The following is a 72,089-nucleotide window of genomic DNA, read 5'->3' on the forward strand; positions in this document are numbered from 1 at the left end:
TTCCGCTGCCCGCTGGAACGGGGAGGTGGACGTCGACTTCATCAACACCGAACGTGTGACCGAGTACGGAGGTGCTGCCCGATTGTGGCACCGTGATCAAGATCTTCTACGCGCTTTTGCAAGCGGCAAGTGAACGTCTACCGCAGCAACAAGAGCCTCATCTTGTAGGCTTTGGAACTCTTCAAGGGTGAGTCTCGATCATCCCCTCGTTGCTACCGTCTTCTAGATTGCTTCTTGGCTTGGATTGCGTGTTCGCGGTAGGAAATTTTTTGTTTTCTATGCAACGAGTCCCTACAGTGGTATCAGAGCCGTGTCTATGCATAGATGGTTGCACGAGTAGAACACAATGGTTTTGTGGGCGTTGATGCTCTTGTTGTCTTTAGTTTGAGTACTTTGCATCTTTGTGGCATAGTGGTGAAGGAGATATGCCCAAGAGGCAATAATAAAAGTGGTTATTATATATATCTTTATGTTTATGATAAATGTTTATATACCATGCTATAATTGTATTAACCGAAACATTGATACATGTGTGATATGTAAACAACAAAGAGTCCCTAGTATGCCTCTTAACTAGCTTGTTGATTAATGGATGATTAGTTTCATAATCATGAACATTGGATGTTATTAATAACAAGGTTATATCATTGTTTGAATGATGTAATGGACACACCCAATTAAGCGTAGCATAAGATCACGTCATTAAGTTATTTGCTATAAGCTTTCGATACATAGTTACCTAGTCCTTATGACCATGAGATCATGTAAAGCACTTATACCGGAAAGGTACTTTGATTACATCAAACGCTACTGCGTAAATGGGTGGTTATAAAGGTGGGATTAAGTATCCGGAAAGTATGAGTTGAGGCATATGGATCAACAGTGGATTTGTCCATCCCGATGACGGATAGATATACTCTGGGCCCTCTCGGTGGAATGTCGTCTAATGTCTTGCAAGCATATGAATGAGTTCATAAGAGACCACATACCACGGTACGAGTAAAGAGTACTTGTCAGGAAACGAGGTTGAACAAGGTATAGAGTGATACCGATGATCAAACCTCGGACAAGTAAAATATCGCGTGACAAAGGGAATTGGTATTGTTTGTGAATGGTTCATTCGATCACTAAAGTCATCGTTGAATATGTGGGAGCCATTATGGATCTCCAGATCCCGCTATTGGTTATTGGTCGGAGTGAGTACTCAACCATGTCCGCATATTTCGCGAACCGTAGGGTGACACACTTAAAGTTGGATGTTGAAATGGTAGAACTTGAATATGGAATGGAGTTCGAATATTTGTTCGGAGTCCCGGATGAGATCCCGGACATCACGAGGAGTTCCAGAATGGTCTGGAGAATAAGATTCATATATAGGAAGTCATTTTATGAGATTTAAAATGATCCGGAAGGTTCTATGGAAGGTTCTAGAAGGTTCTAGAAAAGTCCGGAAGAAACCACTTTGGAAGGCGGAGTCCCAAAGGGACTCCACCTCCATGGCCGGCCAACCCTAGAAGGGGAGGAGTCCCAAGTGGACTCCCCCTAAGGGGGCCGGCCACCCCCCCACATGGAAAGGGGGAATCCCACCCCAAGTGGGATTCCCACCTTGGGTAGGTTTCCCTATCACATGGAAGGTTTTGGGTTCGGGTCTTATTCGGAGACTTGTAGTCCAACACTTGGGGCTTCCACCTATATAATGAGGGGCCAAAGGGAGGGGGCCGGCCACCCCAAGAACCACCAAGGTGGCCGCACCCCTAGTGGCCGGCGCCCCCCTCTCCCAAACCCTAGCGGCCCTCTCTCCTCCACCACATCCCGCACGCTTAGCGAAGCTCCACCGGATTTCTCCACCACCACCGACACCACGCCGTCGTGATGTCGGATTCAAGAGGAGCTACTACTTCCGCTGCCCGCTGGAACGGGAAGGTGGACGTCGTCTTCATCAACAACCGAACGTGTGACCGAGTACGGAGGTGTTGCCCGTTCGTGGCGCCGTGATCAAGATCTTCTACGCGCTTTTGCAAGCGGCAAGTGAACGTCTACCACAGCAACAAGAGCCTCATCTTGTAGGCTTTGGAATCTCTTCAAGGGTGAGACTCGATAATCCCCTCGTTGCTACCGTCTTCTAGATTGCATCTTGGCTTGGATTGCGTGTTCGCGGTAGGAAATTTTTTGTTTTCTATGCAACGAATCCCTACAAGTGGGATGAAGCGGCTCGGACTAACTTTACATGACCGCGTTCATGAGACTTGTTCCTCGTTCGACATGCAACTTGTATTGCATAAGAGGCTTTGCGGGTGTCTGTCTCTCCTACTATAGTGAAGATTCAATTTACTCTTCTATTGACAACATTAGTATCACCGTTGTGGTTCATGTTCGTAGGTAGATTAGATCTTTCTCGAAAACCCTAAACCACGTAAAATATGCAAACCAAATTAGAGACGTCTAACTTGTTTTTGCAGGGTTTGGTGATGTGATATGGCCATAATGTGATGATGAATATGTATGAGATGATCATTATTGTATTGTGGCAACCGGCAGGAGCCTTATGGTTGTCTTTAAATTTCATGTTGAGTAGTATTTCAAAGTAGTTGTAATAGTTGCTACATGGAGGACAATCATGAAGACGGCGCCATTGACCTTGACGCTACGCCGACGATGATGGAGATCATGCCCGAAGATGATGGAGATCATGTCCGTGCTTTGGAGATGAAGATCAAAGGCGCAAAGACAAAAGGGCCATATCATATCACATATGAACTGCATGTGATGTTAATCCTTTTGTGCATCTTATTTTGCTTAGATCGCGACGGTAGCATTATAAGATGATCCCTCACTAAAATCTCAAGATAATAAAGTGTTCATCCTTAGTAGTACCGTTGCCAATACTTGTCGTTTCGAAGCATCTCGTGATGATCGGGTGTGATAGAATCAACAAGTGCATACAACGGGTGCAAGACAGTTTTGCACATGCGGATACTAAGGTGGCCTTGACGAGCCTAGCATGTACAGACATGGTCTCGGAACACGTGATACCGAAAGGTAGAGCATGAATCATATGGTTGATATGATGAACACTTTGAGTGTTCGCCATTGAAATTACACCTTGTCTTGTGATGATCGGACTTAGGTGTGGTGGATTTGGTTCGTGTGATCACTAAGACAATGCGAGGGATATTGTTTTGAGTGGGAGTTCACCTAGATTTTTAATTATGTTGAATTAAAATTTGAACTCAATTTGTCATAAACTTAGTCTAAACTTTTGCAAATATATGTTGTAGAGATGGCGTCCCCAATCAATTTTAACCAGTTCCTAGAGAAAGAAAAGCTTAAGAGCAACGGTAGCAACTTTACCGACTGGTTCCGTCATGTGAGGATCTTCCTCGCTGGCGGAAATCTGCAATTTGTGCTTGATGCACCGCTAGGTGACCCTCCTGCAGAAACTGAAACCGATGAAGTAAAGAATGTTTACGCGACTCGGAAAACTCGGTACTCTCAAGTTCAGTGTGCCCTCCTGTGCAGTCTGGAAGCCGATCTTCAAAAACGTTTTGAGCACCACGATCCTCATGAGTTGGTCAATGAGCTGAAAGCTATATTTGAGACTCATGCAGCCGTGGAATGCTATGAAGCATCGAAACACTTCTTCAGCTATATGATGGAAGAAGGCAGCTCCGTTAGTGAGCACATGCTCGTTATGACCGGGCATGCGAAGAAACTCAGTGACTTGGGAATAGTGATTCCTAATAGACTGGGGATTAATCGTGTCCTTCAATCACTGCCACCAAGTTACAAGAACTTTGTGATGAACTACAATATGCAGAACATGAACAAAGAGTTACCTGAACTTTTTGGCATGCTAAAAGCTGCTGAGATTGAGATCAAGAAAGAGCACCAAGTGTTGATGGTCAACAAGACCACCAGTTTCAAGAAACAGGGCAAGTCTAAGGGAAAATTCAAGAAGGGTGGCAAGAAAGCTGCCACGCCTCCTATGAAACCTAAGAACGGCCCTAAGCCTGATGCTGAGTGCTATTACTGCAAGGAGAAGGGACACTGGAAGCGTAATTGCTCCAAGTATCTGGCTGATCAGAAGAGCGGCCTTGTCAAGAAGAAGAAAGAAGGTATATCTGATATACATGTTATAGATGTTTATCTCACTGGTTCTCGTTCTAGTACCTGGGTATTTGATACTGGTTCGGTTGCTCATATTTGTAAGTCGAAACAGGAACTAAAGAATAAACGAAGACTACTGAAAGATGAAGTGACGATGCGCGTTGGAAACGGATCCAAAGTCGATGTGATCGCTGTCGGCACACTTCCTATACATCTACCTCCGGGATTAGTTTTAAGCCTAAATAATTGTTATTTTGTACCCGCGTTGAGCATGAACATTATATCTGGATCTTGTTTAATGCAAGACGGTTATTCATTCAAGTCTGAGAATAATGGTTGTTCTATTTTTATGAATAATATCTTTTATGGTCGAGCACCTGAAAAGAATGGCTTATTTCTATTAGATCTCGATAGTAGTGATACGCATATACATAACATTGATGCTAAGCGAATTAAATTGAATGATAATTCTACTTATATGTGGCACTGTCGTCTTGGTCATATTGGAGTGAAACGCTTGAAGAAACTCCATACTGATGGATTACTTGAATCACTTGACTTTGAGTCACTTGATAGATGCGAAGCATGTCTAATGGGAAAAATGACTAAGACTCCATTTTCTGGTATGATGGAGCGAGCTACTGACTTATTGGAAATCATACATACCGATGTGTGCGGACCAATGAGTGTAGCATCGCGCGGTGGTTATCGTTATGTTCTAACCTTCACAGATGATCTGAGTAGATGTGGGTATATCTATTTCATGAAACATAAATCCGAAACTTTTGAGAAGTTTAAGGAATTTCAAAGTGAAGTAGAAAATCAATGTAACAGGAAGATTAAATTTCTACGATCTGATCGCAGAGGTGAATATCTGAGTTATGAGTTTGGCATGCATTTAAAGAAATGCGGAATACTTTCACAATTGACACCGCCGGGAACACCACAACGAAACGGTGTGTCCGAACGTCGTAATCGAACTCTCTTAGATATGGTTCGTTCTATGATGTGTCTTACTGATTTGCCGTTATCATTTTGGAGTTATGCATTAGAGACAGCCGCATTCACTTTAAATAGAGCACCATCAAAATCCGTAGAAACGACACTGTATGAATTATGGTTTAATAAGAAACCTAAGCTGTCGTTCCTTAAAGTTTGGGGTTGCGAAGCCTATGTAAAGAAGTTACAACCGGACAAGCTAGAACCCAAAGCGGAGAAATGCGTCTTCATAGGATACCCTAAGGAAACTATAGGGTACACTTTCTATCACAAATCCGAAGGCAAAATCTTTGTTGCTAAGAACGGAACATTTCTTAAGAAAGAATTTCTCACTAAAGAAGTAACTGGAAGAAAAGTAGAACTCGATGAGATTGATGAATCTTTACTCGTTGATCAGAATAGCGCAGTACCGGAAGTTGTACCTGTATCGCCTACACCGGCAACAGAGGAAGCTAATGATAATGATCATGAAACTTCGAACGAGGAAACTACTGAACCCCGCAGATCGACAAGGGAACGTGCCACTCCTGATTGGTATGATCCTTGTCTAAATGTCATGATTGTGGACAACAATGATGAGGACCCTGCGACGTATGAAGAAGCGATGATGAGCCCAGATTCCAACAAATGGCAAGAAGCCATGAAATCCGAAATGGGATCCATGTATGATAACAAAGTGTGGACTTTGGTAGACTTACCTGATAGCCGCAAGGCTGTCGAGAATAAATGGATCTTCAAGAGAAAAACAGATGCTGATGGTAATATTACTGTCTATAAAGCTCGACTTGTCGCAAAGGGTTTCCGACAAATTCAAGGAGTTGACTACGATGAGACTTTCTCACCTGTAGCGAAGCTAAAATCTGTGAGGATTTTGTTAGCAATAGCTGCATTTTTCGATTATGAGATTTGGCAGATGGATGTCAAAACAGCGTTCCTTAATGGAGACATTGAGGAAGAGTTGTATATGGTACAACCCAAAGGTTTTGTAGATCCTAAAAATGCTGACAAAGTATGCAAACTTCAGCGTTCAATCTATGGACTGAAGCAAGCATCAAGAAGTTGGAACCGACGCTTTGATAAAGTGATCAAAGACTTCGGGTTTATACAGTGTCATGGAGAGGCATGTATTTACAAGAAAGTGAGTGGGAGCTCTGTAGCATTCCTGATATTATATGTAGATGACATATTATTGATTGGGAATGATATAGAACTATTAAGCAGTGTAAAAGGTTAATTGAATAATAGTTTTTCAATGAAAGACCTTGGTGAAGCATCGTATATATTAGGCATCAAGATTTATAGAGATAGATCAAGACGCCTAATAGGGCTATCACAGAGTACATACCTGGACAAGATTCTAAAGAAGTTTAGAATGGACGAAAGTAAGAAAGGTTTCTTACCTATGTTACTGTGCAAGGTCTTGAGTAAGACTCAAGGACCGGCTACGGCAGAAGAAAGAGAAAGGATGAGTAATATCCCCTATGCCTCGGCAAAGAGGATCTATCATGTATGCCATGCTATGTACTAGACCGGATATAGCACATGATGTTAGTTTGACTAGCAGATATCAAAGTGATCCAGGAATGGAACACTGGACAGCGGTCAAGAATATCCTGAAGTACTTGAAAAGAACTAAGGATATGTTTCTTTGTTATGGAGGTGACCAAGAGCTCGTTGTAAGCGGTTACACCGATGCAAGTTGGAACACCGATCCCGATGACTCTAAGTCACATGGGTACGTGTTTATATTGAATGGTGCTACAAGAAGTGGGCAAGCTCGAAGCAAAGGCACGGTGGCGAAGTCTTCAACAGAATCAGAGTACATAGCGGCTTCGAGGCTTCATCGTAAGCGGTATGGATGAAGAGGTTCATTGTAGAGCTCGGTGTGGTTCCTAGTGCATTGGACCCACTAGTCATATCTCGTGACAACATGGGTGCCATCGCCAATGCACAAGAACCAAGGTCACACAAGAGGCTGAAGCATATCAAGCTGCGTTACCACTCGATTCGCGAGTACATCGAAGATGGAGAAGTAAAGATTTGCAAAGTACACACCGATCCGAATGTAGAAGATCCGTTGACTAAAGCTCTCCCTAGGGCAAAGCATGACCAACACCAGAATGCCATGGGTGTTAGGTATATTACAATGTAATCTAGATTATTGACTCTAGTGCAAGTGGGAGACTGAAGGAGATATGCCCAAGAGGCAATAATATAAGTGGTTATTATATATCTTTATGTTTATGATAAATGTTTATATACCATGCTATAATTGTATTAACCGAAACATTGATACATGTGTGATATGTAAACAACAAAGAGTCCCTAGTATGCCTCTTAACTAGCTTGTTGATTAATGGATGATTAGTTTCATAATCATGAACATTGGATGTTATTAATAACAAGGTTATATCATTGTATGAATGATGTAATGGACACACCCAATTAAGCGTAGCATAAGATCACGTCATTAAGTTATTTGCTATAAGCTTTCGATACATAGTTACCTAGTCCTTATGACCATGAGATCATGTAAATCACTTATACCAAAAAGGTACTTTGATTACATCAAACGCCACTGCGTAAATGGGTGGTTATAAAGGTGGGATTAAGTATCCGGAAAGTATGAGTTGAGGCATATGGATCAACAGTGGGATTTGTCCATCCCGATGACGGATAGATATACTCTGGGCCCTCTCGGTGGAATGTCGTCTAATGTCTTGCAAGCATATGAATAAGTTCATAAGAGACCACATACCACGGTATGAGTAAAGAGTACTTGTCAGGAGACGAGGTTGAACAAGGTATAGAGTGATACCGATGATCAAACCTCGGACAAGTAAAATATCGCGTGACAAAGGGAATTGGTATTGCATGTGAATGGTTCATTCGATCACTAAAAGTCATCGTTGAATATGTGGGAGCCATTATGGATCTCCAGATCCCGCTATTGGTTATTGGTCGGAGAGAGTACTCAACCATGTCCACATAGTTCACGAACCGTAGGGTGACACACTTAAGGTTTGATGTTGAAATGGTAGAACTTGAATATGGAATGGAGTTCGAAGATTTGTTCGAAGTCCCGGATGGGATCCCGGACATCACGAGGAGTTCCGGAATGGTCCGGAGAATAAGATTCATATATAGGAAGTCATTTTATAAGATTTAAAATGATCCGGAAGGTTCTACAGAAGGTTCTAGAAGGTTCTAGAAAAGTCCGGAAGAAATCACTAAGGAAGGCGGAGTCCCGGAGGGACTCCACCTCCCATGGCCGGACAACCCTAGGAGGGGGGAGTCCACCTTGGGCTCCACCAAGGTGGCCGGCCAACCCCCCACATGGAAAGGGGGAATCCCACCCCAAGTGGGATTCCCAGCTTGGGTAGGTTTCCCTATCACATGGAAGGTTTTGGGTTCGGGTCTTATTCGAAGACTTGTAGTCCAACACTTGGGGCTTCCACCTATATAATGAGGGGCCAATGGGAGGGGGTCGGCCACCCCAAGACCACAGCCTGGCCGCACCCCCTTAGTGGCCGGCCACCCCCTCCCAAACCCTAGCCGCCCCCTCTCTCCTCCAACGCTCCCGCACGCTTAGCGAAGCTCCGCCGGAGTTCTCCACCACCATCGCCACCACGCCGTCGTGCTACCGGATTCAAGAGGAGACTACTACTTCCGCTGCCCGCTGGAACGGGGAGGTGGACGTCGACTTCATCAACACCGAGCGTGTGACCGAGTACGGAGGTGCTGCCCGATTGTGGCACCGTGATCAAGATCTTCTATGCGCTTTTGCAAGCGGCAAGTGAACGTCTACCGCAGCAACAAGAGCCTCATCTTGTAGGCTTTGGAACTCTTCAAGGGTGAGTCTCGATCATCCCCTCGTTGCTACCGTCTTCTAGATTGCTTCTTGGCTTGGATTGCGTGTTCGCGGTAGGAAATTTTTTGTTTTCTATGCAACGAATCCCTACATCCACTTCTAATGCAAAGCGTGAAAAACTGCCTGAAACTGCTAAAACTGCTGAAACTGCCTGTGATAAAACTGCTGAAATTTTTTCCAACATTGGGGACAATGATCCCATTGCTTTAGATTATAATGGTTTGGATTTTGATGATTGTCACATCTCTGAAGTTATAAAGTTCTTACAAAAACTTGCTAAGAGTCCTAATGCTAGTGCTATAAATTTCGCTTTCACGAAACATATTACAAATGCTCTCATAAAAGCTAGAGAAGAGAAACTAGAACGCGAAACTTCTATTCCTAGGAAGCTAGAGGATGGTTGGGATCCCATCATTAAGATGAAGGTCAATGACTTTGATTGTAATGCTTTATGTGATCTTGGTGCAAGTATTTCCGTTATGCCTAAGAAAATCTATAATATGCTTGACTTGCCACCATTGCAAAATTGTTATTTGGATGTTAATCTTGCTGATAATTCTACAAAGAAACCTTTGGGGAGAGTTGATAATGATCGCATTACCGTTAACAATAACCTTGTCCCCGTTGATTTTGTTGTCTTGGATATTGAATGCAATGCATCTTGTCCCATTATATTGGGAAGACCTTTTCTTCGAACTGTTGGTGCTATCATTGATATGAAGGAAGGTAATATTAAATATCAATTTCCTCTCAAGAAAGGTATGGAATACTTCTCTAGAAAGAGAATGAAGTTACCTTTTGATTCTATCATTAGAACAAATTATGATGTTGATGCTTCGTCTCTTGATAACACTTGATATACACTTTCTGTGCCTAACTGAAAGGCGTTAAAGAAAAGCGCTTATGGGAGACAACCCATGATTTTACTACAGTACTTTTATTTTATATTTGAGTCTTGGAAGTTGTTACTACTGTAGCAACCTCTCCTTATCTTAGTTTTGTTGCATTGTTGTGCCAAGTAAAGTCGTTGATAGTAAGGTTCATACTAGATTTGGATTACTGCGCAGAAACAGATTTCTTTGCTGTCACGAATCTGGGCCTAATTCTCTGTATGTAACTCAGAAAATTATGCCAATTTACGTGAGTGATCCTCAGATATGTACGCAACTTTCATTCAATTTGAGAATTTTCATTTGAGCAAGTCTGGTGCCTCAATAAAATTCGTCTTTACGAACTGTTCTGTTTTGACAGATTCTGCCTTTTATTTCGCATTGCCTGTTTTGCTATGCTTGATGGATTTTTCGATTCCATTAACTTTCAGTAGCTTTGCGCAATGTTCAGAAGTGTTAAGAATGATTGTGTCACCTCTGAACATGTAAATTTTAATTCTGCACTAACCCTCTAATGAGTTGTTTTGAGTTTGGTGTGGAGGAAGTTTTCAAGGATCAAGAGAGGAGGATGATACAATATGATCAAGGAGAGTGAAAGCTCTAAGCTTGGGGATGCCCCGGTGGTTCATCCCTGCATATTTTAAGAAGACTCAAGCGTCTAAGCTTGGGGATGCCCAAGGCATCCCTTTCTTCATCGACAACATTATCAGGTTCCTCTAGTGAAACTATATTTTTATTCCATCACAACTTATGTACTTTGCTTGGAGCGTTGGTTTGTTTTTGTTTTTGTTTTGTTTGAATAAAGTGGATCCTAGCATTCATTGTGTGGGAGAGAGACACGCTCCGATGTTGTATATGGACAAATATGTCCTTAGGCTTTACTCATAATGTTCATGGCGAAGGTTGAATCTTCTTCGTTAAATTGTTGTATGGTTGGAAACGGGAAATGATACATGTAGTAATTCTAAAATGTCTTGGATAATGTGATACTTGGCAATTGTTGTGCTCATGTTTAAGCTCTTGCATCATATACTTTGCACCTATTAATGAAGAAATACATAGAGCTTGCTAAAATTTGGTTTGCATAATTGGTCTCTCTAAGGTCTAGATAATTTCTAGTAAAGAGTTTGAACAACAAGAAAGACGGTGTAGGGTCTTATAATGTTTACAATATGTCTTTTATGTGAGTTTTGCTGCACCGGTTCATCCTTGTGTTTGTTTCAAATAGCCTTGCTAGCCCAAACCTTGTATCGAGAGGGAATACTTCTCATGCATCCAAAATCCTTGAGCCAACCACTATGCCATTTGTGTCCACCATACCTACCTACTACATGGTATTTCTCCGCCATTCCAAAGTAAATTGCTTGAGTGCTACCTTTAAACAATTCAAAATTTATCACCTCTGATTTGTGTCAATGTTTTATAGCTCATGAGGAAGTATGTGGTGTTTATCTTTCCATCTTGTTGGACAACTTTCACCAATGGACTAGTGGCTTCATTCGCTTATCCAATAATTTTGCAAAAAGAGCTGGCAATGGGATTCCCAGTCCCAAATTAATTAACAAAAAATAGACACTCCTCCATGGTATGTGATTGTTGGACGGAACCCGAAGGATTCGGTTAGCCATGGCTTGAGAAAGCAAAGGTGGGGAGGAGTGTCATCATAATAAAATTAAAATAAAAAGGCACTCCTTCATGGTATGAGATTGTTGGCAGGCACCCGAGGATTCGGTTAGCCATGGTTTGTGAAAGAAAGGTTGGAAGGAGTGCCACACAAAAATAAAATAAAATGGGAGCCGCTCTTTGAAGGTTTGTCTGGCAAGGGGGTTAGAGTGCCCACTACCATTCGTTGACAACAACATACACCTCTCAAAATTTTACTTTTTATGCTCTCTACATGTTTTCAAAACCAAAGCTCTAGCACAAATATAGCAATCAATGCTTCCCTCTGCGAAGGACCCTTTCTTTTACTTTTATGTTGAGTCAGTTCACCTATTTCTCTCCATCTTAAGAAGCAAACACTTGTGTGAACTGTGCGTTGATTCTTACATACTTGCATATTGCACTTGTTATATTACTTTGCATTGACAATATCCATGAGATATACATGTTACAAGTTGAAAGCAACCGCTGAAACTTAATCTTCCTTTGTGTTGCTTCAATAACTTTACTTTGATTTATTGCTTTATGAGTTAACTCTTATGCAAGACTTATTGATGCTTGTCTTGAAGTACTATTCATGAAAAGTCTTTGCTATATGATTCATTTGTTTACTCATGTCATTTACCATTGTTTTGATCGCTGCATTCATTACATATGCTTACAATAGTATGATCAAGGTTATGATGGCATGTCACTCCAGAAATTATCTTTGTTATCGTTTACCTGCTCGGGACGAGCAGAAACTAAGCTTGGGGATGCTGATACGTCTCCGATGTATCGATAATTTCTTATGTTCCATGCCACATTATTGATGATATCTACATGTTTTATACATACTTTATATCATATTTATGCATTTTCCGGCACTAACCTATTAACAAGATGCCGAAGAGCCAGTTGTTGTTTTCTGCTGTTTTTTGTTTCAGAAATCCTAGTAAGGAAATATTCTCGGAATTGGACGAAATCAACGCCCAGGGGCCTATTTTCACACGAAACTTCCAGAAGACCGAAGGAGTCACGAAGTGGGGCCACGAGGTGGCCAGACGCTAGGGCGGCGCGGCCCAAGCCCTGGCCGCGCCGGCCTAGTGTGTGGGCCCCCTGTCAGGCCCCCTGACCTATCTCCTCCGCCTACTTATAGCCTTTGTCGCGAAACCCTCAGTACCGAGAGCCACGATACGGAAAACCTTCCAGAGACGCCGCCGCCGCCAATCCCATCTCGGGGGATTCAGGAGATCGCATCCGGCACCCTGCCGGAGAGGGGAATCATCTCCCGGAGGACTCTTCACCGCCATGGTCGCCTCCGGAGTGATGTGTGAGTAGTTCACCCCTGGACGATGGGTCCATAGCAGTAGCTAGATGGTCGTCTTCTCCTAATTGTGCTTCATTGTCGGATCTTGTGAGCTGCCTAACATGATCAAGATCATCTATCTGTAATGCTATATGTTGTGTTTGTTGGGATCCGATGGATAGAGAATACTATGTTATGTTGATTATCAATTTATATCTATGTGTTGTTTATGATCTTGCATGCTCTCCGTTATTAGTAGAGGCTCTGGCCAAGTTTTTACTCTTAACTCCCAGAGGGAGTATTTATGCTCGATAGTGGGTTCATGCCTCCATTAAATCTGGGACAGTGACAGAAAGTTCTAAGGTTGTGGATGTGCTGTTGCCACTAGGGATAAAACATCGATGCTATGTCCGAGGATGTAGTTATTGATTACATTACGCACCATACTTAATGCAATTGTCTGTTGTTTGCAACTTAATACTGGAAGGGGTTCGGATGATAACCTGAAGGTGGACTTTTTAGGCATAGATGCATGCTGGATAGCGGTCTATGTACTTTGTCGTAATGCCCAATTAAATCTCACAATACTCATCATATCATGTATGTGCATTGTCATGCTCTCTCTATTTGTCAATTGCCCAACTGTAATTTATTCACCCAACATGCTTATTCTTATGGGAGAGACACCTCTAGTGAACTGTGGACCCCGGTCCATTCTTTTACATCGAATACAATCTACTGCAATACTTGTTCTACTGTTTTCTGCAAACAATCATCATCCACACTATACATCTAATCCTTTGTTACAGCAAGCCGGTGAGATTGACAACCTCACTGTTTCGTTGGGGCAAAGTACTTTGATTGTGTTGTGCAGGTTCCACGTTGGCGCCGGAATCCCTGGTGTTGCGCCGCACTACATCTCGCCGCCATCAACCTTCAACGTGCTTCTTGGCTCCTACTGGTTCGATAAACCTTGGTTTCTTACTGAGGGAAAACTTGCCGATGTACGCATCACACCTTCCTCTTGGGGTTCCCAACAGACGCGTGCTGTACGCGTATCACTTGCGAGAAAACCCGAGGACCGCCACCAAAAAACAAAGCAAGACCAGTAGCCCCCACGCCGCCAGTCCCTCCTGCCGGATCACCAGCGAAGAAGACGGCGACGCGGATCATGCGTACTACCGCTGAACCACCACCGGGGGCGGAGGACACCACCTCTCCACCAAATCCTCCATGGCTACCGACGGAGAGCATCAGGCCCCGGCCAAGTAGCCGTGCCGCCCGGCTTCCTCCATCGGCGCTTCATCGCCTCCCATGGAACGCCACCGTGTAAACCCTCTCCTCCCCCTCGCCGTTCGACGGAAGGGGCGCCACCACCGCCGCCGTGGCCGAGGCTGGGGCCGGGGCTGTGGCCGGGCCGGGGCTGGAGCCGGGCCAAGGATGGAGCCGGGGCCAAGGCCGGCAGCAGCGGCGGCTGAGGTGCGGCGGTCCGGGGGAGGCTGCTCGGAGCGGGGCGGGTAGATCCTCCACCGCCGCCCGGGGGGGGAGGGGGGCTGGATCGAGGGTCTATGACAATGCCATGACCTAAGCGCCCTGCTGCGCAGATGAGTTTCCCGTGCCGGTAATCTCGTAGCTCAGATTGCAGCCTACGGAGATCGCCGGTCATCCAGCATCTCCTCGGTCCAGAATTTTGCAAGCATCCTTGTCCAGGGAGGTCGAGCCAGCAGCACCATGCTTGATGATGATGCATCGGCTGATCGGGAGCTCGATTACAGGTAGCCGGCCAACAAAACTGTCTCCTTCACCACATCTCTGTCTCCCTCTTTTCTTTTTGTATCCTTTCTCTCCTGAAAAAATCACTTCTGCATGAGCGAAGCAACAAACCATGGAGGATTTCGGGCTACTTGAGCATTAGGCAGCAAGCCATGTCGAACTGACATGGAGTTTGGAAAAGGTCTGCATCCAGGTGAAATGGTGAACTAATAACACGAGTACTCGTACTGCTTCAAACATGCATGTCTATCTCTACAGAGATTTGGTATGAATATAATTAAAAGCATTTGTTTGGACTTCTTGGATTGTCTGCATTTTTTTGGTGAATCTAACAGTTTGTTCTGAATTATTCTATTTTGTTTATCTGAGCAAATCATTCTATGACTAGCTGAAGTTTCAGGTGTTAATCCTACATTTAAATGACCATCCAACTTAGTGTTGGGTGACATGTAGGTGATAGCTGCAACAAATCCTATGGGCATTCTTCATCTTGTTTTGTTGTGTTTGGATCGGCTGAAAAATAGTGAGTTTCCGTTTCACATTAGACAACAGTTCAATCTGCCTTGACATTTCTTTTCTAATCATATTGTGTTCTTTAATTCTATAGGAAATGCTCCACTGAAAAAGACATCTTAGTATTGCGTTGTCTAACTAGCTATACACTTTTCCAGGTTAAAAATGAGTGTTGTGGTATTGGCCTCGTTACATGGTTGACTGTTCATAATATTTTATGCATGTTACCATGCTTTCATGTTCAGTTTGCAGGCTTCTCCAAGTGATACCAGTTAGGTGAATGAATATGCATATGCGTCGAGGGCTCATATACTGGTGTTACAAGTTTCCTAACATTGATTAAGTTGGCCTAGAAGGAAGATTGCTCCAAGAGTGAGTGCACCTATTATCATTGGTCCAGAGGCTGAAGATCCGTCGAAGCAGGTTAGTTCACATTGCTCACATATGTACCTCTTTGCTCATCAGATATAGCATGCTATGTTTTCCTTTCCTTAAGTGTACGAGTCTGCAGTGCAGGAATTGAGGACCATTGTTCCTGCTCAGGAGAAATAAACCATCATACAAACAGCTATAGGGAATATATATATGAACGATTGAACGTTGATATGGTTTAGCCAGATTTGTGAGGACAGATTTATCCCCTAATGAGCTTTACGGTCGGTATGCTATATATGTTGCAGCAGCTGATGCATTCAAACCAAATTATTCGGTATTTCTTTTTTGTGCTAACTGCATGTTCTTTTCTTGTCTGTAAGAAAATTGATAATTGACAGTGTGTTACTTTTGTATAATTGGTCCGGTTGATGTCATGACTCAGTTGCTCTATTTCCTGGCACTATTTTATTTCTGTTCTTGCTTCATGATGGCTAGAGTATGGCATGCCCGTGATACGGGTATTTGTTCTGAAATTGGTTGTTTTTTCATTGAACTGTGTTGTCAACTTCCTTAAAATTTGTTTCTTTAAATATTTGTTTGTTCTCGTCAGTTTTTGGCACATTTGTATTCTCTAGAAGGTATAATTTCTAGCTATTAATCATGGAAGAATAATTTTAAAAATAACTATCATAGTAAATGATGCAGCTACCTTCTCCATGCCTTATATTGGGATATTTGACTACTCCTCCAGCAAACAATACCATTGCATAACACACTCACAGTTTGTTTTGAACCATTAGGGAGAGGGACTCCATCAGGTTCATCCTTGTTATTGGACTGCTCCAGATGATAATCGCCTGGAGTTTGGAGTTACTGATTTTCGTTTCTGCTCTTTCTACCACCTTGCTCTCTGAATCTGAGGTTTTCCTTTTAATCGTAGGTCGATGAATGTAATCAGCCTCCTTCACAGTCTCTTGAGAATATGGATGGATAAAAGCAGTTGCGTGAATTGTTCATCCGCAGATCTAACATTGGCACTTGGGTTAGATATTGGTACTCATTTGAGAGTTGATGAAACGAATCAAATAATATATCTCTGTAATACCTGGGATTTCAGTTAACATTTAAGCCATAGGCCATATATATTCCCTACTTGCATGTTCTATGTAACATACTTGCTTTTGTGTACCTGATCTATTGTATGAAAAGAAAGGTTTAGTAAATATCTTCTGAAATTGTAAACCCTTGACATCTGAAATTGTACGACTGCTTGTGTGCTGTCATAGCCTACCTGATCTATTGTATGCAAAGAAAGGTTAAGTAAATATCTTCTGAAATTGTAAACCCTGGATACCTGAAATGATACGACTGCCTGCATGCTGTCATAGCCGACTACATCACTGTCCTTGTACACTCCACTTGATAGACATTGCAGAATCGTGATGTTACACTCCACTTGATAGACAGTGCAGAACCGTGATGTTGAGATCGATACGCAACTGACCGGCGAGGAGGCGCCCCATGGGGCGCCCCAACCACTAGTAATAACATTATAGTCCCACATAAAAGAGGTGTAGGAAGATTTGGTGTGGCTGCGAGTGTGCATATATTCCCTCTAAGTGGGTTTTGGATGATTGATGACAACACCTATAACGGGACTAAATTTTCTTTCTAGTGTTTTCAGGCACACAATCCCTATATGGTTGGTGTACCATTCAACAACTCAAGCATGATATGTCAATCGATATCAACATTGAGCGTGCTTGGGGACCTTGTAAGGCTAATGATGAAGCACTACATGAAAAACAAAGGAGATAATCACTTGCCTTGATGCAGGAATCAACTGATGCTCCTTGAGGTCTATCCGCTGCAAAGGTTATTACTGAAAGATAGCAACCATTACCATCTGCTTGCTTCAAGAAACTTAACTGACACTTGTGAGAACCACACGTTGTACTGATGACATCGTTGAAGACACCAACATAAAGCATTCAATATGCACATATCAGCTTGATGAACAAGCATTCAACTGCCACCCTTGAGCGCTCCTTGTTGTAACAATGAGAAGCTAAATGACAGCAAGACATCAGAGGAACTCACAAGCGCGACCATATCCTTGCTTTAAGCACTCAAACTGGCGCTTGCAAGGACCTTCAGCTGCAAGCCGCAATCAACGTTTAAGACATCACTAAGAGGACCTCCAGCCGTTTGAGCCCCAAGAGCGAATTCCGGACGTAAATACAGTCGGATTAGATAAAAATAGGGCGTGGGGGGCACAAGTTTCCCAGTCGCTCGCTCAACATTCGCCCAGCGTTAAATTCGAATAATCGTCTTCCCGCTACACAAACGCATCGCCCAATAGTTCGGCGATCGGATCAGCCACATACCAGCGATCTAAAAGAAACTAGAGGATAACATGGACATCGGCAGTCCCTTCCTGCAGCTTGTGTGCCGCGGATTCAGGCGACGATGCATCGTTGGCTGCCGGAGTCGCATCGGCGGGAGTGGACGTCAGAGGAGGAAGCACTCGACGAGGGGCCGGAGGATTTCTTGGCGATGGCCGTCGTACCAAGCCCTCGTCTCCTCATCCATCTTTCCTTCGATGCCGCCGACCAGGAACGCCAGATCGGTGTTCCTCTTATTTACCGCGTAGGTTGTCTTCAGCAAGGCGATCCGGACGTCCTGATTGGCGAGCATCTCCTTCGTCCACCTGACGTCGTACTTGGCGTCCCTCCCGGCGGCGTGCGCACTTGCATCGGCCCAGCACTTGTCGAAGAACGCCTGCAACCTTTCGGCGGGATGGCCCGCCTTCTTCAGTTCTTTGAGCTTCTTCTGGCCGAGCTCGGGGCGGCCCACCGACGTGGCAGGGGCTGGAGCGTCGGGGTTGTAATGCTCGTCCTTGTTCTTCGCGAGGTTCCGGCGTACGTCCGCCCACTTCTCGCAATTTTCGATGTGGGAGAAGACGTTGAGGTAATTGAACGTCAGGCCGGTGTCGTTGCGGTACAAGTCGAAAGCACGACGCATCTGCAAGATAAGCCAACGAACTAAGACTAAACCTCGGCGATCCATGATCGAGGGATGGCATGGCGAGTCAGCTCACCTTTTGCTCGAAGTCGGCGCCGCTCTCCGGGCGAGATTCGATCTCCTCCTGTTGCACGCCGTCTTGATGATCCCCAATGGGTGCCCATGGCCTTGCCGCCGCGCACCATCACCGTCTTGTTCATGTAGAGATCGGCGATCTTGCGTTCGTCGAACTCCAACTTGACCCGCTGCCAATACATCTCATAATTCTGATTGGCGCCATTAATGCCGATCATGGAGACGGTGTTCCAAGATTCGGCGAGGCAGTCCCTTTTTTGCCCGTCCATTTGATCTGCGGCTTGGCCGGCGGCGAGTTCTTTTTTCTTTTCTTCTTCCCCTTCCCCGTATCCGTAGGATCAGGCACGTCCTCCTCCTCGTCGTCGGCCTATTCTTCTTCTTCTTCGTCGACGTCTTTGGTGCCGTCTCCGAACTCTCCGTTCTGATCGTCGGTGGCACCCCGCCACGCGATCGCTGTCGTTGTCCTGGTCTTCTCTTGAGTGAAGAAACCCAGGCTCGACACAGCGGCCACAGAGCCCGACGTGATCATCTCGTGCATCACACCGTCGTTCGGCGGCGGCATCTCGCCTAACGACGCGCCCGTGCTATTCCCGGGGTTGGAGAAGGAGAGTGGCCCTCGGCGTAGGGCAGGCGAGATGCCCTCGTATGAGCCTAGGTGTTCGCCGTCGTAATCCGGTGGCGAAGGCGTAAACCTCGATAGAGGTGTGGATTGGGCATAGCTCTCGTGGAACATGGCAGGTGACGACGGCGAGAAGGTCGAAGGCGGGCCGATTGTACCTTAGATTGGCCATGAACCGGGGAATAGGCCAACGCGCGGCTGTCCCATGCTCATGGCCATGGAGACCTGTCTCGCTTATTCATCCGCCGCCGCCGCCCTCTTCGCTGAGACCTTTATCTCCCTCTCTGCCCTGCCGTGAGTTTCGGTCTAGCACCACTCCACATCCGCCACCCACATTGCGTTTGAACAACCCAACGGCATCTCTTTAGGCGCCGCCTGTGGCGATGGATTAAGGGTCTTTTCCGCGCGCGGGGGGGGGGGGGGGGAGGGGGACGAGGAACCGGGGGCGTGATTGGGCCGAATGACGTCGTTCGGATGAAAAAAGGGGTGCCGGGTGACCTCGTCGGGGAGACGGCTGGAGGTGCTCTAAGTATTGAACTCTGAAGCACACCTATCCACATGATATACAAGAAAATCAATGGTGCCGATGAGGTATATATGTTGGGCCTTAACAATATTGAAGAACAACACACATAAAGAATTCCGAAGCCGCAACCATTACCTTGAAGCACAATCAACTCAATGGAATTGAAGAACTCCATCTGTTGTTCTCAAAGGTCAAGAGACGACAACAATCAAGTTAGATCACAAGACGCATGTAGCTTCGTGATAAACAAGCAAGTGTTGTGATGTTTTTGTTGTGAAGACAAAGTCATAAATAGCAATCAACAAAGGACTCAAGGCGTATCCTCTTTCCAATGCAAGAACTCAACAAAATTCCCTTGCAGACTATTTGTTGTAGCGACGATGAAGATGAAGACAGAGACACGGACAATTACTTCCTGATTTTTCTTGAACAGAGATAGGGTCTGAATACCCTAGAAGATGCTGATATTACCAAAGTGGTGGGTACATTTTGCAGAAACGCCCTACAGATCAGGGGATTTCTGGATAAGGACAGAGCTTTTACAAAAAGGATCTCAGAAAGAAATTGAGAAAAGCAATCAAGTCCTCTGATCTCGGCACCGCATCTGGAAGATGCCGGCGAGTTCCTCCGCCACAGAACGGACACCGGCGCCGGGGACGAACCACTTGGTCCGGCGTCGTGGCGGAAGCTATAGATCTTCCCCTCGGACTTCTTGGTCTCTGGGAAGTAGAGCTTGAGGAGGGTCGCCCTTCGACCATGAGATGCAGAGGCAGGGCGGTGTTGGCCGCCGGCATCAGTCCTCCGCTGATGAACTCCTTGGATGAGAGCACAGAGGCTCTCCGGCGTAGCAGAAGGATCTTCCCTGCTCGCTTCAGATCCTGTCAGATCTAGATAGATCCCCATGGCGGCAAGAAGAGCGTCAAAGCCATCCAGATCTTGTAGCTGGAGCAGCGTCGAGCTTATTCTTCATTTCTTCGTGGAGGGTGAGGGGTTGCTGCTGCTCACTTCCGTCTCCGCCCTCCGGAGCTCTGCAAGCAGAAGCCACACCATCACCGGCCGCCGAGCACCGCCCGCTAGCGTCGGCCACCAGATCTCCACCGGCATCTCGCCATACTACACTACGGGAAGAAAAACTAACCCTACACTACTATGTACAGAGGGGGGAGGGGAGCCGGAAGAGAGAGAGCGACTCTCAAGAGAACTGTTCACTCACGAGAGCTGGGGAGGGGGGAAAGGCTCAGGACAATTACTTCCTGATGGGTGTTCTAGCACACAGGAAAACACGTCATGGATTAAAAAAAAAATCAGTTGAAGACTCGAAGACTTGAAGGTGCAGACACTTACTTGAAAAACAAGAGGATCCAGCGTACAAGAAGATCTGGAGCAGAGTCCTTTGAAGAAATAGTTTACTTTTTTATACCTTTGAGTAATACGAACAACTGTACTATCAAGAAGGGGTTTCTCGTTCTTTAAAGGCACCACCATGATATTGTTGTGAAGTTCATAAATGAATCCATACATCAAATATATGCAACGTGCTCAGACGCCCCGGAAATCATATGAAGTATCAGTCTAACTGTCTAAGCTGGACATATTGAGAGTTGAGACACTAGTTTGAATAAATGGTTCAAGCTGGGTTGCATACTAAAGCGAACCTGTGTTGATACTATCGCCTCATGTATGTGTACTAACTCATGCCCATTATTGAGTCCTAGATGACTTAAGCATTAACAACCTTGACGGTATTTGTGCTAAAAAAATACGTCTGTATCGTTGGAATATCTCCGATGCAAACGGTCGTCCCAGCCCGTATGACGTCCGCGGCTCGACGAAAACGGACACGCGCGTGGAACAATTTAAATGTCTAAAATGTGTCAGCTCGTTGGGATGTCCTAAGACCATAGGGTGACCGTTTTGGTGCTGATGGTGCTCAATATCCCCGGATTTCGGGTCTGCTGCAGCTGCAGCCTGCTCGATAACTGCTCGGTTGTGCAGTGCTGCATACGGTGCGCTTGTGATGTAACCGCACACTGATTTAGGCTTGTCTCGTGGAGGAAGAGATAAGACGGACTGCCTCTTGTGGGTTGTCTCTGACTGGAAAGCATGTGTGCGCCGTGGTCTCGGTGAAAAGCCGTGCTGGTCAGGGCATGACTAAACAAATCGGTGCAGTTCATATCTAGTTGGATCCATTCTCTGAGTGAATAGAAAGAATGTTCTCGAAGAAGACAAGGAAATATGTATGAACACGTGGAACTGGTCAGCTCTGAACCTCATCAACTCTCCATCGCATCAACGCGGATAACTACATGTTAATACATTGGTAAGCTGAGGAACATTTTTTGATAACAGAGACTCGGCGATGCTTCGTCGCTTCAAGTTTCTTCAGTTTGTAAGCGTCAGTGATAGTCTCCTTACTCGACTGGCAGTGTCTTTTATACTACCTCTGTCTATAAATAGACGTTTGAGATGGGAAAGATCTTCTATCTGTGCATTATAACAATGTCATACGCAGTTCATATTAATAGAAATCAGAGGCCTTTTATTAGCAGTGGTAAATGTAATGCTCAAGCTGTATAACTCCGTTAATGAAGGCATTTCAGCTAGTACTCCCTCAGATCCATGAAAGTGTCAAAAGTTTAGTTCAACTTAAACCAAAAATAAGCTAAAACTACGTCACTTACATGATCATGAATCACTCGAGCCTCAGCAACGGTTTTGATGGATGCATATTTAAGTTCTATAACTTATATCTAGTAGGTATAACCAACTTTCTTCTTAACTCCATTTTTTTTTTCATATTTTCTAAAACAAGGGCAAAAACCTTACCCTATTCGATTAAATAAAAAAAGGTAGTTTTACAACATTGCAACACGCATTACTTCCCTGAATTAAGTTACACATACACTTCGCTCCCGCCAACAACCAAAGCATCGACTCTCGTTTGATCTTTTCAAGGATGACCGGAGTAGGAGCATGCTTGTTCTTGAAGACTCGGTCATTTCGTTCGTTCCAAATTTCCAAAGAAACGAGAAGGGCTAGATGCAGAAGTTGAGTGCGACTGTTAGACGGTTTACCTATGTTCATCCCGTCTCGCTTGAGACCGTGATCTACGGTTTGAACCCGTAAACCAGCAAACCCGAGACAAACCAGTGAGTCACCGCAGTGCGGTGTGGGCTGTAGTTTAGTCAATTTCTGCCCAAACCATGCTCAGGGTTAGCCTTATTTCATTCCCCTCGCTTCAGTATTGATATAATTATCACTGACTGACCAACTCAACTATTGTTCAATGCATTTCATCGAAAACCAAAGATTGGCTTATGGAGAGGGGGGAAATGTCTCACTCCTAGAATGAAGCCCTGGAAGGGCAAGCAAGATGCGCTCATTCTTCCATCTTATTAGTAGAACTAGATGACCCGTTGCGCTATCGCGCAATGACGGAGGCTAACCATAGGGTTTCGCTTATTTTAGTACCGAAGGTTGGAGCAGAGCTCGTCCATCGAGTACAATAGTATCCGACGTGCGTGTTATCGCATTGCTCGACGACCCTTGTACTTTCATGTGTCTAATGCTCTCGATATCTCTTCCACTTTCCTTTGCGTAATCCACTTGCTATCACGGGAATATTATGGTTAAGTGGCTGCGATTTCTTATTTCATCACTTGCACATTTGCCTTCCATCGCAATGTTTAAGTGTACCTATGCACGGCGTTTTAATAACTTTCAAATAATACCCGCTGCGCTATCGCGCAAATGGCGGAGGCTAACAATAGGGTTTGGCTTATTTTAGTACCGAGGGTTGGAGCAGAGCTCTTGCATCGAGTACAATAGTATCCGACGGGGCGTGTTACCGTGTTGCTCATCGTAACCGTTGGTTTATTTCAATACCGGAGGCTCGGGAGCGTGTAGCTCTTTCGATGGCCGTCCCATGGTGAGCTATAGTAGTATTCAGCGTGTTTCATTGGAGGAAACGCCCTCGACGGCCCTTGTACTCTCATTTGGGTAATGCTCTCGATGTCTGTTCCGTACACATGCCTCCACGGTCGTCCTCCCTCATACATTGATCTTCGTGTCTTCGGTTGTCTTTGTTATCCTAAAATCGCGTCCACCGCTCCACATAAGCTTAGTGCTCGTTCCATGGCATGTGTCTTTCTTGAGTATCCCTCTAACCATCGGAGTTACCGCTGCTTTAACCCTGTCACTGGAAGAATACTCGTCTCACGACATGTTATCTTCGATGAGAAGGTTTTTCCTGTTCAGCATGCAACTTCGTCATCCGCGCTTGCGCCTCCTGCGCCGCGCGGACTCGACGACCTCTTCGGCACGCCACCCATGCCGCCAACGCGAGCTCTTGCACCAGCCCCGCGCACCCTAGAGCTGGCCCCAAGTGCGCCCGCCCCGGCCTCGAGCGCCCCCGCCTCGACACCGCCTCGCCCAGCCGGGTCCTCTGACTCGGCAGAGAATTCGGCGTTTTCTCTGCCGCGGTAGGCTGCCACGGCAGAAATTCCGGCAGTTTGTCTGCCGCAGCAGGCAGCCACAACAGGAACTCCTGCCGCACCTCGCGCTCGGCCCACCGCCGCATGCCCTGCCCCTGCCACAGCTGCTGCTGCCGCCACCCCGACGGCCTCCTTAAGTGGGGCCTCCGACCTTCGGCCTACGCTCGTCTCCTCCCAATCTTGTCGCGAGGGGGAGGATGCCGGTGCTGATTGCCTTAAGGAGGTAGGAGGTGAAGTCGGCCTACTTGACGTGGTTGAAGCACTCGTCGCGGGGCACGTAGAACTGCTGAAGCATGGGCCTTATCTCAATAGCCGTTCAGTATTACGATTGTTTGACATATGTACTTATCTGCAACAATATATTTTATTTTGTTTCTAACTAATAAGTCACTTGGCGCAACCGTCAATACTTAAGCCAAAAGTTTTGTTTTCCATGGTCTGCGGTTGCTATAATTTTGAGGAAAGAAAGTGAAATAAAAAATGAAAATGGGTTATACACAATCAAATAAGTTGTGTTTCTTTTTCTATACATGTTCTATATGACCAAATTAAAAGACTAACTCATTAATCTTGGTCAAAATAAAAAAAAGGTAGTCTCAACATTTCAAAAAAAAAAAACTAAGAAAACACATGATGTTGTTTGAAAACCCTAAAAATAAATCAACATAAATAATAAAGGCCGTACCAATGCACGCACATTCAACTGAAGCAAAGACTTCAAAAATAAAACTAAGACTTAAATATTTTATCAAGACCAAAGAGTCGGGATACTATCCACATGCTACCGTCTAAAATTTTACACACACTTTACTGTGGTTGAAATAAGCTAATTGCTAAGAGTCTACATGTTTTGTCTCTTATCTGAAAATTAAAAGGAATAAACACGTCACACAATTGTCTGTAGACGGTGTACCGGTCACTGACCTTCCCCTTTCTTCTCCAGTGGTCTCGTCTTGTCCCCCACCCAATTCTCCAACGTGTTGCGGCTATGCCCGCCAATTTCTCTCCCCGGCCACCTTGGACTGACTCCACCGGTCCCAATCCCTCGTTCTACCGTGTCTCAACCACGCGACCCAATCATCTCTCCTTAGTCCTCTGCCCAGCTTGATTCTCGTTGGTGGCGCCTGACACTCGCTGAGTGCCTCTACGCCGCATAGGCGCCTACCGCTCTAGGAAGCTGCAGTGCCAAGACAAGCCGCGCTCTCGCTGCAGATTTGCTGGGATCTAACCAAGAATTAATTGGTGGAGCGGGAAGAGAGGAGGACGGATGTGTGTGTTCTCTAAATTAAATATATTAAAGTCAAATTTTAAGAATTTGTTCAATCCCCACCGGTCTACTCCTTATCACACATAGTATGTTTCCAAACCGGTTTACAAAAATAGAAAAAACTATACTGAAATATACTAACAAGGGCAAAACGAAATAAGAAGTCACGTGCACAGCCCAGGAAACAGGTACATGTCACTCTATTTGTATATTCTAGTCTAATCCTAAATTTAATTTGACTGGGAATTCTCAATATTTGAATGCCTCATAACAACAAAATATAGTGCACAGAGAAACAACCTTGTTAATCGTAAGGGCGAAAGAATGTAGTTTAGCTCTCCACTCTAAAGATGTAATAACTGAATGAAGTAGCAAATACTGCTCAAACTAAGAACGTTCAGCATTGGCTTGTTCTAACTGCATAAATGTAGCCCTGTCACTTCATATAGTTTCGGCTGAGTTCTACTGGGAGCGTCCAAAACGTCACAGGTAATCATGACCATTTTCAGTACACTATGAACACTGTCTTGCGTAATCTGCTCTCATCTACCGACGGCCTCCCGCTTTTCTTGCACCTGAAACCTGCTCCTCGTCAGATTTAACATCTCCATACTGCCAAAGCCGCAGACTTTCCTTCTTTCCTTCCTCTTGGAACTGTCTTTTTTTATTCTGGAGACCTGCCTTCCTCTCCTTGGTGTCCCATCTCTAATATCTTGCTTCTTCCATGCCCAGCATGCCCTTCCTGCACATACAAAATAAGCATATGAGGAATGAAGATAAAGTCTCCTATTCCTAAATACATAAACATGCATGTAACATAGCCTATATGAATGAACTAACGAGATGGAGTCTGCGGTTTTAAAATAATGCGACGTAATACTCCATCTCATTATGGTTTTAAAATAATGCGATAAAGGTACTCATGGCAGCTATTCAGGGAAAAAAAACTAACGAGATGGAGTAACATTCAGGTCAGATTTGTTGCATTTAGAATGGGAGCTATCCACTTTGGTCAGTAATATTCGACCATGAATGAGTCAAGATGTCTAGAATTAAATAAATAGCAGTACAAAGAGGGGAAATAGCCAGTTGCAACTCACAGAACATGTACCCGAAAAACACATGTTCTGCATGATTATACTTGACAAATCTCACAAAGAAGATGGACCTTGGCACAAGACAACAATTTCACAATGTTGGCTCTTGCGAAAACCAGTAGGACCTCAAAGATGAATAGGTAAATTACCTTTGGTGGGTACTAATTAGCAAGCTGCTGCAACTGCCATACATACTGCAGGTAAATACACCAAGGAGAGGTAAATAAATACACCAAGTAATACATCTAAATGATTGGGAAGCCTATAAGAACATGACTAAGCTCACTAATTTGAAACAGTTCAGCATTGTAAACAGGCTAATGATATGCAATCCCTGTAACCTAGGTTGGTCATGTCCCTGAAGCTATTCTTGAGGTGATGGTAAATGACAATCTAAATGCGTTTAACATGGAATAAAAACCCCATTAACTAAAAAAACAATACACGTACAGTCCACATATATCAGAGAATGCTTAACCCTTAGATCTAACGGTCATAGGTAATCATGTAAATGAAGGGAAAGCAGTGTAAGAATATTAACTGGAAAATACAAAGGGCATTTACCTGGGGATTGCGGTGCCTTTGGAGTGAGGTGTTGAATGACCAATATAGGGTCGTAGTGAAGGTAAGGATAATCTGTGATATCCATAATATGCCACAGTCAAATCATACCAAATATCCCTACATAGATATTTCTAGATTAGATAACTCATGCGACCAAATTAACCTGCAAACTAAGAGAACAACATATCTAAATTCAAAACGTTGAAAGGACAATAATGGGAAAAATATAAACATGAATCATCAGCAAATAAAATTCAGCTTTTGTCAATGCTTAAAACAGATGGAACTCTACACAAACTGAAATAAAATACAGCTGCTGGAATCTGTTGAAAAGACAATGATGCATACCCATGAGCATTTGGACCTAAATCTACACAAACCGATGGGGGTGGATAAACCAAAACATAATTCATTAAAGATACTTACCATGGTTTCTTCCGGAAAGCAAGAGGCGGATATGACACCTTCAGCTTCTTCTTAATAAATTTTGTACCGTGGCTTATTCCTCTTTTAGACTTTCCCATATATGAACTCCTCATGTTTGGGGAAACAAACCAGAAAATAAATTACAATACTGAATGAGAAGAACACATCAGAAGAAGAAATAATCACGGCAGAGAAGCTCACCTTAACCAAGATCGTAGATTCTGCTTGCTCATGGGAGGAATTTGACCCACCTCCATATCGTTGTACCTATTAGCATCATCCAAAGCATTGTCATCTTCATTCATATGCCGCCATCATCATGGTCGATCTCCATTGACAACAGACATCAAATGGCACTTCCCATCTGCGCCCGGCGCAAAGGCAAAGCGAGACAAGATTATAACCATCATATAACCATCATAGTAATAATGTCATAAGTATATTACAAAACATATTGTGGACAATGGGAATCACCGGAATAGCCTTATCCAAATTCCGAGTTGACACTTGTGTTTACCTATTTTGTGGTACTGAATTGGTCAATACAAATTTTGAAGTATATATGCATGTCGTAAGTATACTACATTACAGAACATAGGTGATAGAACTCCTATGTACATTTATACGGAAATTTCAAGGTTCAACGGCTTGGTCCTATAGCCAACAATCTTGCATAGAATGGTCGAATGATCAGACTGGGTTTAGCTCAAACATGTGAGCATCACCCGCTGAAAGCAGCATGAACCTTCAAGAGTAAATCAATCTTGGCCACCAGGGAAGTAGCTCCGATGGATTATATTCACATGTCGAGCAAAAGAACCTGCGAGGCTATGTACCCAGCCTGCAAAATAGATTGCATCACTACAGAGCAAAAAATAGTTAACAAATCACCACATGTAAGTATTGTACCATGCACCAGACCTACACCAAGAGAAGTTCTTTTAAGTGATTAAACCAGATAACACCAAACTTAAAGCATCAACGATACTATTGGAAAACTTAAACCCAAAGCTCACGTAAATACCAATTACCCACATCTTCAAAGGACAATATTTTGTATATGAACTTACTGTGATGGCAGAACTCACTTTATTTTATCCATGTTTTGTTTATAAAGAAGCACCCTCCTTAAAAAATGTTCTCTTAGATAAAAATGAGAGATTTTTTTAATCTCTTGTTAGCTTGAAAATCTTAGTGGTGCCTGGAACTAAATTCAACATTCATACCTACCGTGAAGCTGGAGCCATGTACTTCTACGGTCTAAGGGTTGTTTTTTCTTGTCGGCTGCACCGGTCGATTGTTTCACAAAGTTATGTCCCACACCTGCAATTATATTTTCTGTTAAGACATATTCAATAGATAAAAAGAATGTAGATTGTCCAAAAAATCACCCACTTTTTATCTTTTGGCAGAGGCAGAGGTTCGACGGTTGATTTTGGATCAACAACTGCATCCTTGCCAAACACGTTGTCTGGCAAACGACCTCCCCGTCCTTTATCTTCACTGTCTTGAACCAAAGGTACCACACCACATAAAACATGCTATATTGAGAACGAAAGATCAGTACAAGCACATTCCAAGAGGAATGGAAGTGAAGTACTATGAAGCGTTGGTAACCGAACCTTTAAACTTAGAACGGTATGAATCAATGATCATCCTGCAAGAATGGAGGAAATTTTCTTAGTCTCAAGTCCAGGTTCTCCGCTACTTTGGACAAATATAACGGAAGATGCAATAAAAGAAATCTAACGACACGTGATAAGAAAAGCAAGGTGGCCCAAGATACAACTCAGCGAGAACATGTCCAGATTAATACATATCAATGGTCTTCACAAAAGAACCCTAACTCAAGAAAAACATGTCTCCAACAAAGTGAGCTTAGTCGCAAGCTAGTATTTTCTTAAATTAACAGACATGATGGTATATAATTAAACTCCTATCATGTGAATTATAAATTTATTATATCAAGAAATATTACAGAATAATGAGAAGGACCATATATTTATATGCTATTGTTGCAAGCTAAATAAACATGCTATTAGTTTTACACTCCACAAAAGGAGCTTATCAAGCACCCTCAACATTCATTGTAAAGAGAAAGTGATAGTTCTAACGCCATATACCCCAAGCAAAACAAGGTCAAATGATCATTTCCTGCACCAATGTCCCGATTAGTCGAGCAAAAAAATGCTAATAAAAACACTTGTAAACAAGCATTGGACAGAAAATGGACCGAAACACAGATTAAAACAATCATCTAAACCAATTGTGCGGTTTTGGTGCTCCATCTTCCCCAACGAAAGCTATAGGCCACGGATTTGTCTCCTCTCCTCAACCAATCTAAACAAATTCTCCATCTACACAAGGCTTAACAAATCTAGGGTTTGCAAACAATTGCCATACCTTGGGAGGAGAAACTGCAGAATGCATTCAGTGGCGTATGAGGTTCGCTTTAGCGGACTCCGGTGGTCACCTTCGTCACCGCCCCCATTTACCATTCAATTCCTTGCTATGCTTATAGCCTAAGGTTGGGGAAGAGGCGACCAGGAAGACGACGAGCGAGGGCATGGGCGAGGGAGCGTGGCCCGCACTGCCCGGCTCGCCCCCGGCACCTTCTTCACACAAAGACCGCCCCAAGAGCCGCCCTCGTCGCTTCCTTCACCTACGGTCCAACGCCGCCTCGCCGCACTTCCGCCTCTCGGCCCGCCGCCACCCCCAAAAACGACCTCGCTTGAGGAGGAGAGATAAGGGCGAGCCCGGCGGCGGCGAAGGCCCGGGGCCGGCGAGCGTCTCCCGGCGTAGGATCGGCGGCCGGGAGCCGGCAAGGGTGAGGGCGAAGGCGCGGGGCGGCCGACACGCCTCGCCTCCCTCCTCCCCCGCATCCTCTCCAATCACGCTTCTCCACCACCCACGGGCCTCCCAAACGGCGTCGGAGCCCACGGACAACGGCGGCTACGCGACGGCGGCTCCGGGATGACGGCTCCCACCCATTCAGGCCCTCCGCAGCTCCTCTTCTCCACCTAGGGCGGCCGGCTTCTTCACTTGGGGCGGCCGCCGCAGCTCCGCCTCCCTCCTCCTCCCGCACGCCGTCGTCGTCGCCACACACATGGGGGAAATGGTTGGGGGATTTTTGTCCGTGGGCGCGATCTAGGGTTTTGACCCATCTCCACGCGCACAGGAAAATGAGGGAAGAAACGTGACGTGAACGAGCAGCGTAGTTTCCTCTGCTCGCCGACCCCACTCACGAATGGTCCCAGACGTCATAGATTCATTCAGACAAGCCACGAGTGAGAAAAGGAACTACCGCATCCAACGGCTGCTGTCAAAAGTGGGGCTGGATATTTACTGTCGCTGCCAGTTTCAACGCACACGATGGATTTGCCCCTTTTGAAGCCTCCTGGAGCCGGGTAGTCTAGGAACATTTATAGAAGTAATACAGCAGATAGTCCACATCTGGGGCTACAACCGCACGCTTACTGATCTCCCCCAGGGTGCAGCAGTGTTTTTCTCTAGTGTTAATCGCTGCAACCTCCTGGACGAACATGCAGTTTGAGCCAGGAGATACCTGCAAAGTTTGTTATTTTTAGTACATGCACGGGAAACATATTCGAAAACACATACTGGAGAAGTTTCATACTCACATCAAACAGAGCATCTCCGATCTTCATCTTCACTTTACCGCTTTTATATATGAGTATTTTCCCCATGTGACCTCCTGGCAAATCTTTGATTTTAGAGCCAGCGAATGATGATGGCCTTCTTTGCTCGCGTGTCACATTTGCAAGTTCAGCATTCTTCTCAAACCATGTATTTGGCTCTTCAACAGATTGTGTCTGCTTTGGTAAAGGAAGAGATGAAGGTAACCGGAAGAAGAGCAACTGTGGTGTGTCGGACCGATCCTGTCAACACAAAAAATAAACATAAGAGAGTCGCTATAGCCTCCAAGATTCCAAGAAGGTTCAAGCAGTTGTATGCCAGACTGCACACTGTGTAAATTAAAATTACTGCTGCAGGTGATTTTAGTTTAAGGCATAGGACCAGAAATGAAAGTGTTGTAACAATTTGAAAATAAATTACCATTAATCCAAGTTCTTCTGCTGCAGTTAATTCTCCATCCTGAGCTCTGCTGGCATAAGACTCCCCAAACTCCTCTTCATCAAGAATTTCTGCACTAGGAATGTAGGACAGAACTAAGGGATGGTTGAAGGAACAAAATTGCAACATAAGACCAGAAAGACAAACAGTATACCAGGATCTCCACAGTAGGGCCTCCTAAGCGGGAGAGTAATAGGATAATCACTATGGGTATAATCCTGTATGAATATGGAAATCAATCAAATGAATAATGTGAGCAAAGGAAGAAATTCACGTTCATGCACTGGTATCTCCACTCACCCATGGATCAACATATTCTTTTGGTTCTTTTGGCACTGCACCATCAGACGGATTATGCATGAAAAGAAAGGGTGTTAAAAGCTCCAAATACAACAATGTGTGCAAGTTCTTGTTGCAAGTACAGAAATGTGTACAGCTAAATAAATCTTCTGCATTCTCTGTTTCGGTGTAAAAGAGAGACAAAACTGAAACGACAGACAACAAACTACAAAAGAGTGCAATATGTTCTCTTTACCCAATTTTCACGAACATATATTAAACCATTTAGTCCAACATTTAGCTAAAAAAAGAACAACCAAGATAAATATCTTTAACGATACCTGCTGAATTATGTCGCGTAGGAAAAGATCTTGCATATGAAGAACTCCCTTGCCCAAATGCGACCTCTGTATGGTTTTCTGCTATGACAACACATTCATATATCATTAGCATTACATACATTTTACAAAAAAAATGCCTGTAATATTAGAAACAGTGGGTACATTCACCAGCAAGGCCAAACTAGTTGGGCTAAGTTATGATAGATTTATGAATATCTACTCTAAGCCAATCTTAAGGTATCGTTTACTGCATGCAAAAATGTTAAAGTATGCAAGAGAACAAGACAATTTCGGTGCACCGTCTGCATTTCTGAAGATGAGCAGCTGAACCATTTCCTTGTACTGATCAGAGTAGGGTCCGAAGCACACCATATATGCATGCAACTGCTACTTGCAATAGATTTTCATGAGAGGCCAACAAAACCACACACTTGTACTTGACCAGCTCTGAAGTACTAGTAAAGCAATGATTTGCATATAAGAGAAAAAAAAAGGGAGATGCATAACCTAGTAAATAGAGATTGTTGAAAGAAGTCTGGACTTAAACGGAAGTTGTTGGGTCAATTTTGTCAAGTGATGAGTTAATTAGCCTCAATGGTTCCTACTTACATATATTTAAGTCTGAAAATTTAGAGTGGTAACAAGAGTTGACTCATGAGCCAGTACAAATGGGTGAAGGCACTGAGCATGCTCAAGTAATATGATTCACATTCACTGAACAGTTATGAAATTCATAAAATATGAGCATGGAACAGATCAATTAACCACATTTACCCTTTTTCGTGATCTTCGGTCTTCTTCCGAAGGGATCAGTGCTCTACAAAATGAAACAAGGTAGAGCACAAACCAATCAAAAATCGAATGATAAGCTTGCATATGCAGCAAACAACCAATAGACTAATATACGCACTTGCGATGTCTTGAGTTTCATTAACAATTCCTTATCAATGATTTCATCCTTGCTCTCTTCAACAGGCTCCCTGTAGAATAACATTGACTGTCAGTTCCATCAAGCAAACCATGCATAGAAGATAGCCGAGTACTATGAAAGAAAACATGGATTGAATCACATACGTCTTTGGAACAACTTTTGCAGGTTTCTTTGGAGGCTTCTTGGGTGCAAATTTAAGTCCTCCCTTAACATGCAAAAATAAAACAGTAACCATCAGACAAAAATAAACCAATATGTAACACAGCCAAAGTTAACACTAACCTTGCGAGGACGGGGTGCAAGGGATCCTACTTCCTTCTTCACACTACTCTTGTCATCCATCAGATGACAAGCCTGCAAAAGTGAAAGAGCAAAGCTGAGATGGCTTATGGGACTACCATTATTACTTGATCTGGCCTACCTACAGATCGCACTCAGAGGTTAAAAATTTCTTCTCAACCAGAGAACCAAGGATTCCACCACACTTGCGGGTTAGAAATACAGTCTAGTTATGCCACTAGTACCACTACCCACGTGACAATGAAAATATGCGGTTAATTCCTCACCCCATTGTTTGGTTATGGTTATGCAATTTGCGATACAAAATCAACTAATCACAATGTAAAGATCATCAAACTCAAGAAAAGGTAAATGCAAGCATTAACTTGCAGAGCTGCCGAAAAAAGGATGTTCAATTGACCTGCTGCTGGTACACAGCCGCCTCCGCCCTTAAACCCTCGCGCGCTTATATTACCGAACAGCGGCATCCCTTTCTCTGGACGCACTGCTCTGACCCAATCTCCTTTGCGCCATGTTTTATGGACTAGCAGGCTAGCAGCAGCAGGTCAATCGAACGTCCTTTTGTATGCAGCTCTGCAAGCAGCTCTACAAGTTGGACAAATAACCCAACAATTATCCTAGCGTTGTCCTCGGTTCATTTAGCAGCCATTCTTACACTTCTATAACATGGTATTACAACAATTTCAAATACTACTGTTCAGATAAGAGGCATATAGCAATTGTACATATCAAAACACGCTGCAATTTTAGTGAACACTAGCAAAATGCAGTACACTTTCAGTTAACAGCACGAAAATGCACACAGTTTCAGCTCACTGTCCAAAGAACTCGCTGACAGTGACCAAATTCAGTGATGAACCTCACCTTGAGCTACTGGAGGAGGACGCCGGTGCAGGGTTGCTTCTGTAGGAGGACGTCGGTGCAGGGTTGCTTCTATAGGAGGACGCCTGCTTCAGCACGATGTCGGTGACGGGAGACACCGGCCGCTGCTGCTGCTTGAGGGCAGGGTCGACGAGGAGGTCGGGGATGGGGAATCCGGTGCTGCTGCTTGAGGGTGGGGTCGTGGAGGATGTCGGCGACGGTCCCGCTGGTGCAGCTTGACAAGGTCGGAGGAGTAGAGTCGCCGGTCGCCGGTCGCCGGAGCTCGGTGCGCGGGCAGAGATGCAGGCGGCGGGCGGACGCACAGGCGGGAGTGGATGCGTGCGGGGGAGGCCGGGACTGGATGCGTGCGTGCGCGCCGGCGGAGAGGAATTTTGCGGCAGTGTGGTCGAGCTAGCGTGGTGGCGGCGGTTAGGTCAGGCCGTCAGGGGGCCTGCATATTCGAAGCAGATATATTTGAATACAATATGGATTGGATATTTTTTTTCTTAATTCGCAGTAGATAAGATAATAGGAGTAGTAGATTCATGTCTTATAATAAGCCAACTATAGAATGGTTGAGACATAAATATAATGATATAATGCATAGTAGTTTCAGTTGAATCGCATAAAAGAACATTTTTCTGATTTGTTAGTTTCTCTAGGTTAGGTAATTTGCATACTGGGTCGAATTTACTAAAATTGGCTAGCACAATTTTATTCGAATACGATATATCCATTTTCAATATCCATATTTGCCTCAAAATTCAATACCGCATTTGTATTTGCTTTTTGTAAAAATGAATCTGGATATTTACCATATCCATTTCCACATACGTTTGGATTCGGATATTACTGATACGTCTCCGACGTATCGATAATTTCTTATGTTCCATGCCACATTATTGATGATATCTACATGTTTTATGCATACTTTATGTCATATTTCTGCATTTTCCGGCACTAATCTATTAACGAGATGCTGAATGCGCTGTCAAGTCATTGCTTTTGGTTTCAGAAATCCTAGTAAGGAAATAATCTCGGAATTGGACGAAATCAACGCCCAGGGGCTTATTTTCACACGAAGCTTCCAGAAGACCGAAGAGAAGACGAAGTGGGGCCACGAGGCGGCGCCACACTAGGGCGGCGCGGCCCAGGTGCTGGCCGCGCGGCCCTAGCGTGTGGGCCCTTCGTGACTCTCCCGACTCTGCCCTTCCGCCTACAAATAGCCTTCGTCGCGAAACCCCCAGTACCGAGAGCCACGATACGGAAAACCTTCCAGAGACGCCGCCGCCGCCAATCCCATCTCGGGGGATTCAGGAGATCACCTCCGGCACCCTGCCGGAGAGGGGATTCATCTCCCGGAGGACTCTACACCGCCATGGTCGTCTCCGGAGTGATGAGTGAGTAGTTCACCCCTGGACTATGGGTCCATAGCAGTAGCTAGATGGTTGTCTTCTCCTTATGTGCTTCATTGTCGGATCTTGTGAGCTGCCTAACATGATTAAGATCATCTATCTGTAATGCTATATGTTGTATTTGTTGGGATCCGATGGATAGAGAATACTATGTTATGTTGATTATCAATCTATGTGTTGTTTATGATCTTGCATGCTCTCCGTTACTAGTAGATGCTTTGGCCAAGTTGATGCTTGTAACTCCAAGAGGGAGTATTTATGCTCGATAGTGGGTTCATGTCTCCGTGAATCTGGGGGAGTGAGAGAAACCTTTAAGGTTATGGATGTGTTGTTGCCACTAGGGATAAAACATTGATGCTATGTCCGAGGATGTAGTTATTGATTACATTATGCACCATACTTAATGCAATTGTCTGTTGTTTGCAACTTAATACTGGAAGGGTTCGGATGATAACCTGAAGGTGGACTTTTCAGGCATAGATGCATGCTGGATAGCGGTCTATGTACTTTGTCGTAATGCCCAATTAAATCTCACAATACTCATCATATCATGTATGTGCATGGTCATGCCCTCTCTATTTGTCAATTGCCCAACTGTAATTTGTTCACCCAACATGCTATTTATCTTATGGGAGAGACACCACTAGTGAACTGTGGACCCCGGTCCATTCTTTTAATCGAATACAATCCACTGCAATACTTGTTCTACTGTTCACTGCAAACAATCATCATCCACACTATACATCTAATCCTTTGTTACAACAAGCCGGTGAGATTGACAACCTCACTGTTTCGTTGGGGCAAAGTACTTTGGTTGTGTTGTGCAGGTTCCACGTTGGCGCCGGAATCCCTGGTGTTGCGCCGCACTACATCTCGCCGCCATCAACCTTCAACGTGCTTCTTTGCTCCTACTGGTTCGATAAACCTTGGTTTCTTACTGAGGGAAAACTTGCCGCTGTACGCATCACACCTTCCTCTTGGGGTTCCCAACGGACGCGTGTTGTACGCGTATCAAGCAGATTTTCTGGCGCCGTTGCCGGGGAGATCAAGACACGCTGCAAGGGGAGTCTCCACATCCCAATCTCTTTACTTTGTTTTTGTCTTGCTTTATTTTATTTACTACTTTGTTTGCTGCACTAAATCAAAACACAAAAAAATTAGTTGCTAGTTTTACTTTATTTGCTATCTTGTTTGCTATATCAAAAACACAAAAAAATTAGTTACTTGCATTTACTTTATCTAGTTTGCTTTATTTACTATTGCTAAAATGGGTACTCCTGAAAATACTAAGTTGTGTGACTTCACAACCACAAATAATAATGATTTCTTATGCACACCTATTGCTCCACCTGCTACTACAGCAGAATTCTTTGAAATTAAACCTGCTTTACTAAATCTTGTTATGCGAGAGCAATTTTTTGGTGTTAGTTCTGATGATGCTGCTGCCCATCTCAATAACTTTGTTGAACTTTGTGAAATGCAAAAGTATAAGGATGTAGATGGTGACATTATAAATATAAAATTGTTTCCTTTCTCATTAAGAGGAAAGATTGGTTGCTATCTCTGCCTAAGAATAGTATTGATTCATGGACTAAATGCAAGGATGCTTTTATTGGTAGATATTATCCCCCTGCTAAAATTATATCTTTGAGGAGTAGCATAATGAATTTTAAACAATTGGATACTGAGCATGTCGCACAAGCATGGGAAAGAATGAAATCTTTGGTTAAAAATTGCCTAACCCATGGACTGACTACTTGGATGATCATCCAAACCTTTTATGCAGGACTGAATTTTTCTTCACGGAACCTATTGGATTCAGCTGCTGGAGGTACCTTTATGTCCATCACTCTTGGTGAAGCAACAAAACTTCTTGATAATATGATGATTAATTACTCTGAATGGCACACGGAAAGAGCTCCACAAGGTAAGGTAAATTCTGTCGAAGAAACCTCTTCCTTGAGTGATAAGATTGATGCTATTATGTCTATGCTTGTGAATGATAGGACAAATGTCGATCCTAATAATGTTCCGTTAGCTTCATTGGTTGCTCAAGAAGAACATGTTGATGTAAACTACATTAAAAATAATAATTTCAACAACAATGCTTACCGGAACAATTCTAGTAACAACTATAGGCCATATCCTTATAATAATGGCAACGGCTATGGTAATTCTTATGGGAATTCTTACAACAATAATAGGAATTCACCCTCTGGACTTGAAGCCATGCTTAAAGAATTTATTAGTACACAAACTGCTTTTAACAAATCTGTTGAAGAAAAGCTTGGGAAAATTGATATACTTGCTTCTAAAGTCGATAGTCTTGCTGCTGATGTTGATCTTTTGAAATCGAAAGTTATGCCTCATGAAAATCATAATAATAAAATTGTTACTACAGCAAATGCCATCCAAGTTAGAATTAATGAGAATATAAGATTGATGGCCGAATTGCGTGCTAGGTGGGAGAAAGAAGAAAATGAAAAAGAAGATAATATAGCTAAAGTCTGGACTATTACCACCACTAGTAATGCTAATGCTACACATGTTGCTGCACCTCCTACTAATAATGGTAAAAGAATTGGTGTTGGCAATGTTCCCACTTCTAATGCAAAGCGCGAAAAACTGCCTGAAACTGTTAAAATCACAAACCGCTCGTGATAAACCGCTGAATTTTTTTCCAACATTGGGGATGATGATCCCATTGCTTTAGATTATAATGGTTTCGATTTTGATGATTGTCATATCTCTGAAGTTATAAAGTTCTTACAAAAACTTGCTAAGAGTCCTAATGCTAGTGCTATAAACTTGGCTTTCACGAAACATATTACAAATGCTCTCATAAAAGCTAGAGAAGAGAAACTAGAACGCGAAACTTCTATTCCTAGGAAGCTAGAGAATGGTTGGGAGCCCATCATTAAGATGAAGGTCAATAATTTTGATTGTAATGCTTTATGTGATCTTGGTGCAAGTATTTCCGTTATGCCTAAGAAAATATATAATATGCTTGACTTGCCACCATTGAAAAATTGTTATTTGGATGTTAATCTTGCTGATCATTCTACAAAGAAACCTTTGGGGAGAGTTGATAATGTTCACATTACCGTTAACAATAACCTTGTCCCCGTTGATTTTGTTGTCTTGGATATTGAATGCAATGCATCTTGTCCCATTATATTGGGAAGACCTTTTCTTCGAACTGTTGGTGCTATTATTGACATGAAGGAAGGTAATATTAAATATCAATTTCCTCTCAAGAAAGGTATGGAACACTTCCCTAGAAAGAGAATGAAGTTACCTTTTGATTCTATTATTAGAACAAATTATGATGTTGACACTTCGTCTCTTAAGAATACTTGATACACACTTTCTGCGCCTAGCTGAAAGGCGTTAAAGAAAAGCGCTTATGGGAGACAACCCATGTTTTTACTACAGTACCTTTATTTTATATTTGAGTCTTGGAAGTTGTTACTACTGTAGCAACCTCTCCTTATCTTAGTTTTGTGCATTGTTGTGCCAAGTAAAGTCGTTGATAGTAAGGTTCATACTAGATTTGGATTACTGCGCAGAAACAGATTTCTTTGTTGTCACGAATCTGGGCCTAATTCTCTGTAGGTAACTCAGAAAATTATGCCAATTTACGTGAGTGATCCTCAGATATGTACGCAACTTTAATTCAATTTGAGAATTTTCATTTGAGCAAGTCTGGTGCCTCAATAAAATTCGTCTTTACGAACTGTTCTGTTTTGACAGATTCTGCCTTTTATTTCGCATTGCCTGTTTTGCTATGATTGATGGATTTTTCGATACCATTGACTTTCAGTAGCTTTGTGCAATGTCCAGAAGTATTAAGAATGATTATGTCACCTCTGAACATGTAATTGATTGTTCACTAACCCTCTAATGAGTTGTTTTGAGTTTGGTGTGGAGGAAGTTTTCAAGGATCAAGAGAGGGAGATGATACAACATGATCAAGGAGAGTGAAAGCTCTAAGCTTGGGGATTCCCCGGTGGTTCACCCCTGCATATATCAGGAAGACTCAAGCATCTAAGCTTGGGGATGCCCAAGGCATCCCCTTCTTCATCGACAACATTATCAGGTTCCTCTAGTGAAACTATATTTTTATTCCATCACATCTTATGTGCTTTGCTTGGAGCATCGGTTTGTTTTTGTTTTTGTTTTGTTTGAATAAAATGGATCCTAGCATTCATTGTGTGGGAGAGAGACACGCTCCGCTGTTGCATATGGACAAGTATGTCCTTAGGCTTTACTCATAGTATTCATGGCGAAGTTTCTTCTTCGTTAAATTGTTATATGGTTGGAATTGGAAAATGATACATGTAGTAATTGCTATAATGTTTTGGATAATGTGATACTTGGCAATTGTTGTGCTCATGTTTAAGCTCTTGCATCATATACTTTGCACCCATTAATGAAGAAATACATAGAGCATGCTAAAATTTGGTTTGCATAATTGGTCTCTCTAAGGTCTAGATAATTTCTAGTATTGAGTTTGAACAACAAGGAAGACGGTGTAGAGTCTTATAATGTTTACAATATGTCTTTTATGTGAGTTTTGCTGCACCGGTTCATCCTTGTGTTTGTTTCAAATAAACCTTGCTAGCCTAAACCTTGTATCGAGAGGGAATACTTCTCATGCATCCAAATCCTTGAGCCAACCACTATGCCATTTGTGTCCACCATACCTACCTACTACATGGTATTTCTCCGCCATTCCAAAGTAAATTGCTTGAGTGCTACCTTTAAAATTTCCATTCTTCACCTTTACAATATATAGCTCATGGGACAAATAGCCTAAAAACTATTGTGGTATTGAATATGTAATTATGCACTTTATCTCTTATTAAGTTGCTTGTTGTGCGATAACCATGTTCCTGGGGACGCCATCAACTACTCTTTGTTGAATATCATGTGATTTGCTATGCATGTTCGTCTTGTCTGATGTAAGGGAGATTTACCGCTAGAATGGTTAGAGCATTGCATAATGTTAGAGAAGAACATTGGGCCGCTAACTAAAGCCATGATCCATGGTGGAAGTTTCAGTTTGGACAAATATCCTCAATCTCATATGAGAAAATTAATTGTTGCTACATGCTTATGCATATAAGAGGAGTCCATTATCTGTTGTCTATGTTGTCCCGGTATGGATGTCTAAGTTGAGAATAATCAATAGCGAGAAATCCGATGCGAGCTTTCTCTTTAGACCTTTGTACAGGCGGCATAGAGGTACCCCTTTGTGACACTTGGTTAAAACATGTGCATTGCGATGATAATCCAGGTAATCCGAGCTAATTAGGACAAGGTGAGGGCACTATTAGTATACTATGCATGAGGCTTGCAACTTGTAGGATATAATTTACATGACACATATGCTTTATTACTACCGTTGACAAAATTGTTTCTTGTTTTCAAAATCAAAGCTCTAGCACAAATATAGCAATCGATGTTTTCCTCTTTGAAGGACCTTTCTTCTACTTTTATTGTTGAGTCAGTTCACCTATCTCTCTCCACCTCAAGAAGCAAACACCTGTGTGAACTGTGCATTGATTGCTACATACTTGCATATTGCACTTGTTATATTACTTTGCATTGACAACTATCCATGAGATATACGTGTTACAAGTTGAAAGCAACCGCTGAAACTTAATCTTCCTTTGTGTTGCTTCAATGTCTCTACTTTGAATTATTGCTTTATGAGTTAAATCTTATGCAAGACTTATTGATGCTTGTCTTGAAGTACTATTCATGAAAAGTCTTTGCTATATGATTCATTTGTTTACTCATGTCATTTACATTGTTTTGATCGCTGCATTCATTACATATGCTTACAATAGTATGATCAAGGTTATGATGGCATGTCACTCCAGAAATTATCTTTGTTATCGTTTACCTGCTCGGGACGAGCAGAAACTAAGCTTGGGGATGCTGATACGTCTCCGATGTATCGATAATTTCTTATGTTCCATTCCACATTATTGATGATATCTACATATTTTATGCATACTTTATGTCATATTTATGCATTTTCCGGCACTAACCTATTAACGAGATGCCGAAGAGCCAGTTGCTGTTTTCTGCTGTTTTTGGTTTCAGAAATCCTAGTAAGGAAATATTCTCGGAATTGGACGAAATCAACGCCCAGGGGCCTATTTTCACACGAAGCTTCCAGAAGACCGAAGAGAAGACGAAGTGGGGCCACGAGGTGGCGCCACACTAGGGCGGCGCGGCCCGTGGCCGGCCGCGCGCGACCCTAGCGTGTGGGCCCCTCGTGACTCTCCCGACTCTGCCCTTCCGCCTACAAATAGCCTTCGTCGCGAAACCCCCAGTACCGAGAGCCACGATACGGAAAACCTTCCAGAGACGCCGCCGCCGCCAATCCCATCTTGGGGGATTCAGGAGATCACCTCCGGCACCCTGCTGGAGAGGGGATTCATCTCCCGGAGGACTCTACACCGCTATGGTCGCCTCCGGAGTGATGAGTAAGTAGTTCACCCCTGGACTATGGGTCCATAGCAGTAGCTAGATAGTTGTCTTCTCCTTATGTGCTTCATTGTCGGATCTTGTGAGCTGCCTAACATGATCAAGATCATCTATCTGTAATGCTATATGTTGTGTTTGTTGGGATCCGATGGATAGAGAATACTATGTTATATTGATTATCAATCTATGTGTTGTTTATGATCTTGCATGCTCTCCGTTACTAGTAGATGCTTTGGCCAAGTTGATGCTTGTAATTCCAAGAGGGAGTATTTATGCTCGATAGTGGGTTCATGTCTCCGTGAATCTGGGGGAGTGAGAGAAACCTCTAAGGTTATGGATGTGCTGTTACCACTAGGGATAAAACATTGATGCTATGTCCGAGGATGTAGTTATTGATTACATTACGCACCATACTTAATGCAATTGTCTGTTGTTTGCAACTTAATACTGGAAGGGGTTCGGATGATAACCTGAAGGTGGACCTTTTAGGCATAGATGCATGCTGGATAGCGGTCTATGTACTTTGTCGTAATGCCCAATTAAATCTCACAATACTCATCATATCATGTATGTGCATGGTCATGCCCTCTCTATTTGTCAATTGCCCAACTGTAATTTGTTCACCCAACATGCTATTTATCTTATGGGAGAGACACCACTAGTGAACTGTGGATCCCGGTCCATTCTTTTAATCGAATACAATCCACTGCAATACTTGTTCTACTGTTCTCTGCAAACAATCATCATCCACACTATACATCTAATCCTTTGTTACAGCAAGCCGGTGAGATTGACAACCTCACTGTTTCGTTGGGGCAAAGTACTTTGGTTGTGTTGTGCAGGTTCCACGTTGGCGCCGGAATCCCTGGTGTTGCGCCGCACTACATCTCGCCGCCATCAACCTTCAACGTGCTTCTTGGCTCCTACTGGTTCGATAAACCTTGGTTTCTTACTGAGGGAAAACTTGCCGTTGTACGCATCACACCTTCCTCTTGGGGTTCCCAACGGACGCGTGCTGTACACGTATCAATTACCACTTTAATTTTTTATTTCAATACGAATATCGGATAATATGGACTATCTACGACCAATTTTCAGCCCTACCTGCATCAAACTTAAACGGGACTGAGCTTTTTTTTAGCACGAGCTACATGTGCTCATCTTTTTGCAAAATTCAACAATGAGATTTTAAAGATTCAAAAAAATCGGAGAAACAATGATGTAGACAATGATGTGGTATACCAGTCCGTAGAATTTGAACTCAAGATACATTACTTGGGGCTCCACAAAATGACAAAATCTAACAGATTTATAGATTTTGAAATCTTACACTGTTTACTAGTCACGCCATAATTTTTCATTTTTTCATAGCTTCGAATATGAGGTATTATGAGTTTAAATTTTCCATGTTTGTAGATCACAATATTGTATACATGTAGATTTTATTTTAGATTTTTTTGAAACTTAAAAATGTTTTTTTCAATTTTTTCAGAAAAACGAGCTACGTGTAGCTCGAGCTACACTTGCGGTTTCCGAACTTATTAAAGGAAAAATGTAAAAGCTTAATTCAATTTTATGTAGTATTATAAAATACTTGGAACAAGGAAACAAGGTTTCAGGCTGATGAAGAGCATGGTATTCTTCTGAATCTTCAATGCCACACAATTGAGCTCGAGGCTCATGACGTGTTTCAGCAAGAGCATCACTTTGAACAACTCTGTTATCTTTCATCAGCATAGCATCCCAGGCCTTTTCATACCTCAAACAGACTCGTCGGTGGCGATGAACCAAGCCTCTCCCACCGATCCCATCAAATGAACATCTAGCGCAAGAAGCAGCCACCACGTCGACAGTGGCCAGCCACCCTGCATCGATCGAACTTACTACTGCAGACCTCCATCCCTCTCACCGCCGACCACTGTGGCTGACAAGGTATCAACTTGTCAATGCCTATGGATTGTAGGCTAGGGTTTAGTTAGAAGTAGAGGGCAAGTAGATCTCGAAGGTTTCAGCCGAAAAGTACTCGACGATTATGAAAACTAGGGTTTGTAACAATGATTCGATTGCCTCTTCGTCCCTCGACTCCCCCTTTATATAGGAGGCGGAGCCGAGGATTTCATTTTGTACAAGTTACAAAGTTCGGGACGGTATCTAACTCATCCCGCCAGATTTACAAATAACACTTCCTATTACAACTCTAACTTTCCTTAATATATCTTGGGCTCCCGAATCTTCTTTATTCTTCGGGTATTGGGCCTTCAGTAAACCCCGGGTACTATCTTCGGTAGGCCCATTTGGGATGCCTATGTCAGTAGCCCCCGAGATTTTGCTTGAATCTTAGATTCAGGGAAAATCTCCACTGTTTATTTTTACTCGAGAGCTTTAACTTTTTTATATTTCTTCACATAAAATTCTATATTGTACAGGGATACTGGTAGTTGGGGCTAGTTCATCTGACGGATCAGGTACTAGTTAACTGCTCTAGTGGCAATCCGCAAAAACCTACTTCGAGATCACGTCCCTGGACATGATTCCGGGATACTGGTGCAAACTTCGACAGGTGCCGCTTAAGGTCTTACCATTCTGTCGAGTCCCGCCAAATTTATCGAGTACCTAACGCGTCCGTTAGGATTTTTCTTCGTATCTGTTGATACGGATAAAAGTAGCAGAGCGCAGTCTTCGGCGATGCCACGCCCAGCAGAACGGATCTGGGGTCTTACCTTCGCAAATTTGCGGCATTCAGAAATTGATCGCAACTTTGGCGTTCTGAGAATATATTGTCGAGTGCTTTTCCGGCTGTTGGAATGGCACATTTTATCGAGTCAAATATGACTTATATTGCTCTCCCGATGGGAGTATATGTAGAGTTAATTATAACTCGAAATATACTCTCTTGCTTTTCTATCTTTTCTTTGTTAATTTCATCGGGCACGCGAACAACGTTCCCGATGGGAGTAGCCCCCGAGGCTACAACCAAAAACTTGTGCTTGGTTGTAGGCTCAACATTTTAGTCCACCTTGTCGCTATATTGTCATTATTTCCCAATATGATCTCTCTTCTTTTTTTTTTATCTCTCGGGTGCGCGAACAGCTCTCCCGATGGGAGTAGCCCCCGAGGCTACAGCCAAGAACTTGTGCTTGGTTGTAGGCTCCCGCAATTTCTATATTGCCATACTCGAAATTTTACTTTTTACCGAAGTAGCCCCCGAGCATTTGGGCAAAAACTTGTATTTGATCAAAGGCTCCCGAAGTATTTAATAACTTCTCCTGTCGCCAATCTTCTTTTATTTTTCTTGTCGGCATGCTTCCCTTAACCAAATTTACTTCATCTCTGTTAATAGTCGTGATTTTTCTGCCTTGTGGGTCCATTGTTTCCACCTCGTTGACACGTCGTGCAAGTGGGGGACACACGTCCTCCGCTTTTTCTGGCGCACGTACAGTAACGCCTATCTCAGTAAAAATACCTTTTTACCCTTTTATCTAGAAGATCTTTTTTCACCACACGATTTCTTCATCCAACGGTGCATTGCTTCGCCTGATTCTTATATAAACCTTTCTTCAACCTCCGTTCACTCCTTCGCTTGCGCCGCACATCTGTTCCCCTTTGCAAAAACTTCCCCTGCGCCCAACTCTCTCTGATCTTCCGCACTCACGAACATTGCTTTTTCCATTGCCGTTGATGCCACCACGCACGCGACTCACTCGCCACAGCACTCCAGAGTCCAAGATGGCCGCCGAAGATCTTGAGTGGGAGAGATCTAAAATCTCCAACCAGGATGTCAACACGCTGAAGAGGCTTGGCCTGATGAAGAAAGAAGACGCCATCCGCTTCCCCAAGAAAGCTACCCCAACCCTCCAATGGAGTACCGGGTTAGTTTCGTTGATCACCTCATCCGCGGCCTTTCGGCCCCAATTCACGATTTCCTCCGCGGCCTTCTTTTTGTTTACGGGATTCAACTGCACCAGTTGACCCCCAATTCCATCCTTCATATTTCCATTTTTATCACACTGTGCGAATGCTTCCTTGGAATCCCTCCTAATTGGGCTCTGTGGAAACGCATTTTCTGCCTCCGCCGCAATGGCTCCCACAACGCCACCTATAACATAGGCGGCGTTGTTATCTGTGTCCGAACTGACGTTGATTATTTCGACGTCAAGTTTCCTGATTCTGTCCAAGGATGGCGCAAAAGATGGCTCTACATTCACGAAGAAAGTGCCAACTCTGTTGAACACAACATAATCCCTTTCGACGGAAGTGCCAAAATTCAGCGCCGCCGTTCCTGGGACGCTGAAGCTTCCGAAGAAGAGAAAAAGGCGACAGAAGCACTTATGTCTCGTATTCATCAGCTTCAAAATACTCGAGGCAAAGAACTATCCGGTGTTCAAATCATCGCCTACTTCCTTAGGATTAGAGTGCAGCCTCTTCGTGCTCGCAAAAATCCCCTTTGGATGTATTCTGGTGAAAACGACGCCAATAGAATCTCCAAGTGATCTTTACGCAAAGGACTTGGAGAAATTGATTCGAAGAGTTTCCCGCCTGGCCAAGAAGGATCCTATTCCCTCCTCTTGTCGCGTGGAACCATACAGCGCCGCCAATCCTCTTCCCGAGGTATTTTGTCTTCTCGAGTTTCGTATTGTTCCGAACTTTCCTGCATCTCATTAATTTTCCTGTTGTCGCTATTTTCCTGCAGAACCATCCTACTATGGCTTCCCTTCCTCCTCTTCCTGAGGATGGAGAAGTCGAAGAACAGGCTATTGTTGCCGAAGACAACCAAGGTTCTTCTCTTCCTGAAAGTGAAGTCGCAGGTTCTCACAAATCTGCGGCTTCCCATGAAAAAGAAGTTGAATCTGAAGCCAACGAGTCGACGCAATCCCTTCCTCCTGCTGTTTCCCCAAGGAATAAAAGGAAAAGGAATGATGCCGAGGATTCTGGCACTTCTAAGGCTGAAAAAGTTGTTCCTTCTCATCCGAAGGCAGCTTATGATCCTTATATTGAATCCCTCGTCAGCTCGTAAGTCACCTTTATTTCTCCCTTTTTCTGTACTCGAGGTGTTTATCTTGTCTTGCTTTTTATGCTGCCGATTTTTGATCAACAGTGATGACGAGGAAGAAGTACCAACTGTTGACGTGGCTCCTCGGACAAGCACGTCACATACTGTACTTGCCTCAGACACGCTAGTTGAAGGAGAAGAATCCTCGCCTCCTCAACAAAACGTCGTCACCACAACTCCGCCAGCAAGCCCCCTTGCTCCTTCACAAAAAAGGACAAGGATTGAAACGATTGTTGAAGCTGCCCCTCAATTGGGCAGCTCGTCGACTCTGCTCTTAGATGATGTAAGTTTGTCGATATCTATATTTCCGCTATTTTGCTTTTTTCACGCCTTCACTATCTTTTTCATGCCGATGTTTCTTTTGCTGTATTCTTCTTTGACAGCCCATGATCAAAGAGCTTATCCGCATCGGATCCCAATTTATTGGGTACCGTGAATATGCTAGCAGAGCCGAAGGTAACAATTTTTATACTTGCCATTTTTTCTTGACTTTTTGCTCCTGTTGCTTGTCGCGGTTTTTGATCTTTCTTCTTTTTTTTTAATTTTTTTTTATATCCCGACAGAGAAACTTGCAGAGGCCAACAAACGTGCCGACGCACTTGCTCAAAAACTTGACCAAAGTGAGGCGGCTCGCAAGAAGGCCGAACTTGTTGCTAGCGAAGCCAAAGCCGAGGCTGATGAAGCCAAAGCAAAAGCTGCTAGTGTCGAGGAACTGCAGAAAAGACTTGAGGATGCTGAATCTGCCTTAAACGAGCATAAAGCTGCACAAGCTTCTCGTGAGCAGGGGATCCTCAAGCGCCTGAAATCACAAAGTCGACGCACTCACAGTAATATTATTGATCCCTTCTATTTTTATGAGAACCGCTGTTTCTTGTTGTTGACCAACGTTTTGTTTCCTTGGCAGACCAAACAAACCAAGATTTTGATCTGGAGAATCCTGTCAATGACCCTCTCCTTGACGCACTTACTTATCTGGAGCTTCATGGGTCCGAAATTCGTGAAGGCGTGGCCAATGCAAATGCAGGATTGTCGGCGCTGTTCTCCTACTTCTTCCCGAGGAAAGAGGAGCCCCCGACTTTCCTTACCCTTGCCAAGACTTTCAATTCACCAGAAGATCTTGGACTAATGATGCGTCAGGAGAACATGAAGATTGCTGTCGAAAGCACTGTTGCTCTAGTTGCTGACAGCCAACAAACTGTTGATTGGACGAAAGTTGGCGACACCGAGCAAATAGAGCAATCCAGATGGAGGTCCCTGATTAAGGCAGCCAAGCCCAACACGAAGAAAATCTTGGCTTATCTCAGGATCAAACCAGCTTCGACTCCTAGCTCATCAAGGCCGGAGGTCTAGTTGCATGCCTCTTTGTTTTTCTTTCCCTGTTTCTTTTGCTCTTGTCGCCAAAGTAGTTATTTGGCGACACGTACTTCGTTAGCTCCACTGTAAGGCCTTTGTAATTATTCTGAAAGATTAATGAAAACTCTATCTTTTGCTTGTTGATTGATGTTGTCTTTTAAATTTCAGTTGGTATTTGATAACTACACTCCATCTTCCACTCCTTCCAATGTTTCGCCTTCTTCTTCTCGCTCAAAGAGAGCTCTTGCTGATGCTACACCTGTCGAAGATTCCTTGCCGCGAGAATTGGATGAACTTCGGCAGCAACTTCAGTATGCAAAGAAGCAAACACTTGTGATGATGAAAAAATCTCGCAAGTCATCTGAAGCCGAAAAAATTGCACTTCAGCAAGCTCGTGAGGCCGTGGCTGCCAAGGAAATCGCTGCTTCCGAGGCTGAAAAGGCGACTACTCGAGAAAATTTCATGCTCGAGTTGATGAATGAAGCTAGCGCGGATATGTCGGGTATGCTTGTTTCAACCTCAATATCTTCCGTCTTCATGCTACGTCTCTTAAAATTTTCTGCTCCGTTGTTTTAATAGGTTCCTTTACTGATGCTGTTGCCGAAGAAGAGAGGGTAAATACTAGGACGAACCTCCTCGTTAATCTTTCCCTTGATCATGGTTCTTTGTTTTGGGCTACCCCAGAGAGGACCCGCCAGATTGTCAGATTTCAAGATCGCGCTTCTCAAACTCGCGACTTCCTTGACTTCTGTACCAAGACTCTGTCCATGGTTTATAATTCTATGTTTCCTCGGAACGTTCAACCAAAGACTCTTCCCGGGTTAATGGAGAAATTCAAGGATGCCCACAGGATCCATGATTTCGTCAAAGCTCAACTGGTAGCTGGCGCCAGATTTGCTCTTATCATGCTTCAGATCTGCCACTCAAATCTTGACCTGACCCAAGTTGTTGCGAAAGTTCATCAGAAAGTAAAGCGCCGAAGAGTTGGTGTCGACCGAATTAACACGAAGGTTTTGCCTGTAGCCGAAGAAATGATTGAAGACCTTCTTCGGATGGATGCCGACTTTTTTGCCGATGGTCATTATGCTGACTTTCTTGGCGCTGCTCCTGAAGAAAACAGAACTACCCTTGACGATATACTGAATCATGATTAATTATTTTCCTTTTGTAGATAACTCTTCTTTGTAACCCATGACTGTGATTATATTGCGAAGCAATCATTATATTTCTATATTTGTCTAGCCCCCGAGTGTTTCGGTGGCTATTTACTGTATTTGTATATTGCGAGGTTTTGAACCAAGGCATTTATTTAATATGTATTGATGGCGAATATCAGCCCCCGAGCTTCTTTATTGAGTACTATCTTTGACATCGCTGTATTTGGTATTGAGCTTCTTTATTGCGAACTAGGGCCAGATTCACAGACAATGGAACACTTCGTCGGGTTCAGCTTGAGGCAGAATTTGTTGAGGTTGTCGAAGGTTTCCTTGAGATCCTCGATCAGTGTTGCCCCCTCTTTTGACGTTATGACGACATCGTCGATGTACACTTGCACGTTTTTCCCGATCTGTGTCGCCAGACACTTCTGCATCATCCTCTGGTATGTTGCTCCCGCGTTTTTTAAACCGAAAGGCATTGTTCTGTAACAAAACACGCCGTAAGGTGTTATGAACGTTGTTTTGGCCTCGTCTTCTTCTTTCAATCTGATCTGGTTATAACCAGAGTATGCGTCCAGGAAGGAAAGACGTTCACATCCAGCCGTGGAGTCGATAATTTGATCGATCCTCGGGAGGGGAAAGTGATCCTTTGGACAATGTTTATTGAGACACGTAAAGTCGACGCACATGCGAAGGACTGTCGTGTGTTTCTTCGGCACCATCACTGGGTTAGCTACCCATGTGGCTTCTGTAGATATCTCTTTGATAAAACCAGCTTCCTCCAGTCGATTTACTTCTGATAGCATAGCTTTGCGGTTTGATTCCGAAAAACGCCGCAAAGGTTGTTTGATTGGTCTCGCTAATGGATCCAAGTTTAGGTGGTGCTCGGCAAGTTCCCTGGGTACTCCTGGCATGTCAGCTGGACACCCTGCGAAGATTTTCCAGTGCTCACGGAGGAACTCGATGAGCGCGCTTTCCTATGCGATATCCATGTCGTTTGCGATAGATGTCGTCTTTTTCGGGTCTGTCGGGTGAATCTGCACCTCCTTAGAATTTTTCTTGGTATTGAAAGTTGATTCTTTATTTGGCCTTCCAACGTCTGGCAGTACGTCGTAATCGGTCATGCTTTTTGACGCCAAGTACTCAGCTTGCATCCCGAAAGTTTCGATAGCCGATGAAAATCCTTGTCGCATTTATCGGCTAAGGCAAAGCTTCCTTTAATCTGTGATTGGTCCCTTTGGTCCAGGCAATCTCCACAACAGGTATGTATAGTGTGGCACCGCCATAAATCTAGCATATGCTGGTCGTCCCAACAAAGCGTGCATCGTGACGGAAAATCCACGACTTCAAATTCCAGCCTCTCGATTCGTAATTTTCGGGTCCCAAACTGAACGTCGAGATTGATCTTCCCCAATGGATAACTTGGTTTCTCCGGTGTGATGCCGTTGAACCTTGTGTCTGTTGGTTTCAAGTTTGCTAAGGATATGTTCATCTTCCTCAATGTATCTGCATACATAAGGTTTAGCTGCTGCCGCCGTCTATGAACACTCGGAGACATCAAATCCTGCGATAATCGCCGGCGTAATAAGTGCTGACTGCCCTGGTCGAGGGACTTGCTGCGGGTGATCTGCTATTGTGAAGCCAATATCTTGTCCCGACCAATTAAGGTACTCAACTGTTGGTGGAGGCATTTTTTCTCGCCATAAACACTGTCGTGAGATTACTTTCGAGCTCTATTGGATGGCCTTCCCTTCGAATCATTGACACCGCTCCGTTGGAGTTAGGATCAACATAAGGTGGTGGTGGAGGTGCTGCCGCTATTCTCGAGCTGATGCCGATTGTCGTCTCGTAATCGCGGGAGGAGGCGGCAAGTGAATCTCGCTCGGGTTCTCGAGGATTTCTCTGTGTTGCCCGCGCGTTAGCGTTCTCTCGCATATCTTAGCATTGCCTGAAAATTTCGACTTTCTTCGCAGGTGTCCTGACTGTCTTTTACCGTTGCTGTCGAGGAAAAATGCATTTGACACGGCCCATTCATCATCTCTTCGGGGACACGAAAGGCCTTGGGAACCTAGGCCCGCTATTTTGTCCGTTGTTGCGAGAATCATCCCCGTTATCGCCTCGTCGTTCATCGCTTCTCCGATAATCATCTCTGTTGCTTCCTCCGTGTTTGCTCGAAAACCCGCCGAAATTTGCCCTGGAGCGTCATAGTTCGGCACCGCCGAGGAAATCGTCGCCTCGGTTGATAATTTCGACCACGGTCCTCCTCTCGGCGACCTGTGCCGTTTGTTGTGGACAGCGTCTTCTCCATCTCGCCCATCTGTTTGCTATCTCCATTAACGCAGACATCGTCTTTGGATTGGTCCTTCCTAAGTCCTCGACAAAATCTCCACGCCTGATTCCTGCGACAAACGCATCTATTGCTCTCTCGTCGAGATATATTTTCTGCCGAGTTTTTGATGATATTCCACCTTTGAATGTACTTTCTCATTGGCTCATCCGGCTTTTGTCGACACGCTCTCAACTCCTCTAACGACGCAGTTTTTTGCACGTGGATCTGAAGTTCTTGACGAACACATCCTCGAAACTTTCCCACTGTCGATAGATCCTGGAGTGAGTTTCTTTATCCAAGATCGTGTGGCTCCACTCAAATGTACCTGGATGCTTTGCATAGCCGTTGCCCTGGTTCCTCCCGTGAGCTTCACCGTCTCGAGATAATCAACTAGCCAATCCTTCCGGATCTTGAAGGCCATCGAACTTCTTGAAGTTGTCGGGTAACTTGAATCCCGAGGGGACTCGAGTTTTTCGGACTCTCCTCGTGAAGCATGGCAGGCCGCACATATCTTCGTCATTAAGCTCCGGAGATTGCCGATGATCCCTTCGCTTTGCCGCGCTCTGTCGACCCTTGCTTGTACCGCTGTGTCTCTTGCTCCACTTGGTCCTTCAGTGCCGCCGCCGTTGTCGCCGCAGTCGTGGACTATTTTGCCGTGCCGCTCCTTCGGGAGGTGTTGATACAAACGCTGTCCCCATAGCTCCAACTCCTGCTACCGCCATATTGTATAGTGTTTCCCTTGGATCACCTGGAGGTGGTTTAGATGCAAGGATAAAAGCATGTGTCGCCATATACCCAGCCTCTCCGGTGTCTTAGGGATGATATTTCCTCTTGTATCTATCGACATGAAGGACATGTCGAGGTTTTGGACCAAGTGCTCTCTTCGCCTCTCGGGTATATGTTGCAACCTTGATCTTGCTCGTTCCGAGCCTCCCGTGGCTATCACCCGAAGTTCTAGATTGTCGACTTAGATCTGCCCTTCTCCCGCTCGGATGCGAAGCGCCTCCTTTCTCCCCGTTTAACTCGGCTGTCTGCTTTTCCAATTCTCGGCAGCTCGTGCGAGCCTATATTGATATGCTTGTAATTCCTCTGGTGTGGCCGTGGTAGCCATTGGTTCTGTACCGTTCATAGCTCTCGCGGCTCTGTCCCACGCTGCTTGTGAAAGTTGAACTCTATCTCGCGGCTCTCGCCCGACGTATTTGTTGCCCAGGCCTTGTCGCAGGTTGGAGGGATCGACGTATGGATTTCCCAGATCGTCGAAAGCCTCAGATGTTTCCTCTTGATCCTCAATGGCATAAATCTGATGATATTTTGTATTCAGATCTATGTTGGGTTTGGTGACATCATCGTTGAGATTGATGAAGACCTTGCCCACTGTGATAGATTTGTCGATGAAGTCGTAACTGTCGACATCGCTTGAGCCATCGCTTATATATGAGTCCGCAGATGACTCAAACGATATGTCGTTGAAGATCTTGGCGAGTTTCTCTCTTGCTCTGGTGCTGACGTAGCGTGTCGACAAAGTTTCTTCTTCTCCTGACTCGGTTGACGATGCATAGCTTGAAAAATCGGAATCGACCGCCGACGATCCCGACGAAACCGGAATCTCGACACGATACGATCCTTCCTTCTCGACGCGAAAGTGAAACCTTCCGAACGTCATCTCCATGGGCTCCGCCAGATACGCATATGCATCCAAACGGGAGGGTGGGTGAGGAACAAAATCGACAAGACCAGCAGCGATCTGTTTACCTCGATCCATTGTGTTGCTTGCGGTTGACGATGTCGAAGATCTTGAACGTGCCATCGAGATCAGATCCTTACGCCTCTAGTTCCCACAGACGGCGCCAATTGACAAGGTATCAACTTGTCAATGCCTATGGATTGTAGGCTAGGGTTTAGTTAGAAGTAGAGGGCAAGTAGATCTCGAAGGTTTCAGCCGAAAAGTACTCGACGATTATGAAAACTAGGGTTTGTAACAATGATTCGATTGCCTCTTCGTCCCTCGACTCCCCCTTTATATAGGAGGCGGAGCCGAGGATTTCGTTTTGTACAAGTTACAAAGTTCGGGACGGTATCTAACTCATCCCGCCAGATTTACAAATAACACTTCCTATTACAACTCTAACTTTCCTTAATATATCTTGGGCTCCCGAATCTTCTTTATTCTTCGGGTATTGGGCCTTCAGTAAACCCCGGGTACTATCTTCAGTAGGCCCATTTGGGATGCCTATGTCAGTGGCCACCGGCGACGAGAGTGAGTGATGTCTACGCACGCTTCTTTTCTTGTAGACAGTGTTGGGCCTCCAAGAGCAGAGGTTTGTAGAACAACATCAAGTTTTCCCTTAAGTGGATCACCCAAGGTTTATCGAACTCAGGGAGGAAGAGGTCAAAGATATCCCTCTCAAACAACCCTGCGATCACAATGCAAGAAGTCTCTTGTGTCCACAACACACATAATACACTTGTCAGATGTATAGGTGCACTAGTTCGGCGAACAGATAGTGAAATACAAGTTGTATGGATGTATATGAGTTGTAATAGCAATCTGAATAAAATATGGCAGCAAGCAAACATGCAACAGAACAGCAAATAAACGGAGATTCGATGTGTGGAAACAAGGCCTAGGGATCCTGCTTTCACTAGTGGACACTCTCAACAATGATCACATAATAAAACCACTCTACACTCTCTTGTTGGATGACAAACACCATTAATTGTGTAGGGCTACAAGAGCACCTCGATGCCGGAGTTAACAAGCTCCACAACATTCGATGTTCATATTTAAATAACCTTAGAGTGCATGATAGACCAACGCAATTATACCGAGTACTAACATAGCATGCACACTGTCAACAACAAGCTATGAAAGGGGGAATAGATCACATCAATACCATCATAGTAATAGTTAACTTCATAATCTTCAAGAGATCACAATCATAGCATATACCAAGTACTACATGATGCACACACTGTCAACATTACATCATGGAGGAGGAATAGACTACTTTAATAACATCACTAGAGTAGCACATAGATGATATTCAACTAGATCACAAAGAGAGAGAGATGAACCACATAGCTACAGCGGAGCCCTCAGCCCCGGGGGTGAATTACTCCCTCCTCATCATGGAGACAGCGATGGCGGTGAAGATGGCGGTGAAGATGGCGGTGGAGATGACTCCGGGGGCAATTCCCCGTCCCGGCAGGGTGCCGGAACACAGACTTCTGTCCCCCGAATTGGAGTTTCGCGATGGCGGCGGCTCTGGAAGGTTTTCTAGGGTTTCGTCAATCGATGTCGATGTTTTAGGTCAGGAGGCAACTTATAGGCGAAGAGGCGGAGTCGGAGGGGCCACGGGGCCTCCTCACAATAGGGGGGCGCGCCCCCCTGGGCCGCGCCGCCCACACGTGTGGGGCCCCCAGGGCACCCCTCTGGTCCCCCTTTGACTTTCTGGAAGGTTCCGGGAAAAATAAGATGTTGGGCATTGATTTCGTCCGATTCCGAGAATATTTCCTTTGTAGGATTTCTGAAACCAAAAACAGCAGAAAACAGCAACTGGCACTTCGGCATCTCGTCAATAGGTTAGTTCCGGAAAACGCATCAAAACGATATAAAGTGTGAACAAAACATGTAGGTATTGTCATAAAACAAGCATGGAACATCAGAAATTATAGATACGTTGGAGACGTATCAGCATCCCCAAGCTTAGTTCCTACTCGTCCCGAGTAGGTAAACGATAACAAAGATAATTTCTGAAGTGACATGCTACCAACATAATCTTGATCATACTATTGTAAAGCATATGAGATGAATGCAGCGATTCAAAGCAATGATAAAGACAATGACTAAACAACTGAATCATATAGCAAAGACTTTTCATGAATAGTACTTTCAAGACAAGCATCAATAAGTCTTGCATAAGAGTTAACTCATAAAGCAATAAATTCAAAGTAAAGGTATTGAAGCAACACAAAGGAAGATTTAAGTTTCAGCGGTTGCTTTCAACTTGTAACATGTATATCTCATGGATAGTTGTCAACATAAAGTAATATGATGAATGCAAATATGCAAGTATGTAAGAATCAATGCACAGTTAACACAAGTGTTTGCTTCTTGAGGTGGAAGGAAATGGGTAAACTGACTCAACACAAAAGTAAAAGAATGGCCCTTCGAAGAGGGAAGCATCGATTGCTATATTTGTGCTAGAGCTTTTATTTTGAAAACAAGAAACAATTTTATCAACGGTAGTAATAAAGCATATGTGTTATGTAAATTATATCCTACAAGTTGCAAGCCTCATGCATAGATTACCAATAGTGCCCGCACCTTATCCTAATTAGCTCGGATTACCTGGATTATCACTGCAATACATATGTTTTAACATATATCACAAAGGGGTACCTCTATGCCGCCTGTACAAAGGGCCGAGGAGAAAGCTCGCATTGGATTTCTCGCTTTTGATTATTCTCAACTTAGACATCCATACCGGGACAACATAGACAACAGATAATGGACTCCTCTTTAATGCATAAGCATTCAGCAACAAATAATATTCTCATAAGAGATTGAGGATTGTTGTCCAAAACTGAAACTTCCACCATGGATCATGGCTTTAGTTAGCGGCCCAATGTTCTTCTCTAACAATATGCATGTTCAAACCATTCAACTCATGGTAAATCGCCCTTACTTCAGACAAGACGAACATGCATAGCAACTCACATGATATTCAACAAAGGGTAGTTGATGGCGTCCCCAGGAACATGGTTATCGCACAACAAGCAACTTAATAAGAAATAAGATACATAAGTACATATTCAATACCACAATAGTTTTTAGGCTATTTGTCCCATGAGCTATATATTGCAAAGACAAGGAATAGAAGGTAGCACTCAAGCAATTTACTTTGGAATGGCAGAGAAATACCATGTAGTAGGTAGGTATGATGGACACAAATGGCATAGTTTTTGGCTCAGGGATTTGGATGCACGAGAAGTAATCCTCTCAATACAAGGCTTAGGCTAGCAAGGTTGTTTGAAGCAAACACAAGTATGAACCGGTACAGCAAAACTCACATAAGAACATATTGCAAGCATTATAAAACTCTACACCGTCCTCCTTGTTGCTCAAATCCTTACCAGAAAATATCTAGACTTTAGAGAGACTGATACGTCTCCGCGTATCGATAATTTCTTATGTTCCATGCCACATTATTGATGATATTTACATGTTTTATGCATACTTTACATCATATTTATGCATTTTCTGGAACTAACCTATTAACAAGATGCCGAAGTGCCAGTTGCTGTTTTCTGCTGTTTTTGGTTTCAGAAATCCTAGTAAGGAAATATTCTCGGAATTGGACGAAATCAACGCCCAGGGTCTGATACGTCTCCGACGTATCGATAATTTCTTATGTTCCATGCCACATTCTTGATGTTATCTACATGTTTTATGCACACTTTATGTCATATTCGTGCATTTTCTGGAACTAACCTATTAACAAGATGCCGAAGTGCCGATTCTTTGTTTTATGCTGTTTTTGGTTTCAGAAATCCTAGTAAAGAAATATTCTCGGAATTGGACGAAATCAACGCCCAGGGTCCTATTTTGCCACGAAGCTTCCAGAAGACCGAAGAGGAGACGAAGTGGGGCCACGAGGTGGCCAAACTATAGGGCGGCGCGGCCCAAGCCTTGGCTGCGCCGACCTGTAGTGTGGGCCCCTCGTGTGGCCCCCTGACCTGCCCTTCCGCCTACAAATAGCCTCCGTCGCGAAACCCCCAGTACCGAGAGCCACGATACGGAAAACCTTCCAGAGACGCCGCCGCCGCCAATCCCATCTCGGGGGATTCAGGAGATCGCCTCTGGCACCCTGCCGGAGAGGGGAATCATCTCCCGGAGGACTCTACGCCGCCATGGTCGCCTCCGGAGTGATGTGTGAGTAGTCTACCCCTGGACTATGGGTCCATAGCAGTAGCTAGATGGTTGTCTTCTCCCCATTGTGCTTAATTGTCGGGTCTTGTGAGCTGCCGAACATGATCAAGATCATCTATCTGTAATTCTATATGTTGCGTTTGTTGGGATCCGATGAATAGAGAATACTATGTTATGTTGATTATCAATTCATGTCTATGTGTTGTTTATGATCTTGCATGCTCTCCGTTATTAGTAGATGCTCTGGCCAAGTTGATGCTAGTAACTCCAAGAGGGAGTATTTATGCTCGATAGTGGGTTCATGTCTCCGTGAATCTGGAGGAGTGACAAGAACCTCTAAGATTATGGATGTGCTGTTGCCACTAGGGATAAAACATTGGTGCTATGTTCGAGGATGTAGTTACTGATTACGTTACGCGCAATACTTAATGCAATTGTCTGTTGTTAGCAACGTAATACTGGAGGGGGTTCGGATGATAACCTGAAGGTGGACTTTTTAGGCATAGATGCATGCTGGATAGCGGTCTATGTACTTTGTCGTAATGCCCAATTAAATCTCACTATACTCATCATAATATGTATGTACATGGTCATGCCCTCTTTATTTGTCAATTGCCCAACTGTAATTTGTTCACCCAACATGCTGTTTATCTTATGGGAGAGACACCTCTAGTGAACTGTGGACCCCGGTCCAATTCTCTATACTGAAATACAATCTACTGCAATACTGTTCTACTGTTTTCTGCAAACAATCATCATCCATACTATACATCTAATCCTTTGTTACAGCAAGCCGGTGAGATTGACAACCTCGCTGTTACGTTGGGGCAAAGTACTTGGTTTGTGTTGTGCAGGTTCCACGTTGGCGCCGGAATCCCTGGTGTTGCGCCGCACTACATCTCGCCGCCATCAACCTTCAACGTGCTTCTTGGCTCCTACTGGTTCGATAAACCTTGGTTTCATACTGAGGGAAAACTTGCCGCTGTACGCATCACATCTTCCTCTTGGGGTTCCCAACGGACGTGTGCTGTACACGCCATCAAGCAATTTTTCTGGCGCCGTTGCCGGGGAGATCAAGACACGCTGCAAGGGGAGTCTCCACATCCCAATCTCTTTACTTTGTTTTTGTCTTGCTTAGTTTTATTTACTACTTTATTTGCTGCACTAAATCAAAATACAAAAAAATTAGTTGCTAGTTTTACTTTATTTGCTATCTTGTTTGCTATATCAAAAACACAAAAAAATTAGATACTTGCATTTACTTTATCTAGTTTGCTTTATTTACTGTTGCTAAAATGGGTACTCCTGAAAATACTAAGTTGTGTGACTTCACAACCACAAATAATAATGATTTCTTATGCACACCTATTGCTCCACCTGCTACTACAGCAGAATTCTTTAAAATTAAACCTGCTTTACTGAATCTTGTTATGCGAGAGCAATTTTCTGGTGTTAGTTCTGATAATGCTGCTGCCCATCTTAATAATTTTGTTGAACTATGTGAAAAGCAAAAATATAAAGATGTATTCGGTGACATTATAAAATTAAAATTGTTCCCTTTCTCATTAAGAGGAAGAGCTAAAGATTGGTTGCTATCTCTGCCTAAGAATAGTATTGATTCATGGACTAAATGCAAGGATGCTTTTATTGGTAGATATTATCCCCCTGCTAAAATTATATCTTTGAGGAGTAGCATAATGAATTTTAAACAATTAGATACTGAGCATGTTGCACAAGCATGGGAAAGAATGAAATCTTTGGTTAAAAATTGCCCAACCCATGGACTGACTACTTGGATGATCATCCAAACCTTTTATGCAGGACTGAATTTTTCTTCGCGGAACCTATTGGATTCAGCTGCTGGAGGTACATTTATGTCCATCACTCTTGGTGAAGCAACAAAGCTTCTCGATAATATGATGATCAATTACTCTGAATGGCACACGAAAAGAGCTCCACAAGGTAAGAAGGTAAATTCTGTCGAAGAAACCTCTTCCTTGAGTGATAAGATTGATGCTATTATGTCTATGCTTGTGAATGATAGGACAAATGTCGATCCTAATAATGTTCCGTTAGCTTCATTGGTTGCACAAGAAGAACATGTTGATGTAAACTTCATTAAAAATAATAATTTCAACAACAATGCTTACCGGAACAATTCTAGTAACAACTATAGGCCATATCCTTATAATAATGGCAACGGCTATGGTAATTCTTATGGGAATTCTTACAACAATAGGAACACACCCCCTGGACTTGAAGCCATGCTTAAAGAATTTATTAGTACACAAACTGCTTTTAACAAATCTGTTGAAGAAAAGCTTGGGAAAATTGATATACTTGCTTCTAAAGTCGATAGTCTTGCTGCTGATGTTGATCTTTTGAAATCAAAAGTTATGCCTAATGAAAATCTTCATAATAAAATTGTTACTACAGCAAATGCCATCCAAGTTAGAATTAATGAGAATATAAGATTGATGGCCGAATTGCGTGCTAGGTGGGAAAGAGAAGAAAATGAAAAAGAAGAGAATATAGCTAAAGTTTGGACTATTACCACCACTAGTAATGCTAATGCTACACAAGTTGCTGCACCTCCTACTAATAATAATAAAATAATTGGTATTAGCAATGTTTCCACTTCTAATGCAAAGCGCGAGAAACTGCCTGAAACTGCTAAAACTGCCTGTGATAAAACTGCTGAAATTTTTTCCAACATTGGGGATGATGATCCCATTGCTTTAGATTATAATGGTTTGAATTTTGATGATTGCCACATCTCTGAAGTTATAAAGTTCTTGCAAAAACTTGCTAAAAGTCCTAATGCTAGTCCTATAAATTTGGCTTTCACGAAACATATTACAAATGCTCTCATAAAAGCTAGAGAAGAGAAATTAGAGCGCGAAGCCTCTATTCCTAGGAAGCTAGAGGATGGTTGGGAGCCCATCATTAAGATGAAGGTCAATGATTTTGATTGTAATGCTTTATGTGATCTTGGTGCAAGTATTTCTGTTATGCCTAAGAAAATTTATAATATGCTTGACTTGCCACCGCTGAAAAATTGTTATTTGGATGTTAATCTTGCTGATCATTCTACAAAGAAACCTTTGGGGAAAGTTGATGATGTTCGCATTACCGTTAACAATAACCTTGTCCCCGTTGATTTTGTTGTCTTGGATATTGAATGCAATGCATCTTGTCCCATTATATTGGGAAGACCTTTTCTTCGAACCGTTGGTGCTATCATTGATATGACGGAAGGTAATATAAAATATCAATTTCCTCTCAAGAAAGGTATGGAACACTTCCCTAGAAAGAGAATGAAGTTACCTTTTGATTCTATTATTAGAACAAATTATGATGTTGACACTTCGTCTCTTGATAATACTTGATACACACTTTCTGCGCCTAGCTGAAAGGCGTTAAAGAAAAGCGCTTATGGGAGACAACCCATGTTTTTACTACAGTATTTTGTTTTTATTTTGTGTCTTGGAAGTTGTTTACTACTGTAGCAACCTCTCTTATCTTAGTTTAGTGTTTTGTTGTGCCAAGTAAAGTCGTTGATAGAAAAGTTCATACTAGATTTGGATTACTGCGCAGAAACAGATTTCTTTGCTGTCACGAATCTGGGCAAAATTCTCTGTAGGTAACTCAGAAAATTATGCCAATTTACGTGAGTGATCCTCAGATATGTACGCAACTTTCATTCAATTTGAGAATTTTCATTTGAGCAAGTCTGGTGCCTCGATAAAATTCGTCAATACGAACTGTTCTGTTTTGACAGATTCTGCCTTTTATTTCGCATTGCCAGTTTTGTTATGTTCGATGGATATTTCGATTCCATTGACTTACAGTAGCTTTGAGCAATGTCCAGAAGTGTTAAGAATGATTGTGTCACCTCTGAACATATATATTTTGATTGTGCACTAACCCTCTAATGAGTTGTTCTAAGTTTGGTGTGGAGGAAGTTTTCAAGGATCAAGAGAGGGAGATGATACAACATGATCAAGGAGAGTGAAAACTCTAAGCTTGGGGATGCCCCGGTGGTTCACCCCTGCATATATCAAGAAGACTCAAGCGTCTAAGCTTGGGGATGCCCAAGGCATCCCCTTCTTCATCGACAACATTATCAGGTTCCTCCCCTGAAACTATATTTTTATTCCATCACATCTTATGTGCTTTTCTTGGAGCGTCGGTTTGTTTTTGTTTTTGTTTTGTTTGAATAAAATGGATCCTAGCATTCACTTTGTGGGAGAGAGACACGCTCCGCTGTAGCATATGGACAAGTATGTCCTTAGGCTCTACTCATAATATTCATGGCGAAGTTTCTTCTTCGTTAAATTGTTATATGGTTGGAATTGGAAAATGATACATGTAGTAATTTGCTATAATGTCTTGGATAATGTGATACTTGGAAATTGTTGTGCTCATGTTTAAGCTCTTGCATCATATGCTTTGCACCCATTAATGAAGAAATACATAGAGCATGCTAAAATTTGGTTTGCATATTTGGTTTCTCTAAGGTCTAGATAATTTTTAGTATTGAGTTTGAAAAACAAGGAAGACGGTGTAGAGTCTTATAATGTTTTCAATATGTCTTTTATGTGAGTTTTGTTGCGCCGCTTCATCCTTGTGTTTGTTTCAAATAACCTTGCTAGCCTAAACCTTGTATCGAGAGGGAATACTTCTCATGCATCCAAAATACTTGAGCCAACCACTATGCCATTTGTGTCCACCATACCTACCTACTACATGGTATTTCTCCGCCATTCCAAAGTAAATTGCTTGAGTGCTACCTTTAAATTTCCATTCTCCACCTTTACAATATATAGCTCATGGGACAAATAGCTTAAAAACTATTGTGGTATTGAATATGTACTTATGCACTTTATCTCTTATTAAGTTGCTTGTTGTGCGATAACCATGTTCACTGGGGACGCCATCAACTACTCTTTGTTGAATATCATGTGAGTTGCTATGCATGTTCGTCTTGTCTGAAGTAAGGGTGATCTACCACCTTATGGTTAGAGCATGCATATTGTTAGAGAAGAACATTGGGCCGCTAACTAAAGCCATGATCCATGGTGGAAGTTTCAGTTTTGGACATATATCCTCGATCTCAAATGAGAAAATTAATTGTTGTTACATGCTTATGCATAAAAGAGGAGTCCATTATCTGTTGTCTATGTTGTCCCGGTATGGATGTCTAAGTTGAGAATAATCAATAGCGAGAAATCCGATGCGAGCTTTCTCCTTAGACCTTTGTACAGGCGGCATAGAGGTACCCATTTGTGACACTTGGTTAAAACATGGGCATTGCGATGATCCCGGTAGTCCAAGCTAATTAGGACAAGGTGCGGGCACTATTAGTATACTATGCATGAGGCTTCCAACTTGTAAGATATAATTTACATAACACATATGCTTTATTACTACCGTTGACAAAATTGTTTCTTGTTTTCAAAATCAAAGCTCTAGCACAAATATAGCAATCGATGCTTTTCCTCTTCGAAGGACCTTTCTTTTACTTTTATGTTGAGTCAGTTCACCTATCTCTCTCCATCTCAAGAAGCAAACACTTGTGTGAACTGTGCATTGATTCCTACATACTTGCATATTGCACTTATTATATTACTCTATGTTGACAATATCCATGAGATATACATGTTACAAGTTGAAAGCAACCGCTGAAACTTAATCTTCCTTTATGTTGCTTCAATGCTTTTACTATGAATTATTGCTTTATGAGTTAACTCTTATGCAAGACTTATTGATGCTTGTCTTGAAGTACTATTCATGAAAAGTCTTTGCTATATGATTCACTTGTTTACTCATGTCATATACATTGTTTTGATCGCTGCATTCACTACATATGCTTTACAAATAGTATGATCAAGGTTATGATGGCATGTTACTCCAGAAATTATCTTTGTTTATCGTTTACCTGCTCGGGACGAGCAGGAACTAAGCTTGGGGATGCTGATACGTCTCCGACGTATCGATAATTTCTTATGTTCTGTGCCACATTATTGATGTTATCTACATGTTTTATGCACACTTTATGTCATATTCGTGCATTTTCTGGAACTAACCTATTAACAAGATGCCGAAGTGCCAGTTGCTGTTTTCTGCTGTTTTTGGTTTCAGAAATCCTAGTAAAGAAATATTCTCGGAATTGGACGAAATCAACGCCCAGGGTCCTATTTTGCCACGAAGCTTCCAGAAGACCGAAGAGGAGACGAAGTGGGGCCACGAGGTGGCCAAACTATAGGGCGGCGCGGCCCAAGCCTTGGCCGCGCCTACCTGTAGTGTGGACCCCTCGTGTGGCCCCCTGACCTGCCCTTCCGCCTACAAATAGCCTTTGTCGCGAAACCCTCAGTACCGAGAGCCACGATACGGAAAACCTTCCAGAGACGCCGCCGCCGCCAATCCCATCTCGGGGGATTCAGGAGATCGCCTCCGGCACCCTGCCGGAGAGGGGAATCATCTCCCGGAGGACTCTACGCCGCCATGGTCGCCTCCGGAGTGATGTGTGAGTAGTCTACCCCTGGACTATGGGTCCATAGCAGTAGCTAGATGGTTGTCTTCTCCCCATTGTGCTTAATTGTCGGGTCTTGTGAGCTGCCGAACATGATCAAGATCATCTATCTGTAATTCTATATGTTGCGTTTGTTGGGATCCGATGAATAGAGAATACTATGTTATGTTGATTATCAATTCATGTCTATGTGTTGTTTATGATCTTGCATGCTCTCCGTTATTAGTAGATGCTCTGGCCAAGTTGATGCTAGTAACTCCAAGAGGGAGTATTTATGCTCGATAGTGGGTTCATGTCTCCGTGAATCTGGAGGAGTGACAACCTCTAAGATTATGGATGTGCTGTTGCCACTAGGGATAAAACATTGGTGCTATGTTCGAGGATGTAGTTACTGATTACATTACGCGCAATACTTAATGCAATTGTCTGTTGTTAGCAACTTAATACTGGAGGGGGTTCGGATGATAACCTGAATGTGGACTTTTTAGGCATAGATGCATGCTGGATAGCGGTCTATGTACTTTGTCGTAATGCCCAATTAAATCTCACTATACTCATCATAATATGTATGTGCATGGTCATGCCCTCTTTATTTGTCAATTGCCCAACTGTAATTTGTTCACCCAACATGCTGTTTATCTTATGGGAGAGACACCTCTAGTGAACTGTGGACCCCGGTCCGATTCTCTATACTAAAATACAATCATCGCAATCTTGTTCTCTACTGTTTTCTGCAAACAATCATCATCCACACTATACATCTAATCCTTTGTTACAGCAAGCGGGTGAGATTGACAACCTCGCTGTTACGTTGGGGCAAAGTACTTGGTTTGTGTTGTGCAGGTTCCACGTTGGCGCCGGAATCCCTGGTGTTGCGCCGCACTACATCTCGCCGCCATCAACCTTCAACGTGCTTCTTGGCTCCTACTGGTTCGATAAACCTTGGTTTCATACTGAGGGAAAACTTGCCGCTGTACGCATCACACCTTCCTCTTGGGGTTCCCAACGGACGTGTGATGTACACGCCATCAGGGTCCTATTTTGCCACGAAGCTTCCAGAAGACCGAAGAGTCAACGAAGTGGGGCCACGAGGTGGCCAGGAGGGCAGGCGGCGCGGCCCCACCCTTGGCCGCGCTAGCCTGTCTCCTGGGCCCCTCGCGACGCTCCCTGACCTACCCTTCCGCCTACAAATAGCCTTCGTTGCGAAACCCCCAGTACCGAGAGCCACGATACGGAAAACCTTCCAGAGACGCCGCCACCGCCAATCCCATCTCGGGGGATTCAGGAGATCGCCTCCGGCACCCTGCCGGAGAGGGGAATCATCTCCCGGAGGACTCTACGCCGCCATGGTCGCCTCCGGAGTGATGTGTGAGTAGTCTACCCCTGGACTATGGGTCCATAGCAGTAGCTAGATGGTTGTCTTCTCCTCATTGTGCTTAATTGTCGGATCTTGTGAGCTGCCGAACATGATCAAGATCATCTATCTGTAATGCTATATGTTGTGTTTGTTGGGATCCGATGAATAGAGAATACCATGTTATGTTGATTATCAATTTATATCTATGTGTTGTTTATGATCTTGCATGCTCTCCGTTATTAGTAGAGGCTCTGGCCAAGTTTTTGCTATTAACTCCAAGAGGGGGTATTTATGCTCGATAGTGGGTTCATGTCTCCGTGAACTGGGAAGTGATGAAATCTCTAAGATTATGGATGTCTTTGTGCCACTAGGGATAAAACATTGGTGCAATGTTCGAGGATGTAGTTACTGATTACATTACGCGCAATACTTAATGCAATTGTCTGTTGTTAGCAACTTAATACTGGAGGGGGTTCGGATGATAACCTGAAGGTGGACTTTTTAGGCATAGATGCATGCTGGATAGCGGTCTATGTACTTTGTCGTAATGCCCAATTAAATCTCACTATACTCATCATAATATGTATGTGCATGGTCATGCCCTCTTTATTTGTCAATTGCCCAACTGTAATTTGTTCACCCAACATGCTGTTTATCTTATGGGAGAGACACCTCTAGTGAACTGTGGACCCCGGTCCAATTCTCTATACTGAAATACAATCTACTGCAATACTCGTTCTACTGTTTTCTGCAAACAATCATCATCCACACTATACATCTAATCCTTTGTTACAGCAAGCCAGTGAGATTGACAACCTCGCTGTTTCATTGGGGCAAAGTACTTGGTTTGTGTTGTGCAGGTTCCACGTTGGTGCCGGAATCCCTGGTGTTGCGCCGCACTACATCTCGCCGCCATCAACCTTCAACGTGCTTCTTGACTCCTACTGGTTCGATAAACCTTGGTTTCTACTGAGGGAAACTTGCCGCTGTGCGCATCACACCTTCCTCTTGGGGTTCCCAACGGACGCGTGTCGAACGAAAAGACAATACGTCAACCACGCGCATCAAGCAAATTTCTGGCGCCGTTGCCGGGGACCTGAAGAAAAGCTACACCACAGAGATCTCTAACTCCCACGTCAACTTTGCGCCAGCAACAAAATTTCTGGCGCCGTTGCCGGGGAGATCAAGACACGCTGCAAGGGGAGTCTCCACATCCCAATCTCTTTACTTTGTTTTTGTCTTGCTTTATTTTATTTACTACTTTGTTTGCTGCACTAAATCAAAATACAAAAAAATTAGTTGCTAGTTTTACTTTATTTGCTATCTTGTTTGCTATATCAAAAACACAAAAAAATTAGTTACTTGCATTTACTTTATCTAGTTTGCTTTATTTACTATTGCTAAAATGAGTAATCCTGAAGTTGAACTTCGTTCGTTTAAGCAACAAGGGGGAGAATGTTTAAGAGATGCTTGGTATAGAATTAGTAATGCCCATAATAGGTGCACTAAGAAACACTCCACCACTATTTTACTCAGGAATTTTTATGTTGGTATCTCTAGCTGGAATAGGTATGTTCTTGATTGTCTCGTGGGGGGTAACTTCCTAAGTACTCCTGCATTAGAAGCTAGCTGCATTATTGAGAGTCTATTTGGAATACCCCCCTGTTGATGAAGTTAAAATTGAAATCTCTCTTGAAGATGTTATGAAAAAATTGGAAACCATAGAGAAAATTTTTTCAAGTATTGAAACTAAATTGGAAATGTTATTTGATAAAACTGATGAACTTGATAAATCCTTAGGAGGAATTGATGAAAGAATTAGTGTCCTAGGAACTTGTGTTGTCCATGATAATCAAACCAATAGGATTGGCGAACTTGAAAAAGCTATGGGAACCTTGAGTTCAACTTTTTCTTCTCTTAAATGTGAGGGGAAAGCTTATGTGGGTAAGGAGCAAAAGTTTATGTATGTCTCTAAAGTGCCTAAACCAAAGAAATATTATTATAGGCCTAAAATTGACAAAGCCCTTAGTACCACTACGGATGGGGGAGCTTATGATAACGATGCACCATCTCTCGACAATACTTGATACACACTTTCTGCGCCTAGCTGAAAGGCGTTAAAGAAAAGCGCTTATGGGAGACAACCAATGTTTTTACTACAGTACTTTGTTTTTATTTTGTGTCTTGGAAGTTGTTTACTACTGTAGCAACCTCTCCTTATCTTAGTTTAGTGTTTTGTTGTGCCAAATAAAGTCGTTGATAGCAAGGTTCATACTAGATTTGGATTACTGCGCAGAAACAGATTTCTTCGCTGTCACGAATCTGGGCAAAATTCTCTGTAGGTAACTCAGAAAATTATGCCAATTTACGTGAGTGATCCCCAGATATTTACGCAACTTTCATTCAATTTGAGCATTTTCATTTGAGCAAGTCTGGTGCCTCAATAAAATTCGTCAATACGAACTGTTCTGTTTTTTACAGATTCTGCCTTTTATTTCGCATTGCCTGTTTTGATATGTTCGATGGATATTTCGATTCCATTGACTTTCAGTAGCTTTGTGCAATGTCCAGAAGTGTTAAGAATGATTATGTCACCTCTGAACATGTATATTTTGATTGTGCACTAACCCTCTAATGAGTTGTTTTGAGTTTGGTGTGGAGGAAGTTTTCAAGGATCAAGAGAGAGTGATGATACAACATGATCAAGGAGAGTGAAAGATCTAAGCTTGGGGATGCCCCGGTGGTTCACCCCTGCATATATCAAGAAGACTCAAGCGTCTAAGCTTGGGGATGCCCAAGGCATCCCCTTCTTCATCGACAACATTATCAGGTTCCTCCCCTGAAACTATATTTTTATTTCATCACATCTTATGTGCTTTGCTTGGAGCGTCGGTTTGTTTTTGTTTTGTTTGAATAAAATGGATCCTGGCATTCTTTGTGTGGGAGAGAGACACACTCCGCTGTAGCATATGGACAAATATGTCCTTAGGCTCTACTCATAATATTCATGGCGAAAGTTTCTTCTTTGTTAAATTGTTGTATGGTTGGAAACGGGAAATGTTGCATGTGGTAGTGTATAAATAAAATACTTGTAGAACATTGAGCTTTGATAACTTGATTCTTTGCAAATGTTTTGAGATATTTAGATGGTAAGGCTTGCTGGATAAATAAGTTAAAATTAGTAGTGGATTGTTGTATTTAAGCTTGTGCTGTACTACAAACTCTATTTAAATAGTTGAAGGCGTAGTTGGACTTGATAGCTTTCCATGTCTGAGAGTTCATCGTAATAACTAAGTTGTGCTGAAGGTCGAGGGAGCTAGCGGGGTACTTGTGCCACCGTGAACGGCCCTCCTTGGAGTAAATTTTAATCATGCTCTTAATGATGAACCAGCTAGTTGTTTGCAATAAGCTTGTGAGTTCTTTTTGACTAATGTTAAGCTACGGTTTTTGGCACTTCCACCATCCAAATTTGCTAGCCTCTTCGGTACTGTGCATTGCCTTTTGCTCACATTGAGAATTGTGCATACTTCGCCGGTACATCCGAACCCGTGGGAGAACTTTCTCTTGTTCTCCTACACATAAGCCCATACATCTCCTCAAAACAGCCACCATACCTACCTACCACAGCATTTCCATAGTTGTTCCGAGATATATTGCCATGCAACATCCATTTTTACATTACATGCCATGTTGTCATTTATTATTTATATATTGCTTTGCATGATCATATACAGCTGATGTGTGGTTTACCCATGTTACGCTAGATCATTGCACATCCTGCTGCTAATCGGGCAGAGGCATACAGTTTCATACATCATGTTTCATTCATTATGAGTTATTTGTACCAAAAAGTGTGTTGTAATATTAGGATGTTGCCCCTAAAAATGAAAAGAGCCGTGGAGGCCATCAAAAAGAAAAAAAAAAAAGAAGAAAGAAAAAAAATGAAAAGAAAGAAAAAAAAGGGAAAAGAAAAAAAAAGAAAAAAAAAGAGAATAAAGAAAAAGGGGGCAGCATTACTATCTTTTATCCACACTTGTGCTCATGTTTTAGCACCCGCATTATTCATAGTCATCATTTGTGCTCATGTTTAGCACCTACATTCATATGAGAGAGTTTTCATGTTTTACTAGTATAACTATGTGGGGAATTTACACTATAGAACTTGGGTTGTATATTCCAATTATGAGCCTCCTCAAAAGTGCTCTAGGTCTTCGTGAGCAACCAAGTTGGATGCACCCCCACTAGTTCCATTGGAGAGCTTTCATACACATATAGCTCTATGTGCATCCGTTGCATGGCAATCACTACTCCTTGCATAGCTTCGATCATAAGGCTTCCTCTTGTCTAATGGTCATTTACAGCTTTGCAAGCCTTTCTTCCATTTGGCCTTCCAAACCCCCATTAACGTTCTTTATGCCATAACATCCTGGTGCTAATACCAAATGCTTGCGCTCACCGGTTGAGTAGACTTCGAAACAGTTGATTCATGATGTTCATGTTTATGTTTACTTGACTGAATCCTTCTTATGTTGTGAAAATTTACTTGATGCTTGGAATGAAGGATAGAAATTCTATGCTGAATACTTAATACATCTTTAATGAACTTTGTATGGTTGCATGTCTTTAAAGCAATAGTTCATGAAAACTTCTAGCTTGTCTAACTCTTGCATTATCATCTCTTATATCAATATAGATACTTGCTTTGAATGATTTGATCTCAGCTCATATGCTTTACAATAGTATGATCAAGGTTATGATGGCATGTCACTCCAGAAATTATCTTTGTTTATCGTTTACCTGCTCGGGACGAGCAGAAACTAAGCTTGGGGATGCTGATACGTCTCCGACGTATCGATAATTTCTTATGTTCCATGCCACATTATTGATGATATTTACATGTTTTATGCATACTTTACATCATATTTATGCATTTTCTGGAACTAACCTATTAACAAGATGCCGAAGTGCCGATTCTTTGTTTCTGTTGTTTTTGGTTTCAGAAATCCTAGTAAGGAAATATTCTCGGAATTGGACGAAATCAACGCCCAGGGTCCTATTTTGCCACGAAGCTTCCAGAAGACCGAAGAGTCAACGAAGTGGGGCCACGAGATGGCCAGGAGGGCAGGCGGCGCGGCCCCACCCTTGGCCGCGCCAGCCTGTCTCCTGGGCCCCTCGCGACGCCCCCTGACCTACCCTTCCGCCTACAAATAGCCTTCGTTGCGAAACCCCCGCATCGAGAGCCACGATACGGAAAACCTTCCAGAGACGCCGCCGCCGCCAATCCCATCTCGGGGATTCAGGAGATCGCCTCCGGCACCTGCCGGAGAGGGGAATCATCTCCCGGAGGACTCTACGCCACCATGGTCGCCTCCGGAGTGATGTGTGAGTAGTCTACCCTGGACTATGGGTCCATAGCAGTAGCTAGATGGTTGTCTTCTCCTCATTGTGCTTAATTGTCGGATCTTGTGAGCTGCCGAACATGATCAAGATCATCTATCTGTAATGCTATATGTTGTGTTTGTTGGGATCCGATGAATAGAGAATACCATGTTATGTTGATTATCAATTTATATCTATGTGTTGTTTATGATCTTGCATGCTCTCCGTTATTAGTAGAGGCTCTGGCCAAGTTTTTGCTATTAACTCCAAGAGGGGGTATTTATGCTCGATAGTGGGTTCATGTCTCCGTGAATCTGGGGAAGTGATAGAAATCTCTAAGATTATGGATGTGCTGTTGCCACTAGGGATAAAACATTGGTGCTATGTTCGAGGATGTAGTTACTGATTACATTACGCGCAATACTTAATGCAATTGTCTGTTGTTAGCAACTTAATACTGGAGAGGGTTCGGATGATAACCTGAAGGTGGACTTTTTAGGCATAGATGCATGCTGGATAGCGGTCTATGTACTTTGTCGTAATGCCCAATTAAATCTCACTATACTCATCATAATATGTATGTGCATGGTCATGCCCTCTTTATTTGTCAATTGCCCAACTGTAATTTGTTCACCCAACATGCTGTTTATCTTATGGGAGAGACACCTCTAGTGAACTGTGGACCCCGGTCCAATTCTCTATACT

At 43.3% G+C, this 72,089-nt stretch overlaps 2 protein-coding genes across 4 annotated transcripts; both read right to left on the minus strand.

The window, feature by feature from the left end:
• Nucleotides 1-22,902: 22,902 nt before the first annotated feature.
• LOC127344400 (uncharacterized) lies at nucleotides 22,903-34,827 on the minus strand. Of its 3 annotated transcripts, none has more exons than XR_011756046.1 (13): nucleotides 34,380-34,827; nucleotides 33,498-33,569; nucleotides 33,359-33,420; nucleotides 33,195-33,264; nucleotides 33,059-33,101; nucleotides 32,285-32,362; nucleotides 31,965-31,999; nucleotides 31,819-31,882; nucleotides 31,647-31,735; nucleotides 31,211-31,468; nucleotides 30,916-31,134; nucleotides 29,192-29,226; nucleotides 28,956-29,110 (listed from the first exon to the last, which is right to left on the minus strand). XR_011756046.1 is itself a non-coding variant. In XM_051370664.2 (12 exons), the coding sequence occupies exons 2-12, from the start codon at nucleotides 33,555-33,557 to the stop codon at nucleotides 23,102-23,104; spliced, it is 915 nt and encodes a 304-aa protein (XP_051226624.2). In that variant the 5' UTR covers nucleotides 33,558-33,569; nucleotides 34,380-34,827; the 3' UTR covers nucleotides 22,903-23,101. The 3 variants fall into 3 exon arrangements, 1 of the variants encoding a protein (XP_051226624.2); XR_011756045.1 differs by having other exon boundaries at nucleotides 30,874-31,134; XM_051370664.2 differs by lacking the exons at nucleotides 28,956-29,110; nucleotides 29,192-29,226 and adding an exon at nucleotides 22,903-23,124 and having other exon boundaries at nucleotides 31,002-31,134.
• LOC127344401 (uncharacterized) lies at nucleotides 25,738-27,757 on the minus strand. The gene is made up of 4 exons (XM_051370665.2): nucleotides 27,570-27,757; nucleotides 27,144-27,260; nucleotides 26,729-26,773; nucleotides 25,738-26,224 (listed from the first exon to the last, which is right to left on the minus strand). Exons 1-4 carry the CDS (start codon nucleotides 27,680-27,682, stop codon nucleotides 26,188-26,190), a joined length of 312 nt encoding a protein of 103 aa, XP_051226625.1. The 5' UTR covers nucleotides 27,683-27,757; the 3' UTR covers nucleotides 25,738-26,187.
• Nucleotides 34,828-72,089: the final 37,262 nt, after the last annotated feature.

This window comes from Lolium perenne, chromosome 3 (genome assembly GCF_019359855.2).
Source record: "Lolium perenne isolate Kyuss_39 chromosome 3, Kyuss_2.0, whole genome shotgun sequence".
Lineage (NCBI taxonomy): Eukaryota > Viridiplantae > Streptophyta > Magnoliopsida > Poales > Poaceae > Lolium > Lolium perenne.

What these genes read in the sequence shown, in the direction of transcription:
- LOC127344401 (XM_051370665.2), bottom strand. Translation starts at nt 27,682, where the DNA reads ATGAGGAGTTCATATATGGGAAAGTCTAAAAGAGGAATAAGCCACGGT. An exon ending in GCTTTCCGGAAGAAACCATG is followed by an intron (nt 27,261 to 27,569) that starts GTAAGTATCTTT and finishes ATATCTATGTAG; the next exon opens with GGATATTTGGTATGATTTGA. An exon ending in CTAATTAGTACCCACCAAAG is followed by an intron (nt 26,225 to 26,728) that starts GTAATTTACCTA and finishes TTGTATGTGCAG; the next exon opens with GAAGGGCATGCTGGGCATGG.
- LOC127344400 (XM_051370664.2), bottom strand. Translation starts at nt 33,557, where the DNA reads ATGGATGACAAGAGTAGTGTGAAGAAGGAAGTAGGATCCCTTGCACCC. An exon ending in GCAAAAGTTGTTCCAAAGAC is followed by an intron (nt 33,265 to 33,358) that starts GTATGTGATTCA and finishes GTTATTCTACAG; the next exon opens with GGAGCCTGTTGAAGAGAGCA. An exon ending in ACCGAAGATCACGAAAAAGG is followed by an intron (nt 32,363 to 33,058) that starts GTAAATGTGGTT and finishes TTGTCATAGCAG; the next exon opens with AAAACCATACAGAGGTCGCA.